This window comes from Pseudophryne corroboree, chromosome 9, assembly GCF_028390025.1.
Source record: "Pseudophryne corroboree isolate aPseCor3 chromosome 9, aPseCor3.hap2, whole genome shotgun sequence".
NCBI lineage: Eukaryota > Metazoa > Chordata > Amphibia > Anura > Myobatrachidae > Pseudophryne > Pseudophryne corroboree.
The window spans coordinates 283,835,396-283,907,484 of record NC_086452.1 but is presented as its reverse complement, the minus strand read 5'-3'; the positions used below and the strand labels follow the sequence as shown (position 1 = coordinate 283,907,484).

Here is a 72,089-nt window from a genome sequence, read left to right as displayed (position 1 = left end):
GCTCAGTCTTAGACATGTTGAGTTTAAGAAAGCGCTGAGACATCCAGGAAGAGATAGCAGAAAGACAGTTTGAGGTACGAGTGAGGAGAGCCGTGGAGAGATCAGGGGAGGAGAGGTAGATTTGAGTGTCATCAGCATAGAGGTGATATTGGAAGTTAAAAGAACTAATGAGTTCACCTAAAGAGGACGTATAGAGAGAGAAAAGGAGAGGACCAAGAACAGAGCCTTGGGGGACACCAACAGTTAGTGGAAGTGGGGGGGAGGTAGCATCATGAGAGGAGACAGAGAAGGAACGATCAGAGAGGTAGGAGGACAGCCAGGAGAGGGCAGTATCACGCAGACCAAGAGAGTGAAGGATTTGCAGAAGGAGAGGATGGTCCACAGTGTCAAAAGCAGCAGAGAGGTCAAGAAGAATAAGCAGAGAGTAGTGGCCCTTAGATTTGGCTGCATGGAGGTCATTGCAGACTTTTGTGAGGGCAGTTTCAGTGGAGTGGAGAGAACGGAAACCAGACTGGAATGGGTCAAGCAGTGAGTGAGAGGAAAGAAAGGCAGTGAGGCGATTAAAGACAATACGCTCAAGAAGTTTGGAGGCAAAGGGGAGGAGAGAGATGGGTCGATAGTTGGAGAGAGTGTTAGGATCAAGGGTAGGTTTTTTAAGAATAGGGGAGACAAGAGCATGCTTGAAGGCAGAGGGGACAGTGCCTGATGAAAGGGAGAGATTGAGAAGGTGGGCAAGATGGGAACAGGCAGAAGGGGAGAGGTAACGGAGGAGGTGGGAGGGGATAGGGTCGAGCGGGGAGGTTGTGGGGGGGGAGGAACGGATGAGGGCCATGACTTCCTCGCCAGATACATGGGAGAAAGATGTCAGAGTTGGTAAGAGGGAAGGGGAGGGGTGGCAAGGGATGGGTGGTGGCTGGTTGCTGGTCTGGTGGGAAGTGATATCCTGACGTATGGAGTCAATCTTGGATGTGAAATAAGTGGCAAAGTCAAGAGCAGACAATGAGGAAGGGAGAGGAGGTGGTGGTGGGCAGAGGAGGGAGTTAACAGTGGCAAAGAGGCGCCGGGGGTTGGAAGACTGTGTAGAAATGAGGATTTTGAAGTATGATTGTTTAGCAAGGGAAAGGGCAGTACTGAAGGATGAGAGCATGAATTTGAAATGGAGGAAGTCTGCTTTAGAGCGTGATTTCCTCCACTGTCGCTCGGCAGTACGTGAGCATTTTTGTAGGTATCTGGTGCATTTGGTGTGCCAGGGTTGAGGTGTTGATCTGCGAGGGTGAATAGTGGTTGGCGGAGCAACAGAGTCAAGGGCAGAAGTAAGAGATGCATTGTATAGGGATGTGGCTTGTTCAAGGCATGTGAGAGAGAGAAGAGGAGAGAGAAGGGAGTCAAACAGGGAGGACAGGGATGAGGTGTCAATAGCCTCAATGTTACGCTTCGTGATGGTAGCCTTAGGAGGGAGAGATGGGGAAGCAGAGATAGATAAGTTGAAAGAGAGCAAATGGTGGTCAGAGAGGGGAAAAGGGGAATTGGAGAAATCAGAAATATCACAGCGGTGAGTGAAAACCAGATCCAGTGAGCTCCCGTTCACATGGGAGGGTGAGGTGGTCCACTGGGAGAGACCAAGTGAAGAGGTGAGGTTAAGGAGTTTAGAGGCAGGTGATTTTGTGGGGTTATCGATAGGGATGTTGAAATCACCTAGAATAATGGAGGGAATGTCAGAAGAGAGGAAGTGAGGTAGCCAGGAAGCAAAGTTGTCAAGGAATTTGGAGGAAATGCCAGGTGGACGGTAAATTACAGCAACTCGAAGATTAGTAGGTTGGTAGAGGCGTAATGCATGGACCTCAAATGTAGAGAATGTAAGAGAAGGTTCTGGAGGTATAAGTTGGTATGTGTAGCTTGAGGGTAAAAGGATCCCAACACCACCCCCATGGCGACCCCCGGGTCGGGGTGTGTGTGAGAATGTGAGGCCCCCAGCAGAGAGAGCAGCAGGAGAAGTGGTGTCATGAGGAGTAATCCAGGTTTCTGTAATGGCCAGGAGGTGCAGGGAGTTGGAAATGAAAAGGTCATGAGTGGGGGTCAGTTTGTTGCAAATAGATCGGGCATTCCAGAGTGCACAAGATAGGGGGTATGAGTTTGTGGGAGAGATGTGAATGAGATTATCAGGATTGCTGTAGCGTTGAGGTAGGAGTAATTTGGAAGGAGAAGATAAAGAGGGTGTGATGATGGTGCTGGGGCCTTGGCTAGGAAGGGAGACTGCATGCGTGAAACAGGGAGGGAGTGCAGTTTGATACTGGTGGAGGAGAGGTGAGGAGACAGGCAGAGGAGGGAAAGAGTAGGGTTGAGCGGTGGGGTATAAGTGGTGTGAAGGGGCAGAAGTGAATTGCAATGGGGAAACAGAAGAGGGGTAGGGAGGCAGACAGAGGAGAGGAGGGAGGATGAGATGTAGGAGACTGTGAGAGAGGGATAGAGGTGGTAACAGGGGACAGAATAAAGGAATAGAAGGACAATGAGTAAGGGGGGTTGCCAGCCTGGCCATAGTGTGGATGGTGTGTAAACTGGTAGTATAATGAGAATAGGGGGAGGAGTGGTGGCTGTATGAGAGAGCAGTGAAGTTTGCAGAAAGAAATACGATTTGCAAGTAATTAAAATGATGTTAATATCTACAGATTACCAGTAAATCAAATATTTGTTGATGTTAGATGGAAAATTACACAGTGTTGGCAAACCACAAGTCAGTGTTATTTCATCAAATATGCTTCTCAATTAAACATTTGTTTTCCAGGTATTTGCAGGGTCAGAGTAAAAGTTGTATTGCAGGTTTTTTGCAGAAAGTGAATGTTTAGTGTCCGGGTAAGTGAGGTTTGGAGAATAATAGGTGTGTACATACATTTGTAGCTGCAGTCCAAGGTTTGGTGGATTGTGTTGATTTGCTTTTGTTTGGAGTTTCCATGCAGTTTCCGTCCAGTTAAAGTCCAGTATAAGTGCCAGACGACTCCCTTTGAGATCTTTCTCCACACAATGATTCAGCTACGCTAAAATCAGCTAAACTACACACCAATATAAAGCCCAAACATGTGTATGTAAGCACATTGATTGATTGGACCCTCCCCTAGCCCATCACCCATTTGGGGCAATAAAACTTAAACAAACAAATAATGTGTATAAATGTTTACTTTAACACACAGGGATGCAATGTGTACTAACATAGGGATAAAGAATAGCAGCGCTCATGGGAAGCAAATTTTTTAAAGATGAGTGCAGAGCTGATAAAATTAAATAATTTAATATTTTTTAACATCACACAATAAAAACATAATAAAACTGATTGAATAAGGATTACTTAATCACTAGATGACCGCACTGGAGTGCAGAAGTTGAGAAAAAACTTTACATAGAAACCAGTCTGCAGAGTCTTAATTACTATAATGAGTAACCAGACTGTGGTTGTTATCCTTAATGTACAGGCAGACTGGATACAATAATGGGGGTAATTCCAAGTTGATCGCAGCAGGAATTCTGTTAGCAATTGGGCAAAACCATGTGCACTGCAGGGGAGGCAGATTTTACATGTGCAGAGAGAGATAGATTTGGGTGTGGTGAGTTCAATCTGCAATCCAATTTGCAGTGTAAAAATAAAGCAGCCAGTATTTACCCTGCACAGACACAAAATAACCCACCCAAATCTAACTCTCTCTGCAAATGTTATATCTGCCCCCCTGCAGTGCACATGGTTTTGCCCAACTGCTAAAAAATTTCCTGCTGCGATCAACTTGGAATTACCCCCAATATCAGGTGGCAACTTGTAGCATGTGCCCTAAATAATAAAAATAAAGTGTTACAGAGTATCTCACCACATGGATATATAATATTGATAGAAGTTGAATAGTGAGGCTCCCGGAGTGACTTGTTAGTTAGCAATATAGTGTCCACTGAGTAGCTGGTGTATACCACGGCAGATGAAAGGTGCAGTACCAAGGCAGGTATTTAATTATCTCTCCCGTGGGCTTGCTGACCCGAGCGTCCTCGGGTAAAATCTGCTGTTATGCCCACTGTTGTGATGTGAGGGAGGGATGAGCCTGTATCAGGCTTGCCAGAATGCGCCGGAAAACACCTGGTTTGCTGCTCTCAAATGAGGTAGACGTGCCGCTTCAATATTAGGGGGAGCGCTGGTGATGGAGCTGTAACAGCTGTGCGGATGTCCCAGTGACAAAAAGAGGGAGGTGTTGAATTCATCAAGATTTTTTTTGTAGAAAATGTCAATGGGGGGGGGGGGGGGGGCTTCTATGGTGTAGGGGGAAAAAAAATGCAAATTATTTTTAAATTGTGTCACTAATCCTGTCTGAAGTGTAGATAGGAATTGTCTCTTACGGAATTTTACTTTCCAGAAGAAGGGACTCCAAAATATCTATGCCAATCTTATCCCTGTCATCTTAGACAATAGGTGTCCCTTCAATTTTATGTTTAGATACATTTTTTGAGGCGAAGTATCTTTTTTTTTGGTAGAGTATGAATATAGCTATTAAGTTCTACAAAGAGATTGAAAAAATCTTGGGGTTTGGAGGGGGCAAATTTCCAACCTTTATTGAGCAATTTAACATCACTCTCATCTAGTTGGACAGAAGACAGATTATATATGTTATTACTTTTTAAAGTCTCATGTCTCTCTTTCTTCCTCTGTATTCTGTGCATCCTCTGTGCTGGTTTCTCTTACCCTTTTTAGGGTTTCTATTCTTAGAGAGTCGTATCTGTTTTGGTGATAATATGGTGATGGAATCTTGTGGCTGCGTATGTCCTTCTCTAAAAAACTAGATGAGGCTGAAGCGGTAGTATGCCTAGGCATTTGCCCGGTCTGCATATTTCTATGGCCGGAATATTTCGGTCTAACGACCAGTTCATCATGGTTTTTTACTATCTGATTACTGAGAAACAGCTTTGTTCAGAGCTGATACTAATAGGGTTAATCTCACTGACAATATCGCTAATGAGCTCCATATGTGATGTAAGCTGTTAAGGGCTAAATATTGAACAAACAAGGGCTCAGGGAGGTATGCCTTTGAAAAAGTCACGTGATCCATGATGAAACTAGTCAGGACTCCTCCCTCTTTTTTGTCACTGGGACATCAGCACGTCTGTTACAGCTCCATCACCAGCGCTCCCCCCAATATTGAAGCGGCACGTCTACCTCATTTGAGAGCAGCAAACTGGGTGTTTTCCGGCTCATTCTAGCAAGCCTGGTACGGGCTCATCCCTCCCTCACATCACAACAGTGGGCATAACAGTGGACTTTACCCGAGGACACTCGGGTCAGCCAGCCCACGGGAGAGGTAATTAAATACCTGCCTTGGTACTGCACCTTTCATCTGCCGTGCTATACACCAGCTACTCAGTGGACACTATATTGCTAACTAACAAGTCACTCCGGGAGCCTCACTATTCAACTTCTATCGATATTATATATCCATGTGGTGAGATACTCTGTAACACTTTATTTTTATTATTTACGGCACATGCTACAAGTTGCCACCTGATATTATTGTATCCAGTTTGCCTGCACATTAAGGATAACAACCACAGTCTGGTTACTCATCATAGCAATCAAGACTCTGCAGATGGGTTTCTATGTAAAGGTTTTTTTCTCAACTTCTGAATTCTAGTGCGGTCATCCAGTGATTAAGTAATCCTTATTCAATCAGTTTTATTATGTTTTTATTGTGTGACGTTATATTAAATGATTTAATTTTTTTCAGCTCTGCACTCATCTTTAAAGTTTTGTTTCCTATGAGCGCTGCTTTTCTTTATCCCTTTTTTCCTAGTTTCTACATCTGATTAAAGGCCTACACATTGCCTTTTACAGCGGTGAATGTGTGATTAACAATTAATATTCATAACCCTGTCATTGGCGCTTTTTAGCAGTAATTTTTTCTTACTTATGCAATGTGTACTGTATGTAACCTCTGCAAGAGACAATCTCTGGCCATAGGACCTGTTTTACAGATTGCTTGCATGCCAGAAATAGATTTTGTTTTGCCTTGGTTATAACATCTATCAAGGTACATGTATAATCTATTCTCTTGATACCTTAACACAGGTTTGCTCCTAGATTTGTAGTAATTGTAATCCAGATAATAGGCAACTGTGCAAAAATGTCAATGCCACATGGAAAATGCAACTTCATACTACCATACCTCCCAACTGTCTCAATTTTTGCAGGACAGTCCCATTTTTTTTGGGTCTATCCCGCTGTCCCTCCCGTGGGTGGCAGTGTCCCGCGGTAGGGGGAGGGGCAGTTGGGAGGCTCCTGATCACTTGCTGCTCTGCTCCGTTCAGAGCAGAGCAGCGGTGAATAGACACTGCGCTATTCCAGTGAGCCAGAGGGACTTGGGTCATGGCCAGCAGCTCACGGAGTGCTGGCTGTGCCCCCATTGTGACAAAAATTGGTGTCTCGCGATCGTGGCATCCTCGTGAATCCACGCCCCTTTCATAGGCCACACCCATTTTTTTGCCCCACGCGGCTCCGCCGGTCAAGGAGTCCCACCTTTCAGGATTAGAATGTTGGAAGGTATGTACTACTTTTACTTTTTAATAATGTAAGCTTTTCAGTTTGCTATCTGAAATAGTTTAATCTAATTCATTTGCTGAGAATAAAGACATCAGGATTACCTTTATTACATGCTTAACACTTAAGCTCCATACACACTTAATGAGTCCCCTTCGACACCGATATTGGCGGGGGCGGGGACCTGGCTGGTTGCTGGCATTGGCAAGTGCATACACGGAGCAATGGTGGGGGGAGCAGCGAGGGGAACAATGCCCATGCTGCATCTGCAGCATGGCTGCCGTTAACGAGGAGTGTACACAGTACCGGATCTTGCCACGGGCAAGCAGTACTTTTGCCCGGGGTGCCGCCTTCCGGAGGGCGCCGCACCATGGCAAGATCCGCCACTGTGCCCTCTGCAGTGCCCCCCGCTGTGCCCGCCGCTGGTCCCCCGCTTTGAAGGGAACCAGACGCTAAGCGTCTAGTTTCCCTTCATGGAGAGGACTGTGCTGTGCACGATGACGTCATCGCGCACCGCACAGCAAAGGTCCTCTCCATGAAGGGAAACTAGACGAAGCGTCTACAATGCCCATGCTGCATCTGCAGCATGGCTGCCGTTAACGAGGAGTGTACACAGTACCGGATCTTGCCACGGGCAAGCAGTACTTTTGCCCGGGGTGCCGCCTTCCGGAGGGCGCCGCACCATGGCAAGATCCGCCACTGTGCCCTCTGCAGTGCCCCCCGCTGTGCCCGCCGCTGGTCCCCTGCTTTGAAGGGAACCAGATGCTAAGCGTCTAGTTTCTCTTCATGGAGAGGACTGTGCTGTGCGGTGCGCGATGACGTCATCGCGCACCGCACAGCAAAGGTCCTCTCCATGAAGGGAAACTAGACGAAGCGTCTAGTTTCCCTTCATGGAGAGGACCTTTGCTGTGCGGTGCGCGATGACGTCATCGCGCACCGCACAGCATAGTGGCAGAGACACTAGGGGTCATAATTGACCTCTAGTGTCTATGCTGTGCTATGGGAGAGACGTAATGACGTCTCTCCCATAGATCCGAGGACAGACACAACCATCCGAGTCCAGGAGAAGAGCGGCGCCGGCGGAGGAGGAGGTCTGGAATCAGGAGCGGGGAATGTAAGTATACTTTTATTTATTATTATTTTTTTTCCAGCTGCGCTACAGGGGGCACAAATGGGGGCGTAACTGACCATGCCCCCATATGAAGCCACGCCCCCATTTTTGCCCGGGGCGCCACAAGGGCAAGATCCGGCCCTGAGTGTACAGACTGAATGAGATTGTAAAAGATCTTTTACTTTCTCGTCTAGTGTGTATGGGACTTTATTGGAACTGCTCTCTGCTAACTCAGCCTAATTCAGTAAGGATTGCAATTACAATGCAAATGCAGCATCTTTCCAAATGCAGGGGGTGACTCAGAGCAGATGGTAGATGTGCTAAAAATAGCCCATTTACGATCACAATCTCTGACATGCGGGGGGACGCCCAACACAGGGTTAGTCTGACCCACATGTTAAGCCTTTTCCCCCCTACAGAGGTGCAAAAGCATTGTTTGGCAGCAATGCTTTTGTACCGAGTGAGTAGCTCCCTGCCTACGTGGCCTAGCTGCAGAGGCAGGCAGCTATCCAGCATGTTTTGAGTCACAGGGGCTGCGTGTGACATAACGCAGCCGCCGCAGTCCATCCCAGGAACGTCCGGACATGCCTGCATTGTCCGGACCACGCACCCCCAATGGTGTTCATATGCCACTGGCAAACCCCCTCCCACACCCACGACTGCCTTTGCCTGTCAATCAGGCAGAGGAAATCGCACCAGTGAGATGCTTTTGCATCTCACTGTGTGTGCACGTGCAGTGCGGCCGCTGCGTGTGTGCACAACACAATGGGCTTCAGTGTGCAATCAGATCTGAATTAGGCCCACAATCCTTTGCAATGCAAATGCAGGAGGAGGTGCATACCAACTCCTTCTTGCATTTGCAACGCAATTACATGTGTGATGAACATCGCGACCATCGATTGTTCATCTGCCATCAGGATGAGTAAACCTGAGCTTACTTAGGTTTGCCGTAGCAGTACTAGGCTAAGGAAACTGTACGCAATACAATCCTTGGCCTCGCCACTCCCAGGAAACAGGGTGACATGCCCCCATTTTCCCCAGCGCCAGCTACCCCCATACCTCCCTTCGAACACCTCTGCTTGTCAATCAGGCAGAGGCATTTGCATCCCTGCAATGTGATTGCAGAACCAGTTCTGCACATGCGCAGAACGGATCTTACGCATGTGCAGTTTTCTGACTGAATTAGGCCCTCTGCCATCTAATGCAATAAACCTATACGTTTTGGCTAAACCTTAGAGACACAAGCACAAAGTGACAAAGCAGTGCTACTGTACCATAAAGAGATTTGCTCTATGACTTTGCCCCTTTATGCTTTTAAATGATGCCTTATGTCACCAGCCAGTGTTTTATGTTTTTGATCATAAAAAAAAAGTCAATGCATGTTTTTATTTTTTTAATCCTTAATGGCATAAGGGCCAATTTATGAAACCATATTTGTTAGCTGCAAATATTAAGTATTCCTCGAATGTATGTAGGAGGGAATGCAGCAGGCATCTCTGATAGGTTTCTATGGGGGATGCAATGCTGCCAGATTTACCAATCTCTAGAATGCAAAGCTTTCCCTATATTGGCCTGTGCAGTTACCACCATGTGATGTAGGCTACTTACCGTATTTGTAACCGGCATAGGGTTTCCCTGGAACCCTCCCTGGAAGTGGCCACTGTGCATGTGCAGCAGCCCCAGCACCGCACTCAGCACATCGCAAGGATGGAATCCTTTTGGGTCCCTCCCACTGCATGTGCCAGATGATGCATCCCGCCGATATGATCACATATTGCAAAGTGATACTTGGTGGTAATATCACACCCAGATCACATTGAATAGGCGATCAATGACAAAAGGGCCCTGTAGTCCGTAAAATTGATAAATCAACAGAGCAACTGCATAAGAAAACATGACCTAGACAGATGACATCAGATAAATGTTTAAACTGATTGATTTTTTTTATTAATGATGAGCGGGTTCGGTTCCTCGGAAACCAAACCCCCCGAACTTCACCCATTTTACACGGGTCCGAGGCATACTCTGATTCTCCCGTATGGCTCGGTTAACCCGAGCGCGCCCGAACGTCATCATCCCGCTGTCGGATTCTCGCGAGATTCGGATTCTATATAAGGAGCCGCGCGTCGCCGCCATTTTCACTCGTGCATTGGAAATGTTAGGGAGAGGACGTGGCTGGCGTCCTCTCCGTTTATTAATGTTGATGCAAATATTTGTGCTTATTGCTTAATTGTGGGGACTGGGGAGCAACTGTATTATATAGGAGGAGTACAGTGCAGAGTTTTGCTGACCAGTGACCACCAGTATTATACGTTCTCTGCCTGAAAAACGCTCCATATCTGTGGTCAGTGTGCTGCATATATCTGTGCTCACACTGCTTTATTGTGGGGACTGGGGACCAGCAGTATTATATAGGAGGAGTACAGTGCAGACTTTTGCTGACCAGTGACCACCAGTATTATACGTTGTCTGCCTGAAAAACACTCCATATCTGTGCTCAGTGTGCTGCATATATCTGTGCTCACACTGCTTAATTGTAGGAACTGGGGAGCAGCTGTATTATATAGGAGGAGTACAGTGCAGAGTTTTGCTGATCAGTGACCACCAGTTTTATCCGTTCTCTGCCTGAAAAATGCTCCATATCTGTGCTCAGTGTGCTGCATATATCTGTGCTCACACTGCTTAATTGTGGGAACTGGGGAGCAGCTGTATTATATAGGAGGAGTACAGTGCAGAGTTTTGCTGATCAGTGACCACCAGTTTTATCCGTTCTCTGCCTGAAAAACGCTCCATATCTGTGCTCAGTGTGCTGCATATATCTGTGCTCACACTGCTTTATTGTGGGGACTGGGGACCAGCAGTATTATATAGGAGGAGTATAGTGCAGAGTTTTGCTGACAGTGATCACCCATCTATATATATTAGTACGCTATGGAAGGCCACTGCTCTACCTACCTCTGTGTCGTCAAGTATACTATCCATCTAGATTCTATACCTGTGGTGCATTTTAGTTTTGCAGTTTGCTGACAGTGACCACCAGTATATATAGCAGTACGGTACGAAAGGCCACTGCTCTACCTACCTCTGTGTCATCAAGTATACTATCCATCTAGATTCTATACCTGTGGTGCATTAAAGTTTTGCAGTTTGCTGACAGTGACCACCAGTATATATAGCAGTACGGTATGGAAGGCCACTGCTCTACCTACCTCTGTGTCGTCAAGTATACTATCCATCTAGATTCTATACCTGTGGTGCATTTTAGTTTTGCAGTTTGCTGACAGTGACCACCAGTATATATAGCAGTATGGTACGAAAGGCCACTGCTCTACCTACCTCTGTGTCGTCAAGTATACTATCCATCTAGATTCTATACCTGTGGTGCATTAAAGTTTTGCAGTTTGCTGACAGTGACCACCAGTATATATAGCAGTACGGTACGGAAGGCCACTGCTCTACCTACCTCTGTGTCGTCAAGTATACTATCCATCTAGATTCTATACCTGTGGTGCATTTTAGTTTTGCAGTTTGCTGACAATGACCACCAGTATATATAGCAGTACGGTATGGAAGGCCACTGCTCTACCTACCTCTGTGTCGTCAAGTATACTATCCATCTAGATTCTATACCTGTGGTGCATTTTAGTTTTGCAGTTTGCCGACAGTGACCACCAGTATATATAGCAGTACGGTACGGAAGGCCACTGCTCTACCTACCTCTGTGTCGTCAAGTATACTATCCATCCATACCTGTGGTGCATTTCAGTTGTGCGCAGTATATATAGTAGTAGGCCATTGCTATTGATACTGGCATATAATTCCACACATTAAAAAATGGAGAACAAAAATGTGGAGGTTAAAATAGGGAAAGATCAAGATCCACTTCCACCTCGTGCTGAAGCTGCTGCCACTAGTCATGGCCGAGACGATGAAATGCCATCAACGTCGTCTGCCAAGGCCGATGCCCAATGTCATAGTAGAGAGCATGTAAAATCCAAAAAACAAAAGTTCAGTAAAATGACCTAAAAATCTAAATTGAAAGCGTCTGATGAGAAGCGTAAACTTGCCAATATGCCATTTACGGCATGGAGTGGCAAGGAACGGCTGAGGCCCTGGCCTATGTTCATGGCTAGTGGTTCAGATTCACATGAGGATGGAAGCACTCATCCTCTCGCTAGAAAACTGCAGTGACACTCCTAGATGGGCCAGGTGTTTGTGTCGGCCACTTGTGTCGCTCAGCTTAGTCACACAGCGACCTTGGTGCGCCATTTTTTTTTTGCATCATGTGCTGTTTGGGGACTATTTTTTTGAAGTGCCATCCTGCCTGACACTGCAGTGCCACTCCTAGATGGGCCAGGTGTTTGTGTCAGCCACTTGTGTCGCTTAGCTTAGTCACACAGCGACCTTGGTGAGCCTCTTTTTTTCTTTGCATCATGTGCTGTTTGGGGACTATTTTTTTGAAGTGCCATCCTGCCTGACACTGCAGTGCCACTCCTAGATGGGCCAGGTGTTTGTGTCGGCCACTTGTGTCGCTTAGCTTAGTCACACAGCGACCTTGGTGCGCCTCTTTTTTTCTTTGCATCATGTGAAGTTTGGGGACTATTTATTTGAAGTGCCATCCTGCCTGATACTGCAGTGCCACTCCTAGATGGGCCAGGTGTTTGTGTCGGCCACTTGTGTCGCTTAGCCATCCAGCGACCTTGGTGCATATTTTAGGACTAAAAATAATATTGTGAGGTGTTCAGAATAGACTGAAAATGAGTGTAAATTATGGTTATTGAGGTTAATAATACTATGGGATCAAAATGACCCCCAAATTCTATGATTTAAGCTGTTTTTGAGGGTTTTTTGTAAAAAAACACCCGAATCCAAAACACACCCGAATCCGACAAAAAAATTTCAGGGAGGTTTTGCCAAAACGCGGCCGCGGAACCGAATCCAAAACCAAAACACAAAACCCGAAATATTTCCGGTGCACATCACTACACTATATATATATATATATATATATATATATATATATATAACTGTAGTACATGGCATTGCCGGGCAAGTTTGTGACCAAACTTCATTAGCATGAAATTGAAAATGGATTTTATAAGCAGACATCTGAGTGATATTTATATTAATATTCTGAAGAACAAAAACAGTAGTAGTGAAGTTCACTGTTTTACTTTGAAGATTTAAATAAAGTTGAAAAGACTATGCCTAAATTGGCAGCATGCATCATAAACACACGATCACGTGTAATTGCGATCACTGGCTCATCATCTGCACCCCTCCAGCCAGACCTCACATCACCCGCACCGAACCTGCCGGTCCATTCCCACCCATTCCCGGGAGTGCTGTTGCTTGCCGGCTCTTGACTCCCGGCAGCACATAAAGCAGCAGCGGCGACGATACTGCGAGGACTGCAGCACTTAGGGAATCAATTGCTGACAGGTGACGCCAGTGCTGCCAGGACCACTGGCAACACCGGCAAGGGAGCTGGACACAAGTGGGGACATTTGACGATCAGTAAACAATATATTGGCTGATATATCGTCCAGTGTGTACCCAGCATTAGTGTCATTTCTGTTCCAGGGTTACTCTAGCTTGCCATTAATGAAAGCCTTCCAGTATAGAAGCTTGGATTGCAAGCTCTGCAGCCCACTTTATGCATTATAACTCTTGTTTCCATGAACTTGAACCATAACAATTGAAAGTTTATTCTAGATCAAGCACATATGTAATCCAGTTGAATTCTGAATGTGTCCAAACAAGATTAGGTGGTATTGGTTGTTAGTGTAGTGTGCGGTTTGTTTGTTTTTTCCCTTTCAGGAGACTGTAACATTTCTGAGGCTCTGGATTATCTGTCACTCCTTTGTGCCATTTAAAGCAAGAAGTACGGAAATGCAGTAGGGTGCTTGATTAGATACAGCCTTGATTCAGCAACATTCTATATGCAACCTGAATAGCATAACCAAAAGCATTGGTACACTAAGCGAGATGCTAACATGAAGGCACACCATACATTTTATCTTTACAATGCCCTTTAGATTACATTATGCCACTTTATAATGCCCCTTAGTTCATAATGGGAGGAATTAATTTCAGAGCAGTGTGTCGCAAGAAAACACGGCACTGCCTAGCTGCTCAGAGGTCTGGTTTTTACAGTGCAATGAGGTGTGAGGTAACCTCAAAGCCATACTTTTACACAGATTTGTGCTAGCACCTCAGGAGGGTGCAAACAGGAATTGTGATAAGTGCAGCCTTGGGTTTGGCTGAGCAAACAATAGAATAGCTCCAGTGCAGTATAGATGGGAGCGACAAACCGTTGAATCACCCCCAAAATGTCATATGGAATGTAGGGATATATTAAGTCACATTGGCATCAGAAGTTGACATCAGACAAACTGGTGGACGGGGGGTTTAATTTGTTTTGGATGCCGCTGTAATTAATGGTCGTCCATCGGAGCAAATCCATTCTTGGCACCCATTATCAAGCTTATCACACCCAAATAGTCAGGGTTTAGCGGTGTATAGCAACTAAACCAGTCAGTATGGCAACTAAATACGTCAAAAGTCCTGGTTGGTGCACCCAAATGGCGGCTGCAGGGATAACGGTGTACCCCCACCCAAAGCACTTGTGCTTGAATGAAGCAGAAATTGAACTGCTCAGTCAGACACCCACTAGTGACAACTGCAGGGAAAGCAATTGAATTGCTCACCTATCAAGTTAAAAGAAGCATAACTGTAACACATGCACACATGATAGAATTCATTCAGAAACTGTACACGGGTAGTTATAGTTCTGAAGTCTTGGATTTCTTTTAAATCCTGCAGTTGTCTGCATAGGGTTGGTGTCAGGATGCCGGTGGTCAGAATACCGCAGCCTAACCCTAACAACCCCACCCTCCTCCCCACAGCCTCAGCCGAACCACCCCCAGCCTGATCCTAACCCTGACTGACATATTTGCCACCAGGATGCCAGCAGTCAGGAAATCCAGAGGTGGCATTTTGATCTGTTAGTTCTGGCACCAAACACATGTAATTGCACACACAGGGCTCCCTACTTTACTCGCAGGGGCCCCAGTGTGTGCACTAAAGGGCACTGGTACTAACCAATAGAGGAGATATTTACAATGGGTAGATGCTGCTGCTCTTAGCTAATAAGGATAATTGCATTCCTTATAATACCTAAGAATAATTAATACACCAACCGGGATATAACATCCCAGAAGTACACCAAGAGCACTGCTTCCACCCTAAAATGGTGCATGGCCTACATCACAAAACATACCCAGAAAGACTAAGAAATCTCAATATGTATAGTTTGGAGCAGAGAAGGGAAAGGGTGGACATGATAGAAACTTTCAAATATATCAAGGGTTTTAACAAAGTCCAGGAGGGAAACATTCTCCAAATAAAGAGAAGCAATAGGACACGAGGACATGCACTGAGACTGGAGGGGGGAGGTTCAGGGGAAATTTGCGGAAAAATTATTTCACAGAAAGGGTAGTGGACAAGTGGAATAGCCTCCCATCAGAGGTGGTAGAGGCTAAGACAGTAGAGCAATTTAAACATGCATGGGATAGACATAAGGATATCCTTACAAAGAAATAAGGATCAAATAAGGTTAGAGATAAAAATAATATTAAAAAAAAAAAAAGGGGGCAGACTAGCTGGGCCAAGTGGTTCTTATCTGCCGACAAATTCTATGTTTCTATGTTTCTATTGTCTGCGCGACTGTCAGCATTACAGATCTTCTTATTATGTACTCTGTGCAGAGGGGTCTGAGCTGTACATGCACAATGGAGTTGGTACGTCAGTACCTCCAAAAGTGAATGTGAACAACAAGTCTTTATGGCAGAATAATGTGTGCCTGCAGCTGCAAGTAATCTGCCAGATGGAAGTGATAAGGAGTTCAAAGTACCAGGACTGTGTCAACAGTTTTTCTAAAACAGATGTCAACATCTCCAAAGGTTTTCCTTGTAATGTAGAGCTGCCTTCAAAGTATATGCATTGTGGGCCTAATTCAGAGTTGATCACAGCATCAAATTTGTTAGCAGTTGGGCAAAACCATGGGCCTAATTCAGACCTGATCACTAGGCTGCATTTTCGTATAGCGGGCAATCTGGTCTAAACTGCGCATGCGTATGCTCCGCAATGCGCAGGCGCATTGCACGGGTACAAATCGGATCGCCGCTCAGCGATGGGTTTGTGCGAAGAATCCATTTGCACTGGCGTTCACAAGGAGATTGACAGGGAGATGGCATTTGTGGATGGCAACTAGAGATGAGCGGGTTCGGTTTCTCTGAATCCGAACCCGCCAGAACTTCATGTTTTTTTTCACGGGTCCGAGCGACTCGGATCTTCCCGCCTTGCTCGGTTAACCCGAGCGCGCCCGAACGTCATCATGACGCTGTCGGATTCTCGCGAGGCTCGGATTCTATTGCGAGACTCGGATTCTATATAAGGAGCCGCGCGTCGCCGCCATTTTCACACGTGCATTGAGATTGATAGGGAGAGGACGTGGCTGGCGTCCTCTCCATTTAGATTATAAGAGACTGAGAGAGATTTACTGGAGCTGACTAGGAGGAGTACTGTTACTGTAGAAGTGTAGAGACTGAGTGGAGAGAGTTTACTAGTGAGGACAGTGCAGTTTACTTTATAATCCGTTCTCTGCCTGAAAAAAGCGATACACAGCACACAGTGACTCAGTCACATACCATATCTGTGTGCACTGCTCAGGCTCAGGCCAGTGTGCTGCATCATCTATTATCTATATATAATATTATATATATATCTGTCTGACTGCTCAGCTCACACAGCTTATAATTGTGGGGGAGACTGGGGAGCACTACTGCAGTGCCAGTTATAGGTTATAGCAGGAGCCAGGAGTACATAATATATTATATAGTGAGTGACCACCAGACACACAGTGCAGTTTATTTAATATATCCGTTCTCTGCCTGAAAAAAGCGATACACACAGTGACTCAGTCAGTCACATACCATATCTGTGTGCACTGCTCAGGCTCAGGCCAGTGTGCTGCATCATCTATTATCTATATATAATATTATATATATCTGTCTGACTGCTCAGCTCACACAGCTTATAATTGTGGGGGAGACTGGGGAGCACTACTGCAGTGCCAGTTATAGGTTATAGCAGGAGCCAGGAGTACATAATATATTATATAGTGAGTGACCATCAGACACACAGTGCAGTTTATTTAATATATCCGTTCTCTGCCTGAAAAAAGCGATACACACAGTGACTCAGTCAGTCACATACCATATCTGTGTGCACTGCTCAGGCTCAGGCCAGTGTGCTGCATCATCTATTATCTATATATAATATTATATATATCTGTCTGACTGCTCAGCTCACACAGCTTATAATTGTGGGGGAGACTGGGGAGCACTACTGCAGTGCCAGTTATAGGTTATAGCAGGAGCCAGGAGTACATAATATATTATATAGTGAGTGACCACCAGACACATAGTGCAGTTTATTTAATATATCCGTTCTCTGCCTGAAAAAAGCGATACACACAGTGACTCAGTCAGTCACATACCATATCTGTGTGCACTGCTCAGGCTCAGGCCAGTGTGCTGCATCATCTATATATATTATATATCTGTCTGACTGCTCAGCTCACACAGCTTATAATTGTGGGGGAGACTGGGGAGCACTACTGCAGTGCCAGTTATAGGTTATAGCAGGAGCCAGGAGTACATATTATATTAAAATTAAACAGTGCACACTTTTGCTGCAGGAGTGCCACTGCCAGTGTGACTGACCAGTGACCTGACCACACTGACCACCAGTATAGTTAGTAGTATACTTATATTGTGATTGCCTGAAAAAGTTAAACACTCGTCGTGTGACTTCACTTGTGTGTTTTTTTTTTTTTTATTCTATAAAAATAAAACTCATTCTGCTGACAGACAGTGTCCAGCAGGTCCGTCATTATATAATATATAATATATACCTGTCCGGCTGCAGTAGTGATATATATATATTTTTTATATCATTTATCATCCAGTCGCAGCAGACACAGTACGGTAGTTCACGGCTGTGGCTACCTCTGTGTCTCTGCACTCGGCAGGCAGTCCGTCCATAATTGTAATACCACCTAACCGTGGATTTTTTTCATTCTTCTTTATACATACATAGTTACATAGACATCTTCTCTTTATCAACCAGTCTATATTAGCTGCAGACACAGTACAGTACGGTAGTTCACGGCTGTGGCTACCTCTGTGTCTGCACTCGGCAGGCAGTCCGTCCATAATTGTATACCACCTAACCGTGGTTTTTTTTCATTCTTCTTTATACATACATAGTTACATAGACATCTTCTCTTTATCAACCAGTCTATATTAGCTGCAGACACAGTACAGTACGGTAGTTCACGGCTGTGGCTACCTCTGTGTCTGCACTCGGCAGGCAGTCCGTCCATAATTGTATACCACCTAACCGTGGATTTTTTTCAGTCTTCTTTATACATACATAGTTACATAGACATCTTCTCTTTATCAACCAGTCTATATTAGCTGCAGACACAGTACAGTACGGTAGTTCACGGCTGTGGCTACCTCTGTGTCTGCAGTCGGCAGGCAGTCCATAATTGTATACTAGTATCCATCTCCATTGTTTACCTGAGGTGCCTTTTAGTTGTGCCTATTAAAATATGGAGAACAAAAATGTTGAGGTTCCAAAATTAGGGAAAGATCAAGATCCACTTCCACCTCGTGCTGAAGCTGCTGCCACTAGTCATGGCCGAGACGATGAAATGCCAGCAACGTCGTCTGCCAAGGCCGATGCCCAATGTCATAGTACAGAGCATGTCAAATCCAAAACACCAAATATCAGAAAAAAAAGGACTCCAAAACCTAAAATAAAATTGTCGGAGGAGAAGCGTAAACTTGCCAATATGCCATTTACCACACGGAGTGGCAAGGAACGGCTGAGGCCCTGGCCTATGTTCATGGCTAGTGGTTCAGCTTCACATGAGGATGGAAGCACTCAGCCTCTCGCTAGAAAAATGAAAAGACTCAAGCTGGCAAAAGCAGCACAGCAAAGAACTGTGCATTCTTCGAAATCCCAAATCCACAAGGAGAGTCCAATTGTGTCGGTTGCGATGCCTGACCTTCCCAACACTGGACGTGAAGAGCATGCGCCTTCCACCATTTGCACGCCCCCTGCAAGTGCTGGAAGGAGCACCCGCAGTCCAGTTCCTGATAGTCAGATTGAAGATGTCAGTGTTGAAGTACACCAGGATGAGGAGGATATGGGTGTTGCTGGCGCTGGGGAGGAAATTGACCAGGAGGATTCTGATGGTGAGGTGGTTTGTTTAAGTCAGGCACCCGGGGAGACACCTGTTGTCCGTGGGAGGAATATGGCCGTTGACATGCCAGGTGAAAATACCAAAAAAATCAGCTCTTCGGTGTGGAGGTATTTCATCAGAAATGCGGACAACAGGTGTCAAGCCGTGTGTTCCCTTTGTCAAGCTGTAATAAGTAGGGGTAAGGACGTTAACCACCTCGGAACATCCTCCCTTATACGTCACCTGCAGCGCATTCATAATAAGTCAGTGACAAGTTCAAAAACTTTGGGTGACAGCGGAAGCAGTCCACTGACCAGTAAATCCCTTCCTCTTGTAACCAAGCTCACGCAAACCACCCCACCAACTCCCTCAGTGTCAATTTCCTCCTTCCCCAGGAATGCCAATAGTCCTGCAGGCCATGTCACTGGCAATTCTGACGAGTCCTCTCCTGCCTGGGATTCCTCCGATGCATCCTTGCGTGTAACGCCTACTGCTGCTGGCACTGCTGTTGTTGCCGCTGGGAGTCGATGGTCATCCCAGAGGGGAAGTCGTAAGCCCACTTGTACTACTTCCAGTAAGCAATTGACTGTTCAACAGTCCTTTGCGAGGAAGATGAAATATCACAGCAGTCATCCTACTGCAAAGCGGATAACTGAGGCCTTGACAACTATGTTGGTGTTAGACGTGCGTCCGGTATCCGCCGTTAGTTCACAGGGAACTAGACAATTTATTGAGGCAGTGTGCCCCCGTTACCAAATACCATCTAGGTTCCACTTCTCTAGGCAGGCGATACCGAGAATGTACACGGACGTCAGAAAAAGACTCACCAGTGTCCTAAAAAATGCAGTTGTACCCAATGTCCACTTAACCACGGACATGTGGACAAGTGGAGCAGGGCAGGGTCAGGACTATATGACTGTGACAGCCCACTGGGTAGATGTATGGACTCCCGCCGCAAGAACAGCAGCGGCGGCACCAGTAGCAGCATCTCGCAAACGCCAACTCTTTCCTAGGCAGGCTACGCTTTGTATCACCGCTTTCCAGAATACGCACACAGCTGAAAACCTCTTACGGCAACTGAGGAAGATCATCGCGGAATGGCTTACCCCAATTGGACTCTCCTGTGGATTTGTGGCATCGGACAACGCCAGCAATATTGTGTGTGCATTAAATATGGGCAAATTCCAGCACGTCCCATGTTTTGCACATACCTTGAATTTGGTGGTGCAGAATTTTTTAAAAAACGACAGGGGCGTGCAAGAGATGCTGTCGGTGGCCAGAAGAATTGCGGGACACTTTCGGCGTACAGGCACCACGTACAGAAGACTGGAGCACCACCAAAAACTACTGAACCTGCCCTGCCATCATCTGAAGCAAGAAGTGGTAACGAGGTGGAATTCAACCCTCTATATGCTTCAGAGGTTGGAGGAGCAGCAAAAGGCCATTCAAGCCTATACAATTGAGCACGATATAGGAGGTGGAATGCACCTGTCTCAAGTGCAGTGGAGAATGATTTCAACGTTGTGCAAGGTTCTGATGCCCTTTGAACTTGCCACACGTGAAGTCAGTTCAGACACTGCCAGCCTGAGTCAGGTCATTCCCCTCATCAGGCTTTTGCAGAAGAAGCTGGAGGCATTGAAGAAGGAGCTAAAAGGGAGCGATTCCGCTAGGCATGTGGGACTTGTGGATGCAGCCCTTAATTCGCTTAACAAGGATTCACGGGTGGTCAATCTGTTGAAATCAGAGCACTACATTTTGGCCACCGTGCTCGATCCTAGATTTAAAGCCTACCTTGGATCTCTCTTTCCGGCTGACACAAGTCTGCTGGGGTTGAAAGACCTGCTGGTGACAAAATTGTCAAGTCAAGCGGAACGCGAGCTGTCAACATCTCCTCCTTCACATTCTCCCGCAACTGGGGGTGCGAGGAAAAGGCTCAGAATTCCGAGCCCACCCGCTGGCGGTGATGCAGGGCAGTCTGGAGCGACTGCTGATGCTGACATCTGGTCCGGACTGAAGGACCTGACAACGATTACGGACATGTCGTCTACTGTCACTGCATATGATTCTCTCAACATTGATAGAATGGTGGAGGATTATATGAGTGACCGCATCCAAGTAGGCACGTCACACAGTCCGTACTTATACTGGCAGGAAAAAGAGGCAATTTGGAGGCCCTTGCACAAACTGGCTTTATTCTACCTAAGTTGCCCTCCCACAAGTGTGTACTCCGAAAGAGTGTTTAGTGCCGCCGCTCACCTTGTCAGCAATCGGCGTACGAGGTTACATCCCGAAAATGTGGAGAAGATGATGTTCATTAAAATGAATTATAATCAATTCCTCCGCGGAGACATTGACCAGCAGCAATTGCCTCCACAAAGTACACAGGGAGCTGAGATGGTGGATTCCAGTGGGGACGAATTGATAATCTGTGAGGAGGGGGATGTACACGGTGATATATCGGAGGGTGAAGATGAGGTGGACATCTTGCCTCTGTAGAGCCAGTTTGTGCAAGGAGAGATTAATTGCTTCTTTTTTGGGGGGGGTCCAAACCAACCCGTCATATCAGTCACAGTCGTGTGGCAGACCCTGTCACTGAAATGATGGGTTGGTTAAAGTGTGCATGTCCTGTTTTGTTTATACAACATAAGGGTGGGTGGGAGGGCCCAAGGACAATTCCATCTTGCACCTCTTTTTTCTTTTCTTTTTCTTTGCATCATGTGCTGATTAGGGAGGGTTTTTTGGAAGGGACATCCTGCGTGACACTGCAGTGCCACTCCTAGATGGGCCCGGTGTTTGTGTCGGCCACTAGGGTCGCTAATCTTACTCACACAGTCAGCTACCTCATTGTGCCTCTTTTTTTCTTTGCGTCATGTGCTGTTTGGGGAGGGTTTTTTGGAAAGGACATCCTGCGTGACACTGCAGTGCCACTCCTAGATGGGCCCGGTGTTTGTGTCGGCCACTAGGGTCGCTAATCTTACTCACACAGCTACCTCATTGCGCCTCTTTTTTTCTTTGCGTCATGTGCTGTTTGGGGAGGGTTTTTTGGAAGGGACATCCTGCGTGACACTGCAGTGCCACTCCTAGATGGGCCCGGTGTTTGTGTCGGCCACTAGGGTCGCTAATCTTACTCACACAGCTACCTCATTGCGCCTCTTTTTTTCTTTGCGTCATGTGCTGTTTGGGGAGGGTTTTTTGGAAGGGCCATCCTGCGTGACACTGCAGTGCCACTCCTAGATGGGCCCGGTGTTTGTGTCGGCCACTAGGGTCGCTAATCTTACTCACACAGCTACCTCATTGCGCCTCTTTTTTTCTTTGCGTCATGTGCTGTTTGGGGAGGGTTTTTTGGAAGGGACATCCTGCGTGACACTGCAGTGCCACTCCTAGATGGGCCCGGTGTTTGTGTCGGCCACTAGGGTCGCTTATCTTACTCACACAGCGACCTCGGTGCAAATTTTAGGACTAAAAATAATATTGTGAGGTGTGAGGTATTCAGAATAGACTGAAAATGAGTGTAAATTATGGTTTTTGAGGTTAATAATACTTTGGGATCAAAATGACCCCCAAATTCTATGATTTAAGCTGTTTTTTAGTGTTTTTTGAAAAAAACACCCGAATCCAAAACACACCCGAATCCGACAAAAAAAATTCGGTGAGGTTTTGCCAAAACGCGTTCGAACCCAAAACACGGCCGCGGAACCGAACCCAAAACGAAAACACAAAACCCGAAAAATTTCAGGCGCTCATCTCTAATGGCAACTGACCGTTTTCTGGGAGTGTTTGAAAAAAATGCAGGCTTGTCCAAGCATTTGCAGGGAGGGTGTCTGACGTCAATTCCGGTCCTGAACAGGCTGAAGCAATCGCAGTGGCTGAGTAAGTCCTGGGCTACTCAGAGACTGCACAAATTCTGTTCGTACAGCTCTGTTACATATGCGTTCGCACACTTGCAAAGCAAAAATACACTCCCCTATGGGCGGCGACTATGCAAACGTAAGACTGAAAAAAAAAACCCTAGCGAGTGAACAGGTCTGAATTAGCCCCAATGTGCACTGCGGGGGGGGGGGGGGGGGGGGGGCAGCTCTTATGAATAGCAGTTTTGGACAGTATCTCCATTAGAGATGATCGGGTTCGGTTCCTCGGAATCCGAACCCGCCCGAACTTCAGTTTTTTTTACACGGGTCCGAGCGACTCGGATCTTCCCGCCTTGCTCGGTTAACCCGAGCGCGCCCGAACGTCATCATCACGCTGTCGGATTCTCGCGAGGCTCGGATTCTATATAAGGAGCCGCGCGTCGCCGCCATTTTTCACACGTGCATTGAGATTCATAGGGAGAGGACGTGGCTGGCGTCCTCTCCGTTTATAGAGATTCGAGAAGAGAGTGAGACAGTCTCACTAGAGAGAGACACAGTAGTAATTTTGGGGAGCATTAGGAGGAGTACTACTACTACTTGCTGAAGTGAAGTGATAGATAGTGTGACTGTATTGTATTACCTGACTTGTGGGGGAGACACTGACAGTGGGGAGCAGTTAGAGTCTGAGAGCAGGACTCAGGACTCAGGAGTACATACTACATATAACGTACAGTGCACACTTTTGCTGCCAGAGTGCCACACCAGTATAATATATATTGTGATTGTATGCTTAGGAGTACTACTTGCAAGTTGCTGATAGTGTGACCAGTGACCTGACTACCAGTTTAATAATCACCACCAGTTTAATTAATATATATATATATATATATATATATATATAATTGTATATAATTAATATATATATAATACTATAATTGTATACCACCTACCCGTGTTTTTTTTTTTTTTCCTTTCTTCTTTATGCATACTACTATAGTAGCTTACTGTAGCAGTCTGCGGTGCTGCTGAGCTGACAGTGTCCAGCAGGTCCGTCATCAGTCATCATTACCTAATAAATATATATCTAGTTTATCTACCTGTCCGGCTGCAGTACTAGTGATATTATATATACATATATATATTGATTTCATATCATTATCATCCAGTCTATATTAGCAGCAGACACAGTACGTTAGTCCACGGCTGTAGCTACCTCTGTGTCGGCACTCGGCAGTCCATCCATAATTGTATACCACCTACCCGTGGTTTTTTTTTTTCTTTCTTCTTGATACATACTACTATAGTAGCTTACTGTAGCAGTCTGCGGTGCTGCTGAGCTGACAGTGTCCAGCAGGTCCGTCATCAGTCATCATTACCTAATAAATATATATCTACCTGTCCGGCTGCAGTACTAGTGATATTATATATACATATATATATTGATTTCATATCATTATCATCCAGTCTATATTAGCAGCAGACACAGTACGGTAGTCCACGGCTGTAGCTACCTCTGTGTCGGCACTCGGCAGTCCATCCATAAGTATACTAGTATCCATCCATCTCCATTGTTTACCTGAGGTGCCTTTTAGTTGTGCCTATTAAAATATGGAGAACAAAAATGTTGAGGTTCCAAAATTAGGGAAAGATCAAGATCCACTTCCACCTCGTGCTGAAGCTGCTGCCACTAGTCATGGCCGAGACGATGAAATGCCAGCAACGTCGTCTGCCAAGGCCGATGCCCAATGTCATAGTACAGAGCATGTCAAATCCAAAACACCAAATATCAGTAAAAAAAGGACTCCAAAACCTAAAATAAAATTGTCGGAGGAGAAGCGTAAACTTGCCAATATGCCATTTACCACACGGAGTGGCAAGGAACGGCTGAGGCCCTGGCCTATGTTCATGGCTAGTGGTTCAGCTTCACATGAGGATGGAAGCACTCAGCCTCTCGCTAGAAAAATGAAAAGACTCAAGCTGGCAAAAGCAGTAGCACCGCAAAGAACTGTGCGTTCTTCGAAATCCCAAATCCACAAGGAGAGTCCGACTCCAATTGTGTCGGTTGCGATGCCTGACCTTCCCAACACTGGACGTGAAGAGCATGCGCCTTCAACCATTTGCACGCCCCCTGCAAGTGCTGGAAGGAGCACCCGCAGTCCAGTTCCTGATAGTCAGATTGAAGATGTCAGTGTTGAAGTACACCAGGATGAGGAGGATATGGGTGTTGCTGGCGCTGGGGAGAAAATTGACCAGGAGGATTCTGATGGTGAGGTGGTTTGTTTAAGTCAGGCACCCGGGGAGACACCTGTTGTCCGTGGGAGGAATATGGCCACTGACATGCCTGGTGAAAATACCAAAAAAAATCAGCTCTTCGGTGTGGAAGTATTTCAACAGAAATGCGGACAACAGGTGTCAAGCCGTGTGTTGCCTTTGTCAAGCTGTAATAAGTAGGGGTAAGGACGTTAACCACCTCGGAACATCCTCCCTTATACGTCACCTGCAGCGCATTCATAATAAGTCAGTGACAAGTTCAAAAACTTTGGGTGACAGCGGAAGCAGTCCACTGACCAGTAAATACCTTCCTCTTGTAACCAAGCTCACGCAAACCACCCCACCAACTCCCTCAGTGTCAATTTCCTCCTTCCCCAGGAATGCCAATAGTCCTGCAGGCCATGTCACTGGCAATTCTGACGATTCCTCTCCTGCCTGGGATTCCTCCGATGCATCCTTGCGTGTAACGCCTACTGCTGCTGGCGCTGCTGTTGTTGCTGCTGGGAGTCGATGGTCATCCCAGAGGGGAAGTCGTAAGACCACTTTTACTACTTCCACCAAGCAATTGACTGTCCAACAGTCCTTTGCGAGGAAGATGAAATATCACAGCAGTCATCCTACTGCAAAGCGGATAACTGAGGCCTTGGCATCCTGGGTGGTGAGAAACGTGGTTCCGGTATCCATCATTACTGCAGAGCCAACTAGAGACTTGTTGGAGGTACTGTGTCCCCGGTACCAAATACCATCTAGGTTCCATTTCTCTAGGCAGGCGATACCGAAAATGTACACAGACCTCAGAAAAAGAGTCACCAGTGTCCTAAAAAATGCAGCTGTACCCAATGTCCACTTAACCACGGACATGTGGACAAGTGGAGCAGGGCAGGGTCAGGACTATATGACTGTGACAGCCCACTGGATAGATGTATGGACTCCCGCCGCAAGAACAGCAGCGGCGGCACCAGTAGCAGCATCTCGCAAACGCCAACTCTTTCCTAGGCAGGCTACGCTTTGTATCACCGGTTTCCAGAATACGCACACAGCTGAAAACCTCTTACGGCAACTGAGGAAGATCATCGCGGAATGGCTTACCCCAATTGGACTCTCCTGTGGATTTGTGGCATCGGACAACGCCAGCAATATTGTGTGTGCATTAAATATGGGCAAATTCCAGCACGTCCCATGTTTTGCACATACCTTGAATTTGGTGGTGCAGAATTTTTTAAAAAACGACAGGGGCGTGCAAGAGATGCTGTCGGTGGCCAGAAGAATTGCGGGACACTTTCGGCGTACAGGCACCACGTACAGAAGACTGGAGCACCACCAAAAACAACTGAACCTGCCCTGCCATCATCTGAAGCAAGAAGTGGTAACGAGGTGGAATTCAACCCTCTATATGCTTCAGAGGTTGGAGGAGCAGCAAAAGGCCATTCAAGCCTATACAATTGAGCACGATATAGGAGGTGGAACGCACCTGTCTCAAGCGCAGTGGAGAATGATTTCAACGTTGTGCAAGGTTCTGCTGCCCTTTGAACTTGCCACACGTGAAGTCAGTTCAGACACTGTCAGCCTGAGTCAGGTCATTCCCCTCATCAGGCTTTTGCAGAAGAAGCTGGAGACATTGAAGGAGGAGCTAACACGGAGCGATTCCGCTAGGCATGTGGGACTTGTGGATGGAGCCCTTAATTCGCTTAACAAGGATTCACGGGTGGTCAATCTGTTGAAATCAGAGCACTACATTTTGGCCACCGTGCTCGATCCTAGATTTAAAGCCTACCTTGGATCTCTCTTTCCGGCAGACACAAGTCTGCTGGGGTTGAAAGACCTGCTGGTGAGAAAATTGTCAAGTCAAGCGGAACGCGACCTGTCAACATCTCCTCCTTCACATTCTCCCGCAACTGGGGGTGCGAGGAAAAGGCTCAGAATTCTGAGCCCACCCGCTGGCGGTGATGCAGGGCAGTCTGGAGCGACTGCTGATGCTGACATCTGGTCCGGACTGAAGGACCTGACAACGATTACGGACATGTCGTCTACTGTCACTGCATATGATTCTCTCACCATTGAAAGAATGGTGGAGGATTATATGAGTGACCGCATCCAAGTAGGCACGTCACACAGTCCGTACTTATACTGGCAGGAAAAAGAGGCAATTTGGAGGCCCTTGCACAAACTGGCTTTATTCTACCTAAGTTGCCCTCCCACAAGTGTGTACTCCGAAAGAGTGTTTAGTGCCGCCGCTCACCTTGTCAGCAATCGGCGTACGAGGTTACATCCAGAAAATGTGGAGAAGATGATGTTCATTAAAATGAATTATAATCAATTCCTCCGTGGAGACATTGACCAGCAGCAATTGCCTCCACAAAGTACACAGGGAGCTGAGATGGTGGATTCCAGTGGGGACGAATTGATAATCTGTGAGGAGGGGGATGTACACGGTGATATATCGGAGGATGATGATGAGGTGGACATCTTGCCTCTGTAGAGCCAGTTTGTGCAAGGAGAGATTAATTGCTTCTTTTTTGGTGGGGGTCCAAACCATCCCGTCATTTCAGTCACAGTCGTGTGGCAGACCCTGTCACTGAAATGATGGGTTGGTTAAAGTGTGCATGTCCTGTTTATACAACATAAGGGTGGGTGGGAGGGCCCAAGGACAATTCCATCTTGCACCTCCTTTTTTCTTTAATTTTTCTTTGCGTCATGTGCTGTTTGTGGAGTGTTTTTTGGAAGGGCCATCCTGCGTGACACTGCAGTGCCACTCCTAGATGGGCCCGGTGTTTGTGTCGGCCACTAGGGTCGCTTATGTTACTCACACAGCTACCTCATTACGCCTCTTTTTTTCTTTGCGTCATGTGCTGTTTGGGGAGTGTTTTTTGGAAGGGCCATCCTGCGTGACACTGCAGTGCCACTCCTAGATGGGCCCGGTGTTTGTGTCGGCCACTAGGGTCGCTTATCTTACTCACACAGCTACCTCATTGCGCCTCTTTTTTTCTTTGCGTCATGTGCTGTTTGGGGAGTGTTTTTTGGAAGGGCCATCCTGCGTGACACTGCAGTGCCACTCCTAGATGGGCCCGGTGTTTGTGTCGGCCACTAGGGTCGCTTATCTTACTCACACAGCTACCTCATTGCGCCTCTTTTTTTCTTTGCGTCATGTGCTGTTTGTGGAGTGTTTTTTGGAAGGGCCATCCTGCGTGACACTGCAGTGCCACTCCTAGATGGGCCCGGTGTTTGTGTCGGCCACTAGGGTCGCTTATCTTACTCACACAGCTACCTCATTGCGCCTCTTTTTTTCTTTGCGTCATGTGCTGTTTGGGGAGTGTTTTTTGGAAGGGCCATCCTGCGTGACACTGCAGTGCCACTCCTAGATGGGCCCGGTGTTTGTGTCGGCCACTAGGGTCGCTTATCTTACTCACACAGCTACCTCATTGCGCCTCTTTTTTTCTTTGCGTCATGTGCTGTTTGGGGAGTGTTTTTTGGAAGGGCCATCCTGCGTGACACTGCAGTGCCACTCCTAGATGGGCCCGGTGTTTGTGTCGGCCACTAGGGTCGCTTATCTTACTCACACAGCTACCTCATTGCGCCTCTTTTTTTCTTTGCGTCATGTGCTGTTTGTGGAGTGTTTTTTGGAAGGGCCATCCTGCGTGACACTGCAGTGCCACTCCTAGATGGGCCCGGTGTTTGTGTCGGCCACTAGGGTCGCTTATCTTACTCACACAGCTACCTCATTGCGCCTCTTTTTTTCTTTGCGTCATGTGCTGTTTGGGGAGTGTTTTTTGGAAGGGCCATCCTGCGTGACACTGCAGTGCCACTCCTAGATGGGCCCGGTGTTTGTGTCGGCCACTAGGGTCGCTTATCTTACTCACACAGCTACCTCATTGCGCCTATTTTTTTCTTTGCGTCATGTGCTGTTTGGGGAGTGTTTTTTGGATGGGCCATCCTGCGTGACACTGCAGTGCCACTCCTAGATGGGCCAGGTGTTTGTGTCGGCCACTAGGGTCGCTTAGCTTAGTCATCCAGCGACCTCGGTGCAAATTTTAGGACTAAAAATAATATTGTGAGGTGTGAGGTATTCAGAATAGACTGAAAATGAGTGGAAATTATGGTTTTTGAGGTTAATAATACTTTGTGATCAAAATGACCCCCAAATTCTATGATTTAAGCTGTTTTTTAGGTTTTTTGGAAAAAAACACCCGAATCCAAAACACACCCGAATCCGACAAAAAAAATTCGGTGAGGTTTTGCCAAAACGCGGTCGAACCCAAAACACGGCCGCGGAACCGAACCCAAAACCAAAACACAAAACCCAAAAAATTTCCGGCGCTCATCTCTAATCTCCATGTTAATTTATGGCTGCAGACAGACTATAATTAACAGCATCAGACATGCCTGTGAAGCCTTGGGGTTTTGCTTCTACAGGGGGAACACTCAGAAAGGGGGCAATGGGTATGTTGGCACTGTTTGTACAGCACATAATGTGCAAAAAGGTACACAGAGATATTGGCACTGTTTATGAAAGTGTGCAGCATGCAATAAGGTACAACATGTAGCAGGCAATGAGATACACTGATGTGTATCACTGTGGGCATACTGTAGTGTGTAACATACAGTGAGAACAGTCTGTAGGATCCAATGGGTAGATGCAATGACCCTGGAGCTAAAAAAAAAAAAAAAAAAAAAACAGACAGTGACACACATGCACATAAATGCAAACAGACGAAAATGACATAACCACATACACTGGTGCTCAGACAAAGACCTCACCAGGGATCCATACAAGAGACTATGGACTCTACTCAGTGAGGATCCAGGTCACATTCCAATGTAGTTGTTTTCTACCATGAAAGCAACAGAGTATTTAGCTGGTATGAGGAGTTGCCTGGAAACATTGCCAATGGACAAGCAAAAGATGTACTGCTGTTGAGAAGACTGACCAATGGAGTCTAAACTGGAAACAAACTGTATTGGAAACTATAGCTCTTGATGCAGGCGCATCTATGAAGACACAATAGCTACTCAGGCACCGGAGAAGTGTAGTGAGCAGGCTTTTATAGAGGTTGGCTGGTAGGTGATTCCTGCATGAGTCAATCAGTGCAGGAGGTTAGTAGCATACCTCCCAACTGTCCCAATTTTGGTGGGACAGTCAAGTTTTTCTGGGACTGTCACGCTGTTCCACCCATGGGTCGCAGTGTGCCATGGTGGGGAGGTGGCAGTTGGGAGACCCTCTTTCACCCGCTGCTCAGCTTAGCAAAGCAGCAGTGAATATACACTGTGCACATGCGCACAGTGTCTTATTATTTGGAGAGAGGGACAGGGGGCATGGTCAATAGCTCACAGAGAGCTGGGCATGCCCCCTCAGTGGCGAAAAATGGGGGGCGTGGCTCACATTTATGAATTCCTATTACGTCTTGCCCCCTAGCCGCACCCCCTAATTCTGGCATGCATCTGTGTCCCTCCTTCCAACTTTAGAAAGTTGTGATGTATGTTGGGAGATGTTATGTTATCTCAGGCCTGAGGCTCAGCCCAGCAGGGTTATGTTGAGGATTCTGATCGGTAAGGCCAGTGACAGTGGCATACCAATAGCTCCCACAGACTTGGCTTGGAGGCACTGGGTGGCTTGTGGGCACTGGGGGTCTGCGGTGGCTATTGTTATGCAATGGCCATGGACCTAGAGATACTTTTCTGCGATCCCGTCGCATCAGTCCCCATTGAAAATGTCCCTCCCAAAATGCTTGCTGCCTCAGAGGAGACAGTTATTAAGAATGCTAGATGAGGTGGCAACCATTTTGGGAGGGATAAATATAGAAATAGGGAAATCCCTCTAGTGCGCAGAGCTGCCTATACAATAAATGTACCAAATAGGATGACTCCCTCACCCCAACAATATACAGAAAAACAATAACTGTGCAATAATAGCATATGGCACTCTATATTTTCTTAAACTGCAAGTTCTTAATCACAAGAAAGCAATTCACAGTACTAATAATTTGTGTTAGATAATAGTACTGCTTTTAGTTATGTTCCTGTGGTAGGTTTAACATCCATCATTCAGTCTAATCTTTTAGATGTCTTTATTATCTCCTCTGAACCTTCCTTATTCTCAAGGTCTCAGTCGTGATGGTCATAAAAGAAATGAAAATATCCAAATCTCGTGTAGCACGTTCTTTTAACAGTAAACACAGATTAATAACATATATTTCATAAAATATCTAAAAAAAAACCTGTGGCTTCAAATCTAGAACCCACATACATAAAAAAAGCACACTTTGCATCAGGTGATATCCCAACAAGGTATAGAGGGAATAATTACCGGAAGGTTTGAGAACCTGAATAAGTTCTCAAACACATGTAAATGAACAAAACTCCAGATGGCCTCCCGGGAAGTGGTCCTCTGGTGTCCGGTATTCGGTCCCTCTGAATAACACTGCGAGGGTCACCTCTGCTGCACCAATGCGTTTCAAACCCTTCTGGGTTCTTTTTCAAGGTTAAGTATCTTAACCTCGAAAAAGAACATCTGTTTGATAACATCTGTTTGAGATATTATTCAGGTTAGTAAGGGTTAATAAGAAGCACATAAGTGCTATGTAAGTGAGGTGTGATTAAAATAATACAAAAATATATACAATGGCATAGGGAAAAACATAAGTGTTAATAAAGTGTTAGGGTGTGCCAACCTGAAGCAGCCCAGCCATACCAACACAGGGAAAATCACCCCAAACCCACCCCATAAATAATTACAAATTTGTCTGGGTCTAATAGCCCAGTGTAAGGCCACATGATAATGGCTCTTACAGCATCTGAGAGCCAGCTTACCTGGAGACACCCCTAGAACCCCTAGCCAGTAGCGCACACAGGGGGGGGGGGGGGGGGTTCTGAGTAGCCAGAACCCCCTTCCCCCCCGCCCCCCCGATGGATCAAAATTATTTATTTTTTTCCCGAGATGAAGACAGCCTTGTCTTAGTGTCTGCAACAGCCATGGACCCGCAGCCGCAATCGGTGCTGCCTGATCACTGCCGGCTCATCTGAAGTGCTCCCGCATCAGGTGGTATCCATGTACCTGATGCAGAGTGCTGACAGCTGAACACATGCAGTGGCCCGGTGGTGTGCTGCGATCACAGCTACGAGCAGGGAGAGATCTGCACTGCCGCAGTGTCAGGGAGGATGGAAGCTCTGTATGTAAATATGAAGTGTTTGTATACCCTGTGTTTGTAAGTGTGCTGTGTGTATGCACTCCTTCCCTGACACAGCAGCGGGCTGGGTAGGGGAGGAGGAGCACATCGGCGGCTTTTATCGTTATAACCGCTAACGGAAGCTATGGTGTGTGAGAGTGGCAGGCCGCGGGTATGGCGTATGGTTGGCTAGATTCTTAACAGTACGCAGTACCCGAGCATACCTCCACACTTGCAGGCCTGGTCTCTCCTATCCAGATCTGTAACTCTATGACTCAGAGCTCCCAGCCATGCCCAGCGCCATATCCAGTGATAGCAAATGAGTCATAGAGTCACAGATCTGGAAAAATATATATGAGATACGTTGCCAAACAGACCTATGTGTTTGAGTTGAATATTTGAAAAATGCTATGAGTGCCGCATCTTCATGTTGTTTTACACACACACACACAAACACACACACACACACACACACACACACACACACACACACACACACACACACACTGCATCCGGAAAGTATTCACAGCGCTTAACTTTTTCCACATTTTGTTATGTTACACCTTTATTCCAAAATGGATTAAATTAATTTTTTTCATAAAAATTCTACATAAAATACACCATTCTGATGTGAAAAAAGTTTTTTTGAGATTTTTGCTAATTTATTAAAAATAAAAAAACTAATAAATCACATGTACATAAGTATTCACAACCTTTGCTCAATACTTTGTTGATGCACCTTTGGCAGCAATTACAGCCTCAAGTCTTTTTGAATATGATGCCACAAGCTTGGCACACCTATCTTTGGGCAGTTTCACCCATTGCTTTTTGCAGCACCTCTCAAGCTCCATCAGGTTGGATGGGAAGCGTCGGTGCACAGCCATTTTCAGATATCTCCAGAGATGTTCAATCGGATTCAAGTCTGGTCTCTGGCTGGGCCACTCAAGGACATTCACAGAGTTGTCCTGAAGCCACTCTTTTATATCTTGGATGTGTGCTTAGGGTAGTCATCCTGCTGAAAGATGAACCGTCGCCCCAGTCTGAGGTCAAGAGCATTCTGGAGCTGCTTTTCATCCAGGATATCTTTGTACATTGGGGGTAAGAAGAAGGTCAATTTGGTGCCGCACAGGACTGTAGAAATTTCTTTATAATGGGCTCTTATAAAATTTGTCCCTTGTGAACCAACAGTGCATATGCATAAGAAATGCCTGTATCGGTAATCAAGGAGTTGCTGTTGGTGGTGCACCCAGAGTCAATAGTACGTGTCAAAGTTACAAAAGAAAAGAGAGACTCTGTGTTGGGGCACGCTTGAAAACTAAAACGTAACTTTTAATTAGAGTATGATAAAATTATGGTACACAGATAAACACACACACATATATATATATATATATATATATATATATAACACTTTAGGAGAAGGTCATTAAATTGTTATTGCCTTTCTCCACTTGTATTCTTTGTTCAGAAAAATGATTCTCACTCGAAAGATAATTAGGAGTAACAATTCTCCAATTAATATGACTATTTAAGGTGACAGTGACACCTGAGGTGAAAATATTAGGAATTCAATTTCAGCATAACAAGATAATAAATTCTTTAACATGTGATACATAGGCATTTGATATAGTAAATTTTGACTAAGATTTTAGTCCATCAGCCAATGCCTATTGTAATGGTGTGTTCTGGTAAGGGTTAATCTGCTATTTTTAAGTTTCTGATCACCAAGTGCAGTAAGCGGAAAAAAAAAAATTTGGATGAGTAAATGATCAGAAAAAATAATTGAATAAGAAGAAAAAAAGAATATGGATATGAAAGCGGTAACGGTCAAAGGTTGCTCCAACACCTCTGCTTTTCACATGAATACAGAGGTATTTATTAGTGCACCTAATATTCCCTAGCAGTCTCCCATCTAGGTACTAATCAGGCTATTCACTGCTTAGCTTCCAAGATCAGGCGAGGTTGGGCGTAGCCAGTGAGATATGGCAGTAATATCACATAGATTGTGAATGCGATGGTGTATGGTTATTGGCATATACCAGAGAGTACTTCTGCTGTCCATTATTGTGCACAGTCTCTCTGTTACTTTTGCATTGCAGAGCAGTTGTATGACTGGCATCAGGATGAGAGAGTACTGAAAAGGCAGGATATAGGAAACGTATAGGTTCAGGGCCCGTCTTCTGCTGTCCACTGTCATATATATATTTTATATAGCGGACAGTAGATGAGAGAGGCGGGTTACCTGGGCCTAATGAATATTAGTATGAAATTACACAGATATCTTAAGATTTCTTATGATAATACAGCATCCGATTTCAGATATTGCATATTCTTAGTCCTAACAGCAGTGGGCAAAAAAAGAGATTTTTATCGCTATTAGCGATGGCCCTAGGGTACAGCAAAGGTGAACCGAAACCAGATGTTAAAGATATCCCATAAGCATACGTAATAAATATGAATTATATTTCACTGCTTGAAATATGAGGATGAAAATTAGAAAACATTAAAGAGCGTTGGAAGTTTAATACTATAAATAATAAAAAATAATAAGTAGCAGATTAGACAAACCTTAAATAATTGAATGACCAAAATTTCGTCAAATATACGATACCAGGAGGTGAGTGGGCTGAACCGTGCACTGTTCAGCACCACTTTAACACAGACGGCCGTTTCACCTGAAGGTGGCTTGTTCACTGTGTGAGGTAGTGGTGGAAGACAATCTATTTAAGGCAAAAATGGGGGTGGTCTAAGTGTAAGGGCCAATCACAGGAAGGAGTGAATCATGTGATGTCGATGAGACATCCTGCGCATCACTTCCGGTCTCAAAACCCGGAAGTTAGGTTTATTCATATTAAACCAAAGGGCCTGTGTATGGTTAGATAGGGATTAAAGTATTGAATGAAATTGGATAAAGAAAAATGTAAAATTAGAAGTTAAACTAAGATGCTGGGGCCAAGATCGGAGCATTAGCTCTGTGACCGGAAGTCCTTTGATCACCGGACTTCTTAGGGGCGCGTCACTGGACATTGACGCGTCACTTCCGGTTTCGAAGACCGGAAGTCTTGAGAAGCCGTCACAACTGAATTTTATGAGCGGCTAAGTTGAGGATCATATAGGGCTGGGGATGATTAAGTGAGCCTAAAGGGGGCTGGAGGGGTACACGCTCGGTAACCCTGACAATGAGGCCGCAATCGGAGTGGAAGCTCCGTGACCGGAAGTGAAGTCGGAGCACCATCATACAGGAAATGCTTGGCTGCATCACTTCCTGTTTTGAAAAAAAACGGGAAATACTGTGTGCAACCAAAATATGGGTTAAGAAATGATCACATGATGGTGTTTATATTTAGCTGGTTGCTAGGTAACCATGAAGTGAGTGAAATGATGATATTTATGCTGAATTAAGAATTAACGTAAAATAATTAAAATATACATTTTAAGTCTATAATTACGAGTAGCTGATTAAGGGGGAAGAAAAAATAAAAAATAATAAATAAAAATAAAAAATATATAATTGCGAGTTTAATAGTTATGATGATACAGTTGCAACCAGATCATATTGGAGTGTCAGGTTCAGCAAGGTTGCGTTTTAAATTCTTTTGAGAGAAAAGGAGGAAACAAAAACCAAGGAAAAAACTGAGTGCAACCTCTATAATAGAGCAGGAGGAGTCATGTTATTTTATTTATGGTTGCTAGGTAACTGTATAGTAAGTGGAAGTTAGAACCGTGTTGGTGCAGAAAAAGGTGTATAGTAATTATTATGAATATAGAATTAAATTGGGAGGGATGTGTGGTTAATGATGGTCCTATTAAGGAAAGAGTAGTAGGGAAAAGGGTATAAATTTTATGCGCTAGGGAAAGCGAGGTGGGATGTGAACTAAAGGAGCAGTTAAATGGTATAACATATTAACAGTGTAGATCTTAATGAAGGAGGGAATATGAATATGAGGAATGTCTGTGATAAGGAGTGGATATTAGTAGATTCATAATAGGGGGGAGTGCTTTATGGGTTTGTGTATGGGTTTTAATTAATTGTGTGAATGTGAGGGAATGGGCGGAAAAGCTGGATAGGCAATTAAAGTGAATGGGGACAGATGAAAAAAGGGGGGAAAGTGGGGGGGGGGGGAAAGGGGGGGTTTTGGTTGGTGGAACCTTAGTATAGATATATTGAAAAACATCAAATAAAAACTCCATAATTGATGTGTTCATTCATGCCTTTTGGTGCAAGTCAGTTTAGTTTGAAGGTCCATTCGGATTCATGTTTTAGCAATTCTTGCATCAAGTCTCCTCCGCGTATTCCTAAGCTTACTCTTTCCAGACCAAAGGCTTTAAGTTCTTTGGGATTGCCCTGATGATGGTTGAGAAAATGGCGTGCCACTGATGTTAGTTTTTTTCATTTTTTGAATATCGGATGATGCATTTCTCACAGAGCCTATGTGTTCCAGAATGCGTTGTTTCAGGGCTCTTGTAGTGATGCCCACATATTTTATGTCACAACTACATGATATGCAATATACAACCCCAACTGCATTGCAGTTGATAAATTGGTTGATTGTTTTTTCTTCTCCATATCGATCAATTACAGAAGATGTCTTGGCCATGTGTGGGCATGCTTTGCAATTTCCGCATGGGAAGGAGCCCTTGATGGTTAGCTGTTTTTTTTAGGGTTCTTGGTAAAGTGACTACTGGTGAGTTTATCTTTAAGGTTTCTGTACCTTCTCCAACTCATGGAAGGTTTTTGTCCTATGGTCTCTGCTAGGTCATTATCTAGAAGTAAGACTGGCCAGTGTCTATTAATTGATTCCTGTATCTCCCTCCACTCTCTACAGAAAGTGCCCACAAATCTGAGCTTGTTATCTTGTTCCGATGATTTGTGAGTTTTTGTATGTGGAAAGATTAACGTGTCCCTCGGTATCTGGCTGGTGTGCCATTTGGCTTTTTTAATAGACCTGTGACTGTAGCCACGTTCCCGTAATCTTGTTGTTAGTTCCATGCTTTTCTGCAGGAAGGTTGAAGAATCTGAGCAATTTCTTTTCAAGCGTAAGAACTCACCCTTAGGGATATTTTCCACTGTCGGGGGGAAATGTGCGCTTGTCTGATGTAAGAGACTGTTTGTAGATGTTTCTTTGCGATACAGTTTGGTTTCTATCTGGCCATTGGGTGCTCTGGAAATCAAAAGGTCTAAGAAGCATACTGAGTCCTTGCTAATGTGGTGTGTGAGTTTGAGGTTGTTCTCATTGGTGTTCAATTCCTCAATGAATGTTAGTAATAATTTTCTGTCACCTTCCCATATCAGGATGATATCATCGATGTAGCGCCACCACGCAACTACATGCCGTGTGTACTTCTCATTGTTTGGATGCATCACAATTTCCCTCTCCCACAAGCCTAAGTACAGGTTTGCATACGTTGGTGCACAGGCCGCACCCATTCTGGAAAAACCGAGTACCTTTTTGGATCTGCACCTACGACAACATGTGTTAAATCTGCCCTCGTATTTGTGGGATACAACAGACGTACTTCAAAAGCTACATGATGTCCAACTCGATGACAACCACCTGCTGGTAACACTCGATGTAGAATCGCTCTACACCAGTATCAAACATCAGATCGGCATAAAAGCAGTCAGATACTTTCTCGAAATGGCTGGCAACAATGAGTTCCATGACCTATTAATTGAACTATTGGAATTTATATTAACGAGGAACTGCTTCACCTTTAACGACAGGTTCTACCTTCAAACTCGCGGCACAGCGATGGGTGCGGCCTGTGCACCAACGTATGCAAACCTGTACTTAGGCTTGTGGGAGAGGGAAATTGTGATGCATCCAAACAATGAGAAGTACACACGGCATGTAGTTGCGTGGTGGCGCTACATCGATGATATCATCCTGATATGGGAAGGTGACAGAAAATTATTACTAACATTCATTGAGGAATTGAACACCAATGAGAACAACCTCAAACTCACACACCACATTAGCAAGGACTCAGTATGCTTCTTAGACCTTTTGATTTCCAGAGCACCCAATGGCCAGATAGAAACCAAACTGTATCGCAAAGAAACATCTACAAACAGTCTCTTACATCAGACAAGCGCACATTTCCCCCCGACAGTGGAAAATATCCCTAAGGGTGAGTTCTTACGCTTGAAAAGAAATTGCTCAGATTCTTCAACCTTCCTGCAGAAAAGCATGGAACTAACAACAAGATTACGGGAACGTGGCTTGTCACAGGTCTATTAAAAAAGCCAAATGGCACACCAGCCAGATACCGAGAGACACGTTAATCTTTCCACATACAAAAACTCACAAATCATCGGAACAAGATAACAAGCTCAGATTTGTGGGCACTTTCTGTAGAGAGTGGAGGGAGATACAGGAATCAATTAATAGACACTGGCCAGTCTTACTTCTAGATAATGACCTAGCAGAGACCATAGGACAAAAACCTTCCATGAGTTGGAGAAGGTACAGAAACCTTAAAGATAAACTCACCAGTAGTCACTTTACCAAGAACCCTAAAAAACAGCTAACCATCAAGGGCTCCTTCCCATGCGGAAATTGCAAAGCATGCCCACACATGGCCAAGACATCTTCTGTAATTGATCGATATGGAGAAGAAAAACCAAATCAACCAATTTATCAACTGCAATGCAGTTGGGGTTGTATATTGCATATCATGTAGTTGTGACATAAAATATGTGGGCATCACTACAAGAGCCCTGAAACAACGCATTCTGGAACACATAGGCTCTGTGAGAAATGCATCATCCGATATTCAAAAAATGAAAAAACTAACATCAGTGGCACGCCATTTTCTCCACCATCATCAGGGCAATCCCAAAGAACTTAAAGCCTTTGGTCTGGAAAGAGTAAGCTTAGGAATACGCGGAGGAGACTTGATGCAAGAATTGCTAAAACATGAATCCGAATGGACCTTCAAACTAAACTGTCTTGCACCAAAAGGCATGAATGAACACATCAATTATGGAGTTTTTATTTGATGTTTTTCAATATATCTATACTAAGGTTCCACCAACCAAAACCCCCCTTCCCCCTCCCCACTTTCCCCCCTTTTTTCATCTCTCCCCATTCACTTTAATTGCCTATCCAGCTTTTCCGCCCATTCCCTCACATTCACACAATTAATTAAAACCCATACACAAACCCATAAAGCACTCCCCCCTATTATGAATCTACTAATATCCACTCCTTATCACAGACATTCCTCATATTCATATTCCCTCCTTCATTAAGATCTACACTGTTAATATGTTATATTATTTATTTATTAACAGTTTCTTATATAGCGCAGCAAATTCCGTTGCGCTTTACAATTTGAAATAACAATAACAAACTGGGTGATAACAGTCATAGAGGTAGGAAGGCCCTGCTCGCAAGCTTACAATCTATAGGGAAATAGGCATATGTACACAAGGAAAGGTGCTATCTATTGCATAGAATGAGAAGACATGTGAGGATATGTGTGGACTGTACAGAGTGGATGTAATTTGATAGGAAGGTTTATAAAAGTTATGTGGGCGGTTCAGGAATTTGATACGCTTGCCTAAAGAGGTGAGTTTTGAGGGAACGCTTGAAGGTTTGGAGACTAGAGGAGAGTCTTATTGTGCGTGGTAGGGCATTCCACAGGGTGGGTGCAGCCCGATGAAAGTCCTGCAGTCGTGAGTGGGAGCGAGTAATGAGTGTGGATGAGAGACGCAGGTCTTGTGAAGAGCGCAGAGGTCGGGTTGGGAGATATTTTGTGATAAGCGAAGTGATGTACATTGGTGTAGTTTGGTTAATGGCCTTGTGTGTGAGTAAAAGTATTTTATATTGAATGCGGTAGAGTACAGGTAACCAATGGAGGGACTGACAGAGTGGATCTGCAGACGATGAACGTCTAGCGAGGAAGATAAGCCTCGCCGCTGCATTCAGAATGGATTGTAGTGGTGAGAGTCTTGTTTTGGGAAGACCAGTTAGGAGACTATTGCAATAATCAATGCGGGAGATAATGAGAGCGTGGATTAGAGTTTTAGCAGTGTCTTGTGTAAGGTATGGTCGTATTTTGGATATGTTTTTTAGATGCATGTAACATGATCTTGAGACAGATTGAATGTGGGGAACAAAGGACAGATCAGAGTCAAGGATGACACCTAGGCAGCGAGCTTGTGGGGTAGGGTAGATAGTAGAGTTTTCAACAGTGATAGAGATATCAGGTTGGTACCTACTATTGGCCGGTGGAAATATAATTAACTCTGTCTTTGAAATATTAAGTTTGAGGTGGCGAGATGTCATCCAGGATGAGATGGCAGAAAGGCATTCAGTGACACGGTCCAGTACAGATAGGGACAAGTCAGGGGAGGATAGGTAGATTTGAGTATCATCTGCGTACAGATGATACTGAAAACCAAAAGAGCTGATTAGTTTACCAAGAGATGAGGTATAGATAGAGAAAAGCAGAGGACCCAAGACTGAGCCTTGCGGTACTCCAACTGAAAGAGGTAGCGAAGAGGAGGTAGATTCAGAGAAGCGAACACTGAAGGAGCGATTGGATAGGTACGATAGGAACCAAGAAAGGGCTGTGTCTTTAAGACCTAGGGATTGTAGTGTCTGTATGAGAAGAGAGTGGTCTACAGTGTCAAATGCAGCAGATAGATCTAGAAGAACAAGTAGTGAGTAGTGGCCTTTAGACTTCGTAGTGACCAAATCATTAACCACTTTAGTCAGTGCCGTCTCTGTGGAATGTTGGGAACGGAAGCCTGACTGAAGTGGGTCCAACAAAGTGTATGAGTTAAGAAAGTGTGTGAGTCGAGTGTAGGCAAGTCTCTCAAGTAGCTTAGAGAGACAAGGGAGCTGAGAGATATGGCGGTAGTTTGAGAGAGCATTAGGGTCAGAATTTTGTTTTTTTAAAATGGGAGTAATCACTGCATGCTTGAAGAGCGAAGGAAAAATACCAGTAGAGAGAGAGAGATTACAGATGTTAGTTAAGGTAGGGATGAGCACCAGAGACAGAGCTTTACTTATTTGTGAGGGTAAAGGATCAAGAGGAGAGGTAGTAGAGAAGCAGGATGAGAAGAGTGATGATATTTCATCTTCATTTGTGGGATCAAATGAAGAAAGAGTGCCAGAGGGTTCAGGTACAGAACGGAGCAGGTCACTGGCTGCCGAAGAGCATACCATTTCATCTCGGATCTTATCAATCTTCTCCTTGAAGTAGGAAGCAAGATCCTGTGCCTTGATAGTGGCTGGTGGGGTAGGTGTGGGAGGATTCAGAAGTGATTTAAATGTATTAAAGAGTCGTTTGGGGTTAGAGGCTTGAGCAGAGATAAGAGTTTGGAAATATGTTTGTTTGGCAGTGTCCAGGGCATTTTTATAAGAATGGTAGACTGTCTTATATGTGAGGAAGTCACTTGAAATCTGAGATTTACGCCACTGACGTTCAAGTTTTCGTGTGAGTTTTTGTAGTTGTCTTGTTGATTTGGAGTGCCATGGTTGACATCTAGGCCTACGTGGAGTGTGATGGGTAGCTGGAGCCACTTCATCAAGGGCTAGTTCTAGAGTCTTATTAAGGTGTGATACAGCCATCTCAGGAGAGGTGAATGCAGAAATAGGTGAAAGCAGTTGTTGGAGTGAAGTGGAAAGTTCTTGAAGATTAATTGTGTTAATATTTCTGCGAGTTTGAGGAAGATTGGAGAACTTCCGCAACACAGGGTTTGAATTAACAGAGGAAAGCATGCAGGTGATAAGGTTGTGATCTGATAGGGGGAAAGGAGTGTTAGTGAGTTCAGAGATGGAGCATAGTCTGGTGAATATTAGATCAAGGCAGTGGCCCGCCTGATGAGTAGAGGAGTCAGTCCATTGGGAGAGGCCAAGAGAGGAGGTTAGAGAGAGTAGTTTGGAGGCATGCGCAGCAGATTTTGGACAATCAATAGCAATATTGAAATCACCCATGATAATGGTGGAGATGTCAGAGGATAGAAAGTGAGGGAGCCAGGCAGAAAAATCTTCCAAAAATTGTTTTGGATGCCCAGGTGGGCGGTAGATAGCTGCAACACGCAGAGAGAAAGGAGAGTAAACCCTAATGGAATGTACTTCAAATGATGTAAATGTGAGTGATGGAACCTGTGGTAGAACAGTATATGCAAAGGATTGGGAAAGTAAAAGTCCAACTCCTCCTCCTTTATGGTTATCGGGTCTGGAGGTGTGTGTAAAGTGGAGACCACCATGTGCCAGTGCTGCAGGGGAGGCTGTGTCAGATTGTGTGAGCCAGGTTTCTGTTATAGCCAGCAGATTGATGTTGTTAGATATGAAGAGGTCATGGATAGATGTTAATTTGTTACAAACAGAGCGTGCATTCCATAAGGCACATTTTAGTGATCTGGAGGGTGATGGAAGACATGTGATGTTTATGAGGTTAGCTGGATTTCTATGTTGCTGTGAATCAGGTGAATGCGAGTGATGCAAGTGGCTGGGTCCTGGATTTGGTGAAATGTCACCAGCTATCAGAAGCAGAAGAGAGAGATAAATGTGGGTGTCAGAGGTTTGTGAAAGTTTTTTATGGTAAGAGGTTGTAGATGTTGTTGTCAATGAGTATAGGGAAGTAAAAAGCTCATGAGTGCTAATAAGAGGGGAGTGTAGAATTGAGGGGGCAATATGTACAGAGGGGTGAGTTGCTGGGAGACTGAATGATGCAATGGCCTTTATGAATACTCCATGAAGAGCAATGCAGAAAATCAATTTGTGGAACATGGTTAGTTTGAGCTGAAACCAGTGTTTTCTAGGCTGAGAGTGTAAGGTTTAACTTGTTCAAGTTAAAAGTTCAGGTGCCTATTTACTGGTGTTGTTCTGCTGTATGTTAACTGTGCATTATAGAGCAAAGTGACAAACAGGTATGTACAATCACATGTAAATCACAATGTATATAGTAGTCTACCAAATTGTTTGCATTTTGTTCTTAGAGGTCATGAGGATTATAGTTGGTAAAATATTTACATACGCTGAAATACACAGATGATTGGGAATGAAAGGAAGGGACGATGTTTTCTGTTTTGTCGGTGGGTTGGTTCCGTCTGTTTTCGTCCTGGGTAAGTCTATATTGTAATATTTTCATAACCCTTGTAAAAAAGCCCTTCTAATAAAGCCCTGTTCAGCTGGCTGTTGTTCAGCCAGGCATCTTTCCTTATGCTCCTTTAGTTCACATCCCACCTCACTTTCCCTAGTGTATAAAATTTATACCCTTTTCCCTACTACTCTTTCCTTAATAGGACCACCATTAACCACACATCCCTCCCAATTTAATTCTATATTCATAATAATTACTATACACCTTTTTCTGCACCAACGCGGTTCTAACTTCCACTTACTATACAGTTACCTAGCAACCATAAATAAAATAACATGACTCCTCCTGCTCTATTATAGAGGTTGCACTCAGTTTTTTCCTGGGTTTTTGTTTCCTCCTTTTCTCTCAAAAGAATTTAAAACGCAACCTTGCTGAACCTGACACTCCAATATGATCTGGTTGCAACTGTATCATCATGACTATTAAACTCGCAATTATATATTTTTTCTTTTTATTTATTATTTTTTCTTTTTTCTTCCCCCTTAATCAGCTACTCATAATTATAGACTTAAAATGTATATTTTAATTATTTTACGTTAATTCTTAATTCAGCATAAATATCATCATTTCACTCACTTCATGGTTACCTAGCAACCAGCTAAATATAAACACCATCATGTGATCATTTCTTAACCCATATTTTGGTTGCACACAGTATTTCCCGATTTTTTTCAAAACAGGAAGTGATGCAGCCAAGCATTTCCTGTATGATGGTGCTCCGATGTAACTTCCGGTCACGGAGCTTCCACTCCGATTGCGGCCTCATTGTCAGGGTTACCGAGCGTGTACCCCTCCATCCCCCTTTAGGCTCACTTAATCATCCCCAGCCCTATATGATCCTCAACTTAGCCGCACATAAAATTCAGTTGTGACGGCTTCTCAAGACTTCCGGTCTTCGAAACCGGAAGTGACGCGTCAATGTCCAGTGACGCGTCAATGTCCAGTGACACACCCCTAAGAAGTCCGGTGATCAAAGGACTTCCGGTCACGGAGCTAATGCTCCGATCTTGGCCCCAGCATCCTAGTTTAACTTCTAATTTTAAATTTTTCTTTATCCAATTTTATTCAATACTTTAATCCCTATCTAACCATACACAGGCCCTTTGGTTTAATATGAATAAACCTAACTTCCGGGTTTTGAGACCGGAAGTGATGCGCAGGATGTCTCATCAACATCACATGATTCACTCCTTCCTCCTTCCTGTGATTGGCCCTTACACTTAGACCACCCCCATTTTTGCCTTAAATAGATTGTCGTCCACCACTACCTCACACAGTGAACAAGTCACCTTCAGGTGAAACGGCCGTCTGTGTTAAAGTGGTGCTGAACAGTGCACGGTTTAGCCCACTCACCTACTGGTATCGTATATTTGACGAAATTTTGGTCATTCAATTATTTAAGATTTGTTTAATCTGCTACTTATTATTATTTTTTATTATTTATAGTATTAAACTTCCAACGCTCTTTAATGTTTTCTAATTTTCATCCTCATATTTCAAGCAGTGAAGTATAATTCATATTTATTACGTATGCTTATGGGATATCTTTAACATCTGGTTTCGGTTCACCTTTGCTGTACCCTAGGGCCATCGCTAATAGCGATAAAAATCTCTTTTTTTGCCCACTGCTGTTAGGACTAAGAATATGCAATATCAAAAATCGGATGCTGTATTATCATAAGAAATCTTAAGATATCTGTGTAATTTCATACTAATATTCATTAGTCCCAGGTAACCCGCCTCTCTCATCTACTGTCCGCTATATAAAATATATATATGACAGTGGACAGCAGAAGACGGGCCCTGAACCTATACGTTTCCTATATCCTGCCTTTTCAGTACTCTCTCATCCTGATGCCAGTCATACAACTGCTCTGCAATGCAAAAGTAACAGAGAGACTGTGCACAATAATGGACAGCAGAAGTACTCTTTCTGGTATATGCCAATAACCATACACCATCGCATTCACAATCTATGTGATATTACTGCCATATCTCACTGGCTACGCCCAACCTCGCCTAATCTTGGAAGCTAAGCAGTGAATAGCCTGATTAGTACCTAGATGGGAGACTGCTAGGGAATATTAGGTGCAGTAATAAATACCTCTGTATTCATGTGAAAAGCAGAGGTGTTGGAGCAACCTTTGACCGTTACCGCTTTCATATCCATATTCTTTTTTTCTTCTTATTCAATTATTTTTTCTGATCATTTACTCATCCAAAATTATTTTTTCCCCCCGCTTACTGCACTTGGTTATCAGAAACTTAAAAATAGCAGATTAACCCTTACCAGGACACACCATTACAATAGGCATTGGCTGATGGACTAAAATCTTAGTCAAAATTTACTATATCAAATGCCTATGTATCACATGTTAAAGAATTTATTATCTTGTTATGCTGAAATTTAATTCCTAATATTTTCACCTCAGGTGTCACTGTCACCTTAAATAGTCATATTAATTGGAGAATTGTGACTCCTAATTATCTTTCGAGTGAGAATCATTTTTCTGAACAAAGAATACAAGTGGAGAAAGGCTATAACAATTTAATGACCTTCTCCTAAAGTGTTATATAAATATATATATGTGTGTTTATCTGTGTACCATAATTTTATCATACTCTAATTAAAAGTTACGTTTTAGTTTTCAAGCGTGCCCCAACACATGGGTATATTTACTAAGGTCCCGATTTTGACCGAGATGCCGTTTTTTCTTCAAAGTGTCATCTCGGTAATTTACTAAGCAAAAATCACGGCAGTGATGAGGGCATTCGTAATATTTTGGAAGTCCTAGGAAAAAATCACGAATCAATACACCATCGGTCAAATACGCCTGCAATTTGCTAGAAATCGGGAATTTACTAAAAAGTGCAAAACACAAACACTGCCGACAACAGCCAAACACTGCCGTAATAAAATACAAATCGTGAAAAAGTGCTAAAAAAAACCAGACCTGCTTTTTTATCCCGTGTTTGTATAGGCATGCACGGATCCATGAGATCCGTGCATGTTTTTCAGTGGGAAGGGGGGGGGGGAAATGTTCTAAATTTTCAGAAAAAAAATTGCGTGGGGTCCCCCCTCCTAAGACAAACCAGCCTCGGGCTCTTTGAGCCGATCCTGGTTGCAGAAATATGGGGGAAAAATGGACAGGGTTCCCCCATATTTAAGCAACCAGCTTCGGGCTCTGCGCCTGGTCCTGGTTCCAAAAATACGGGGGACAAAAAGAGTAGGGGTCCCCCGTATTTTTGAAACCAGCACCGGGCTCCACTAGCTGGACAGATAATGCCACAGCCGGGGGTCACTTTTATACAGTGCCTTGCGGCCGTGGCATCACATATCCAACTAGTCACCCCTGGCCGGGGTACCCTGGGGGAGTGGGGACCCCTTCAGTCAAGGGGTCCCCCCCCCAGCCACCCAAGGGCCAGGGGTGAAGCCCGAGGCTGTCCCCCCCATCCAATAGGCTGCGGATGGGGGGCTGATAGCCTTTGTGAAAAGTGATTGATATTGTTTTTAGTAGCAGTACTACAAGGCCCAGCAAGCCTCCCCCGCAAGCTGGTACTTGGAGAACCACAAGTACCAGCATGCGGCGTAAAAACGGGCCCGCTGGTACCTGTAGTACTACTACTAAAAAAATACCCCAAAAAAGACATTACACACACACCTTGAAAGTATAACTTTAATACATCCATCCACACCTCCATATACACATACTTACCTTATGTTCCCACGCAGGTCGGTCCTCTTCTCCAGTAGAATCCATGGTGTACCTGTAGAAAAAATTATACTCACATAATCCAGTGTTTTTGGCTCCTCGGTAAATCCTTTTGTAATCCACGTACTTGAAAAAATAAAAAACGGACACCCGACCACGAACTGAAAGGGGACCCATGTTTTCACATGGGCCCCCTTTCCCCGAATGCCAGAAACCCCCTCTGACTTATGTCTAAGTGGGTTTCTTCAGCCAATCAGGGAGCGCCACGTTGTAGCACCCTCCTGATCGGCTGTGTGCTCCTGTACTGTCTGACAGGCGGGACACGGCAGTGTTACAATGTAGCGCCTATGCGCTCCATTGTAACCAATGGTGGGAACTTTCAGGTCAGCGGTTGACCGAAAGTGACCTCACCGCTGACCTGAAAGTTCCCACCATTGGTTACAATGGAGCGCATAGGCGCTACATTGTAACACTGCCGTGTGCCGCCTGTCATACAGTACAGGAGCACACAGCCGATCAGGAGGGTGCCACAACGTGGCGCTCCCTGATTGGCTGAAGAAACCCACTTAGACATCAGTCAGAGTGGGTTTCTGGCATTCGGGGAAAGGGGGCCCATGTGAAAACATGGGTCCCCTTTCAGTTCGTGGTCGGGTATCCGTTTTTTTTATTTTTTCAAGTACGTGGATTACAAAAGGATTTACCGAGGAGCCGAAAACACTGGATTATGTGAGTATAATTTTTTCTACAGGTACACCATGGATTCTACTGGAGAAGAGGACCGACCTGCGTGGGAACATAAGGTAAGTATGTGTATATGGAGGTGTGGATGGATGTATTAAAGTTATACTTTCAAGGTGTGTGTGTAATGTCTTTTTTGGGGTATTTTTTTAGTAGTAGTACTACAGGTACCAGCGGGCCCGTTTTTCCGCCGCATGCTGGTACTTGTGGTTCTCCAAGTACCAGCTTGCGGGGGAGGCTTGCTGGGCCTTGTAGTACTGCTACTAAAAACAATATCAATCACTTTTCACAAAGGCTATCAGCCCCCCATCCGCAGCCTATTGGATGGGGGGGACAGCCTCGGGCTTCACCCCTGGCCCTTGGGTGGCTGGGGGGGGACCCCTTGATTGAAGGGGTCCCCACTCCCCCAGGGTACCCCGGCCAGGGGTGACTAGTTGGATATTTGATGCCACGGCCGCAAGGCACTGTATAAAAGTGACCCCCGGCTGTGGCATTATCTGTCCAGCTAGTGGAGCCCGGTGCTGGTTTCAAAAATACGGGGGACCCCTACTCTTTTTGTCCCCCGTATTTTTGGAACCAGGATCAGGCGCAGAGCCCGGTGCTGGTTGCTTAAATATGGGGGAACCCCTGTCCATTTTTCCCCCATATTTCTGCAACCAGGATCGGCTCAAAGAGCCCGAGGCTGGTTTGCCTTAGAAGGGGGGACCCCACGCAATTTTTTTTTTTACATTTAAACTTTATTTTTTTGTTTAACAAAGTGCACAATGAAGCCCAGCACGGATCTCTCAGATCCGGCCGAGATTCATTGTATTAAAGTCGGCAGTGTTTTACAAGTCACTCACGTAAAACACTGCCTAAAAAAACGAATGACATCGACATCGGAAAACCCAAAAATGCAGAATACGGCAGCTTAGTAAATTAGTCGTAATCAATTCAAAAAGTTGCATATTTACACTTTCGATGTCATTCGTGATTGAACTTTGACCTCAAACGGGAAAACACGAATCTTAGTAAATTTACCCCAGAGAGTCTCTGTTTTCTTTTGTAACTTTGACACGTACATTGGGGGTAATTCAGAGTTGATCGCAGCAGCAATTTTGTTAGCAGTTGAGCAAAACCATGTGCACTGCAGGTGTGGCAGATACAACATGTGCAGAGAGAGTTAGATTTGGGTGGGTTATTTTGTTTCTGTGCAGGGTAAATACTGGCTGCTATATTTTTACACTGCAATTTAGATTTCAGTTTGAACACACCCCACCCAAATCTAACTCTCTCTGCACATGTTATATCTGCCCCCCCTGCAGTGCACATGGGGGTCATTCCGAGTTGATCGCTAATTGCCGATTTTCACAGCGCAGCGATCAGGTGAAAAAATGGCATTTATGCGCATGTGTTTGCCCCGCAATGCGCACGTGCGCCGTACAGGTACAAAGCCTTTTGTGGTTGTGCTCAGGTTCTAGCGAGGTTTTTCTTCGCACTGGCGGCCGCTAGAAGATTGACAGGAAGGGGGCATTACTGGGTGTCAACTGACCGTTTTCAGGGAGTATTTGCAAAAACACAGGCGTGTCTGAAAAAACGCAGGCATGGCTGGGCGTTCGCTGGGCGGGTGTATGACGTCAAATCTGGACATAAATAGGCTGAAGTGATCGCAAGCGCTAAGTAGGTTAAGAGATATTCTGAAACTGCACAAACTGTTTTTGCAGAGCTCGGCTGCACATGCGTTCGCACTTCTGCTAAGCTAAAATACACTCCTCAGTGGGCAGCGGCATAGCGTTTGCACGGCTGCTAAAAACTGCTAGTGAGCGATCAACTCGGAATGCCCCCCATGGTTTCACCCAACTGCTAACAAATTTTCTGCTGCGAGTACTTCAATATGTCTCTTGGCGCTTAATACCACAATCAATTGAGTAATAAATACCTTAAATGGACTTATAGTTCAAATTAACAATCAGCTGCAGGGTGTAAAATTATGCCTGTGTACACATAAAAACTAGTAGCAATCACCTGTAGCTACAGTAGATAGCACCTAATAAAAATATGTTCACTCCACGCTTAATTTATTGGGTCTGAGAGATAATTGAAAACACATGCAACAGTAGTATTAATTTAATTTAATATGAGTTGTACTGAATGTACATAATTCTGACAAAAACTGAATAATAAACGAAATTAAAAAGATAAAACATAAAATACAATTTTTTTTTTAAATTACATATTATACCACATAGCCTATTGTTAAACATATATCACTATAAACTATAAATACAGTATATATCTCATTACAGCTGATCTGGCCACTAATAAGATGTGGATCAATGGGCTAAATGAAATCAGTGCACTGATGTGAACACGGTAATCCGTATAGAGCCGTTTATAATAAAAAACTGGAACCTTAGTTCTCGTAAGGAGCTGGCTGGGGGGCACCGGACGTCTCTGTTCTCCCCAATGTGTGTGTCGCTAACACTTCCAATAGCCACCCGATGAAATCCTGCCATGGTGATGGGTTAATTCCCGTGTATGAGCCGTCCCCGGTGTTAGACATTTGGTCACCAGTGGCCTCTGACGCGTTTCATGTTGGGGAGAACGGAGATGTCCGGTGCCTCCCAGGCGGCTCCTTCCGAGCTAAGACTGCTGACCCTGCATCGAACAGTTGTGACAACTAGTATATAGTGGTGAGCCTGATTTAATCCACAGACGGTATTGAGCATATATACCGGTTATTGCTAAAAACATTTCTTCGTATAGTATCATACAACTGTCGAAGTCGAAAATATTTCCGTACACACATCACGTACAAACTACACACAGATGGCCTCCATGCACGTACTTGTTCTGCCGTGCGTGCGCATATTCGCAAGTTGCATATGATCTCTCCCGCGGTCCGGCGTATTAGCGCGTGGTATGAGTAATTACGGTAGTATTTGTAATCGCATGGAAAAGCCATAAAAACACATTACATATTTAATCCACATACTGCACAATTTACACATAGTCTACATGCACCACACCAGCGAGTTATACTTGCTTAAAGGGTATAATAACAAAGGGATTCACCTTTACAGGAAATGAGGGGACAGAAGTTAGGTTAGGAGGTGGTGTTTGGTACCCAGCTGTAGGGTATTTTAAGAGCAATATTCCGGTGTTAGTTTGCAGAAGATCGCACGCTCCTGCAAATAGTTATGCGCAGGAGCAGAATATTAATATCAACTGTATTTACTGTACTCCTGATATTTGGTGGGAACCCAGTGGAGAACATCTGGAAGTGCACCTGGACCAGACATCGCCCACCTATTCAAACCGACCTATGACCTCTCCTGTACTGTAAATGACCATCCCAGTGACCAATAGACAAAGAGATTACAGTTTCCATTGTGTTAGGTTTTGGACAATTGTATAAAAAGCCAGCTGCAGGCCTGGTCATACACATTCTCTGAAGATCATCTACCTTGATAATTGAGGACCGGACCGAAAAGCGCAGGCAAACAAACATATGTACCATTGACTGTAGCCTTTTTCTCTTATTGTATTGTATTGTATTATTGTTGTAACCCCCTGCTAGTAAAATAACCGTTGTGGGTTGGACCTCAACATAGTTTTTGAAATACAATTGGTGCCATGTTCCATTTCCTGCTGAAGGTTTAAGGTGCATTTCTATCACACGTGTAGCTGCATTGTGCTCTCAGCGTGTCCGTGTGTGTGTGTGTATGCACTGCGTGTACTTTGTAGATCCGTTGCGGCGTGAGTACGCAAAGTGCGTACAGGGTACGGGACTTTGTATGCTAACTGAGTGAAAATTACGTAGATTAAGGATTGAATACAGCAGCCGCAGTGGCTCAATTTTAAAGTGTATTGAGAGTGTTTTAAAGCATTGCTTTTAGTCCTGTAAGTAAATCAGCATTCACAATTGGGGGCTCGATCCGGTTTTTCACACACTCAAGGGCTAGCAGATCATAGCAGACTTTAATCTATCAGCAATGGGTGGAGATACATCTTTACGTTAAACCTTTTTCTGGTTGCTGGATGTTTTAAAACCCTATTTGTGTGCTGTTAGATTGCGTCTGCTCTGTCTAATCTGCAGAGGTGCTGATAGAATCCGAGATAAACAGGAAAAAAGCTATTTAAAAATCTGTGTAATTTTTTTTTGGCGCCAAAAGCATACACAAAGGGTACCAATACTTTGCATACCCTCTCACATATTGTTGCCACAAGGTATAGATTGCTAGACCAGTTTAGATCTGTGTGAAATCGGATACATTTGTTGCTATATAAATAAATTTGAATTAGTGTGTTAAGGGAGTAATTATAAAAACACAAAACGCAGTTCTGGCCTGCTTGTAAAGGGTTACAGAACAATTGTGGGTTGTGTTTGTGAACGATTATAGTTTGTATTGCTCACATTTATAGAGGTTGTGTGATTTGTTTTATTACGGATGCACGTTTTGTACACGTGGCCTGGACAAAGTACATGGGCGCGTACGCGGCGTAAAAGGCACGCACGGTTGCGTGTTTATGCAAGGTTGCGTAGGAGTGCAGATGCTAAGTACAAATCACACGATTGTTGTTCAATTAAGGTGGGATAGTAAACCTTACATACAAATAGCACAGTACTATCCGATTTCAAAAGCAGATTAGTATAAGACGTTTGTCTAAACTGTACTGCCTCTGGGGTAAAGCTGCCGATCAGAAAGAGTGGAAATTTTCTGTACAGAAAAACACTGGGTATTTGTGTGAGCTGAAAGTAAGAGGTAGTGTATTTTGAACCCTGTGAATTCGGGATCCCGTCGGTGGTACACCAAGTAAGTGGAGGCTTGGCGGCGTGAGGCGGCTGACTCACGTTAGTATAGACAGTAAAGTACGCAAATCATGAGGAGATTTGCAGAGGAGCGTAATAGGGAATTGTGCATTGTGTAGTATTGAAGTAAAGGTTTTTTGTTATGCTCCGGCTGAGGATCGCAGCTTGTATATTCAACTCCAGTGGTCGTAGAGCGGATATGTAACAAGTACCTATACGCTGTGCGATTGGACCGCGCTTTTGTGGGTGCGATACGTGATGCAACTTGATACCCTTGTGTGAACTTTTTGCACAAAACCGCGGTATCATTAGCGCCATGCAGAGCATAAGCAAGCGTGATTTGTGTATAAGTGCATAGGGAGTTTTCGCTGCTCTCTCTCAGGAAAATCTCCAACGGTGGATATTCACTGGAAAAGGTAAGTCACTCCTAAAACTTCCAGTGAATAGAAACCAGTTAGGGTCCTCACTGGGTACGCGGTGGTAACTATTGGAGTGAGTCGTGGTACATCAGCGGAGAAGGAATGGGTGAAAGCGCTCGAAGAACTTTCACTGTCTATTCATGTTGTGCATTGGGGATTGCATTGTCAAAGTCGAAAAATATCATGATGCATACCCCTTGTACTAACCCCTCATGCGCATGCACGCTGCTCGAGCACCTGGTCCCCCGTGCGTACACATACCCGCAAGTTGCGTAAGAGACGCTCCAGCGTCTCGTGCGCATGAGATGTGTATTTACAGCGGAGTTTGTGAGCGTGTAGCGTGCGACTCGATCGTAGCATATTTAACCCAAATAGTGCATTTTGTAGATAATATTCCCCTAGACCATGTCAGCGAGTATGATTAGTTTAAACAGTTCCTGAGCAGAGAGATTCCTCTTTGCATGATAGGAAGGGTCAGATAAAGGTTGAAAGGTGGTGTATAGTAACCAGCTGTAGGGAATTTTAAGGGTAACATTCCGGTGTTAGTTAGGAAAGGATCGCTCGCTGCTGCGTATAGTTATGTACAGAAGTAGATTATGAACATTAACTGTATTTGCTGTTAATTACACATGCGGCGGGAATCCTGAGGATACCTCCTACCAGAGCAGTTGGGGAAAGACACAGCCCACCTGTTCAAATCCACCTATGACCTTTTCTGTAATGTAGAGACACATCCCTGTGTCCAATGAACAATGAGATTACAGGGACCATTGTATTGTGAATGTATGTTGTGTATATAAAGACCACTGTTGCCTGGCCAGCCTCAAGACTCTGAAGGCTTTCTACCTGAATAGCTGAGGACTGGATCCAGGTTGCGCTTGCGAACGCACACGTATGTATATTCTCTGTAGCCATTGTTCATCTTTATTCTCTGTTATTCTGTTAGATTTCCTTGTTAGCTTGTAGTGTATAACTTGTATCTGTTTTTCCCTTTTTCTCTAAATAATCCACGGCGGTGTTAGAGCCGCTGTGGTTGTAACCAAACCCAGTGTTGTGATTTCACTTTCCTGCAAAGGGCTTTCTTAGTGTCTTAATCGCTCTAACAGCATACACATTGTTAAGGTTTTTAGGCATTACATCATTGCAGTATTTGACTACTAAGGTTTAGAGTATAAGTATATCCTTACATTGTTCTATTAACTGGGTTTACTGTATATCATTCTGTGAGCGTCCGTGCCGCTCGTGTCTCACTCTCACGGCGCAGCATCTGCTCCGCTAACAGCGTAGCAGTACGATACTCGGTACGCCAATAGCGTGCTTGGTATGAAGCGTGAATCCGTGAGCGTACGTGTCGCTCGTGCGTCGCACCCACGGCCTAACGTCTGTTACGCTAAGTGCGTACCCCTACGGTACTCAGTGCGCAAATAGCGTACTTAGTCCGTAACAGTGTATAGCTTTATGTTTAAAGGTAATATTTGACATTATCAATTGGGGGCATCGTCCGGTTCTCCTCATATCCGCAGCCTAGCAGGACAAGGCAGACTTTTATCTATCAGCAAAGGGCGGGAAGGTAGTATCCCCTGTTAGCCGTTTTGTGGTCGGGGATACACTGGTGCTGATTAGATAAGCGTCTGCTCCGCATGGTTTGTAGGGATGCTGGTGGGATCCGGAAGGTAAGAACGTAAAGCTATTGTTTTTTTTTTTTAAATCTGTTTAATTTCTGTTTGGTGCCAACTGCACACGCAACACACGTAACACACGCACACACCTGTATTTTATTTGTGTATTTTGCATATCTACTCTCTTGTTTACCTTTAGCATTGATTACGTGCTGAGAAATTTTTTGCTATTTAGTTAAAAGTAAAGAGTAATATTTAAGGGAGTAAGTGTAAAACACACACGCAGCCTGACCCAGTTATAAAGGTTTATACAGGAGATACTGTGTGGTGTTAGTAAGCGATTATAGTTAAATATCGTTTACATTTATAGAAGCGTGTTATTTGTGTTACTGTGGATGTATCCGGCCTTTGTACACGTGTCTCGGACTGCGTGCGAAACTGCGTACGCAACGCAAAGGCCTACACACGTGGCGTATTTTACGCAACGTGCGTACAGGTACGCCCACTTAATACAAATCACACGATAGCATTGTTTTAGTTTAGGCGACACGGTAGCCACGCGATAATAGCACAAATTGATCAGTGTCCAAAATTTAGTTTAAAAGACCCTTCTCTTATTGCATCACCTCTGGGATTAGGCTGTTTCACCTGAATGAAAGTTAATTTTCTGTACAGAAAAATCAAAGTGTATATGAGTGAACGAGCGTGTGTATGCAAATAAAGGTTTTGTGAACCCGGGATCCGGGATTCCAGAGGACACCAGTGAAGTGAACACTTGGTGGCGTGAGATTGGCTTGCTCACGTTAACGTTGATAAGGTATAAAGGAGCAAAGTAGCAAGTAACAGCAGACCAAGAGGTCGGCGAAGTCAGAAATCCGCTGACTAGATCAAGCGAAGCTCTGAAAACCCTGGCCTGAGAAAGGTCAGCGGTGAGAGCGCAGCCCCGGGGGTTTGCGTAGTACCCATATAGGCCCGTTTTGAGAATACGCTCCGGCTGAGGTTTCGCAGCCTAAACAACCGATTCCATTGGTCGTGCAGCGGATAAGTAATAGTTACTTATATGCAGTGCGACTGTACCGCACGTTACTGTGTGCATTAGTTAGTTCACCTTGATACCCATTACGCAATTTGCGTACAATTGCGGGGTCATAGACGCTAATTGTACACGTAACGTGATTTGTGTAACAGTTTTTTTTTTATTTTAAGGGAGTTTCGCTGTTCACTCAGGAAATCTCCAGCAACTGATATTTACTGGGAGGGGTAGCACACTCCCACACGCTCTCAGTATATAGAGGTTACACAGGGGCCCTAGGTTGGGTACGACCGGCGCTGCGGACAGTGTGTAGGTGTATTGGCCGACGTGGGCGAGAGTGAGTGAGAGCACTTGTTGGACTTTCACCATTGCCTTACCTCTGAGTAATTTGGTTTTTGTAGGAATTCGCTGAGAAGGCAGTAACTGCAAAGAACGGGGGCCAGTTGCTCAAGTAAGGGACGATCAACCAGGGTTCAGGTTGATATTATTCCGCAGCCCAAAGGGTCGGCGAGGTACATAATGTGTGAAAAATATGGATCACATGCAGAGGTTTTATGCAATGAATGGGAACGAATGACTGTGGATGATAGGGAACCGTTCCCTAGGGTAGGCAGTTTTAATCCTGAGGTGTTGCAAAATCTAAGGAGAAGGATATGTCTGATAAAATCCAAGACACAAAGGATTAGACATTATGGTTATTTACAGTTATGGCAACAGGAGGGTGAGATATAACGGGGATTAGCTCAAGCAGCTGGTTCCAACCCTAGCAGGAAACTGATAGCAACTGCACCACCACCACCACCGTACATTACAGGGAGAAAATGGCTACAGAGAATGGCATACTGGTATACGATAAAAGTGCACTTAATAAATGTATTAATGGTGATAAGAGTAAAGTAGATAAGTGTATTGATGCTAATGCTAACCCGTGCAAGTTGTATCCCATCCTAAACTTCCCTCAGGACTACGACCCAGAAGATGAGCCCAGCACGATATCGGCACTCTCTCTAGCAGCCACCATACAATAAACCCAAGTGGGCACGGCCCAACCAGTAAGAACAGTAGCAAAGGCCCCTAGTGGAGGGACAGGTGAGGTCGTGTCCACAGGTAAGTACGGTACTGTACATTACACAGAAACAATTGCACCACACATTATAGAGTCAACACAAAATGATGTAATTGAACTGAATCCTGTCAGGGTGATCGCAGTCCCCAATGGGAAAACTGACGCAATGGGAATCACTCCCGTCAGGAACATTGCTATGCATTGCCCCTGGTCCCGGACAGAATTGAGAACAATTATGTCTGAATTTCCCGATCCCAGGAAAGATCTAGCCGCATGTCAAAAATTTATTAAAGAACTAGGTAACGCCGCCGAAACCAATAACAAAGATTGGCGGACAGTGCAGAGGGCATGTTTGCCCTCCAATATTGACCCCGTGAAATTCATCGCTGACTGTAAATTAGATGAAGAGGTACCTCTCACTGATGAGTACAATCAGGAAAACGTAAAACGGATCAATCTGCAGTTAGGAGTATATTTCCCTGCTGTTGTCAAATGGAACAAAGTCTTCTCCATTAGACAAAAAGAAGGTGAAACTGCTTCTGACTATTTCCATCGAGCACTGCAGGAAATGGCTAGATATACTGGGATCGAAGACATTAAGGATAATGTGCACCATAGGGAGGTAGCGGTGTCTGTAATTATGGACGGGTTAAAGGAAGTGTTGAGAACCAGGGTACAAACCACTCAACCTAGCTGGAGAGGTATTTCGGTGGCTGCCTTGAGAGAGAACGCTATTGATCATGATCGGAACATCATTAGGCACAGGGAGTCACAGGGGGACAAGCTGATGACAGTAAGTATACAGGCCCTTACAACAAGGCCTCATCAGCCTAAACCCCAGACCCCTGTTGGTAAGTCGAATGTGATAACATTTTTTAACAGTCAGCTTGAAGGACACTACGCACGAAGCTGTATTTTTAAAGACCCACATAAGGTATATCAACCCCCTAGACAACAACGTGACACACAGTATGACACACGTAATTGGGATCAGGGACCGCAGAGGAGAAGTTATGAACTGCATGCAGGGGAAACAAAGAGGTACCCACCAAGGAGAGACTGGCAGGTCTCTGAAAATTCTCAGTTACCCCCCTCACATATTGTAGCTGCCAGCGCACTGCGGGGAGGTCACCACACACAATAGGGGTGGGGCCACACCTGTAGTCTGCAGCCAGTGAAATTAATTGCGAGCCTTGGAAGTGAACCTGAGGTCACAATTGATGTAGCTGGTAGATCACTACCTTTCCTTGTAGATACGGGGGCGGCCAAGTCAGTGTTAAATTCAACGGTGGGTATGAAAACCACGGGTAAAACAATTCCAGCAATGGGAGTAACAGGAGTAGTACAACACTACCCTTTAAGTAAACCAGCAGAGATTACGATAGGGCCTTTGCAGACCAAGCACTCTTTTCTGCTAGCTGCATCGGCTCCGACTAATCTACTTGGGAGAGATTTACTGTGTAAGATGGGGTGTGTCATATATTGTACTCCTGAAGGTGTTTTCTTAGATATACCCGAGAATCACGCTCAGGAAGTGCAGGATATGCTAGACTCCCCACAAAGGTTGATGTCACACACTGCTGTTACAGACAGGTGTCCATCCAAGGTAGAGGAAATGATCTCCCAGATACCGGAGTAACTCTGGACCAAAGATGGACAAGACACTGAATTGATGGCAAATGTAGCTCCTGTAGTGGTGCAAGTAAAAGATGGTAGGATAGCTCCAAAAATCCCACAGTATCCTCTGAAGCCAGAGGTGGAATTAGGAGTGTACCCAATCATAGAGCGCTTGCTGCAACAGGGCATCCTAGTTAGGACATCCAGCACTGCCAATAGTCCCATCTTCCCTGTGACAAAGAGTGGGGGGAGGGGTTACAGGATAGTACAGGATCTAAGGGGGATAAACAAAATAGTTGAGAGCCAATTCCCCGTAGTGCCAAATCCAGCGGTCATCCTTATGCAAATCCCTCCCACTGCAAAATTTTTCACTGTTATTGACCTCTGCTCCGCCTTCTTCTCGGTCCCTCTGCACCCTGACAGCCAATACTTGTTTGCATTCACATACAGAGGAGTACAGTACACCTGGACTCTCCTACCCCAAGGTTTCATTGACAGCCCAAGTATTTTCTCCCAGGCTTTGCATGACTGTTTACAATCCTTTCAACCTGAGAGCGGATCAGTATTAATACAGTATGTAGATGACTTACTGCTGTGTTCTGATTCACTCGAATCGTCCTTGAGAGACACGAAACAGCTTTTGTTTCATCTTTCTAATACGGGACACAAGGTTTCAAAGGATAAGTTGCAGTTATGTCAGACCAAGGTAAAATATTTGGGACATTGCTTAACACAAGGACTGAGACACCTCACCGCTGATAGAATACAGGCGATTCGCGACATGACTCTGCCACAAACCCAGCAGCAGATCCGCACTTTCCTAGGAATGTGTGGGTATTGCCGAAACTGGATCCCAGGGTTTTCCATGCTAGCCTTACCTTTGCAAGAGATGGTCTCGTCAAACAAACCAGATCGGATTTCGCACACAGATGAGTCCGAACTGGCATTTGAGAGACTCAAACAGTGCCTATCACAGGCACCAGCATTAGGTATGCCAGATTATGGGAAACCCTTTGAATTGTACGGTACGGAGAGTGCTGGGTGTGCGGCAGGTGTTTTAACCCAGAAACATGGTGATGCCAGCAGGCCGGTAGCTTACTACAGTGCACAATTGGAAACCGTAGCACGGTCTCTCTCCACATGCTTGCGAAGTGTTGCAGCGATAGCATTGCTAGTGAGTAAAAGCGAAGATGTAGCGTTAGGACACAACCTGACCATCCATACACCTCATGCAGTGTCAGCCTTACTGAATTCTGCCCAAACCAGACACGTCTCATCTGCACGGTTTACAAGGTGGGAATTAGCACTAATGGCCCCTGTAAACATCACCATAAGGAGATGCAGCGCACTAAATCCTGCAACGTATCTCCCAGGTGTGCCTGGACAGGCACAAAGGGTGGGGGATGAGAGTGATGGTGAAGGAGGATTTAGTACAAACACTGACACACATGATTGTATGGAATATTTGAACCAAACTTTCACTGCAAGGCCCGACATCAGTGACAACCCACTGGAAAGCGTAGATTTTACTTTTTACACTGATGGTAGTTGCCACAGACAGACGGACTTGGTAGACTTGTGTACTGGATACGCAGTCGTAGATGACAAAGGTACCATAGAAGCGGAACCCCTGGGCCCACCACACTCAGCACAAGTTGCTGAGCTGGTCGCCCTAACCAGAGCGTGTGAATTGGCTAAGGGTAAGTCAGCCAATATCTACACGGATTCTAGGTATGCCTTTGGAGTAGTGCATGATTTCGGGGCCCTATGGCGCCTCAGAAATTTCATGACGGCAGCTGGCACACCCGTGGTGCATGCGACCCACATCAAAAGACTTCTAGCAGCGATACAGGAACCTGACAGAGTGGCTGTTATCAAGTGCAAAGCCCACATGTACAGCCAAGACCCAGTGTCACTTGGTAACAGCCGGGCAGACGAAGCTGCTAAATCAGCAGCCAGCACCCCATACAGACAGACATCACACAACTGATGGTATTCAATACCGTCAACACACAGAAATTGAGTGAAATGCAAAATTTGTGTTCCCCACAGGAAAAGGCAGTCTGGAGGTCAAAAGGATATGGCCAGGAGTCCTCAGGACTCTGGACAGATGGACAGGGTAAGCCAGTGGCACCCAGAGCATACCTTCCAAGTTTAGTTGAGGCGGCACATGGTCTGACTCATCTGGGCAAAGAAGGTATGTGTAAGTTGGTAAGAGCCTACTGGTGCGCACCAGGATTCTCTTCTCATGCGGGTAAGAGAGCAATGACATGCCTCACCTTCTTGAGGAAGAATATTGGAAAGGCAATACCAACAGAACCATCCCATATCCCGCCAACAGACGGCCCTTTTCAGGTAATACAAATTTATTTCATACAATTACCACCCTGTAGAAACTTAAAGTATGTGTTGGTTTGTATTGATGTGTTTTCAAATTGGGTAGAAGCGTTCCCCGCTGCCACAAATACTGCTGTGTTTACTGCAAAGAAAATTGTGCAGGAATTTGTGTGCAGGTATGGTATCCCTAGGATAATTGAAAGTGATAGGGGTACCCATTTTACAGGTGAAGTCTTTCAGGTAATGTGCAAATTAATGGGAATTAATAGTAAGCTGAATACTCCGTACCGCCCACAGGCGAGTGCGAAAGTGGAAAGAGTAAACAGCACTATTAAGAACAAGTTGAGCAAAGTGATGGCTGAAACTGGATTGTTGTGGCCAGAAGCTTTGCCACTTGTATTGTACAGCATCAGAACCACTCCCAGGTCCCCTCTTAACCTGTCACCCTTTGAGATTCTTTTTGGTCGACAACCCCATGTAATGATTGACCCCCAGGATAATTTGAAATGCAATAATGAAGTGACTGTAAAGTATTTGGTTAAGATGAGCAAGCAGTTGAGGAATCAAAATAGCAATCTAAAGCTAGTGATTCCTGATCTGCCAGACAGTATTTGTCATGACATTGAACCTGGGGATTATGTAATGATTTGGAATTTTCTACGCTCAGGTTGCCTGATTGACCGGTGGGAAGGACCGTACCAAGTCTTACTAACCAGCACGACAGCATTAAAGGTTGCCGAAAGAGAGACTTGGGTCCACTCGTCCCACTGTAAGAAGGTCGCTGACCCAGAGAGAGCCCGTGACAAAGAGCAGAGTATAGAGGAAACCATATCACTGGAGTGCCTGTTCCGGGAAGGTTGAGAGGCAGGAATGTTGTCACGGCACCTGAGCACAGAGAACTACAGGATCAGAGGCGGTTGTTGCGCCAGTTTTCTTTCCCTTCTAATTATTTTCTTTACCTCCCATTACCACTCTTTCTTTCTCCTCCTGCAAGATGGACTTACCCCAAGAGACTGCGTTCCGGGTTTTCCTGTTGACCCTGTTGTTGACCAGAACAGTCTATTTCGGTGAGAGTACCAGAGAGGTCGAGAAAGGATCTGGAATGGGTTCTGATGACAAGGATGGATTAGTAGAATTCCAAGAGCAACACAGTCACCGAGCAAAGGCGAGTATCAGAAAACGATCTGGTAGTCATGACACTAGGAGACATTGTTAAGGATTGTTAGCTGAAGAGAATTGTATCTGTAGGAATTGTGAAAACATAGTTGAGGACGGGTGCATCCAGAGATGTCAGTCCAGCCTTAATATCAACATGGACCGTCATCCATTGAGTGACTATCACTCATTAGTGGGTAAGGTTTTAAACCAAACTGAATGCTGGGTGTGCTCACAAGTACCTCAAGGTCAGAGCAAGTCAGGACTAGTACCATACCCTTTAACAATAGATGAGGTACTTGAATTAAGGGGTGGGAGACCGGTGGACAAGAAATTTTATATTTCTAGGCCTCCTAGTTTGAAGCTCCACCAATATCATGTGGATAGGTCCTTAGTATGTTTTAACATTTCCAATCCCCGAAAGCCGGGAAATTGGGAAGTGACATGGAACAACCAAACCATGGCATTTTCACACAGAGCCGATAGAATGCCCGCAGACTCAGAACTTATACGCCAAATAGCCAACGGTGGGAGATATTTTCAGTATAGGTATACTCTAGGAAGTAGGACCATGCGGGTTGGAGAAGTATCACCAGGATACTGTGTGCATATCATACAGCCTGATACGTGTACTGAACAGATGAGAAAGTTAGGGATAGGATTTTTCACCTGGAAGGTTTGCAATATGGTGATGTCATATTCTGTCCCATATGTTCTCCCCGATGATGCATATTTCATATACGGGAGGAAGGCGTATTAGTGGCTTGCCCCAAACTCAGAGGGATTGTGTCACATTGGAAGAGTGTTGCCAGAAGTAATGACCATTACCCATGATAAGATGAAAGACGTTCACCGCAATGCTCAAGCTCCTTACACTCACACTCACTACGAACACATTGTTAAGAGACATCTTATAGATAGGACAGAGCACGCAGCCTCTGATTTGATTCACGAATCCACTGGGATTCAATTCCTACTCGCGCTAGATATCACCCGTACCGCCAGAGGAGTTATAAATTTTAGGTATATTAATGCGCTAGCGAACCTGATAGACAATATCACCGAGATGTATGATGACACCTTCAGGTATACTGGGAGGGAATTGCAAGCTTACAAAACGGAACTGATCCAGCACAGGATGGTTCTCAATTACATCACAGCGGTGACAGGCGGGTATTGTGTCACCCTAGCAACTCAGTATGGTGTGAAGTGCTGTACATATATCACAAACAGCACTGATGACCCAACCGAGGTCATAGATCAAAAGATGGACGATATCTTGCAATTGAAGTGGGAGTTCCGAAGGAGACACAACCTTACCCTTACTGCTGTGAGTAATGAACTGACCGGCTGGGTTTCATGGTTGAACCCACGCAATTGGTTCTCAGGTTTAGGAGAATGGGCTCAAAATGTTACCGTGAATGTAGGGAAATTTCTCCTTTGTATCCTGGGAGTTGTCATAATGATTGGTTTGATATTTAGATGTGTTCGGATTTTAATGCATTGCAAGCGCAGTACCAGAGTGATGAGTTTGAGGAGCGAGGGCATTGTTCCAACAACGGGTTTAATTTATGACCCATCAATCGAGACAATGTTGTGATAAGACGTGATTCCACGGTCCGTTTCTTTCACCCGTTTCTCCTTTGTTTTTTTTCTCCAAGGTGAAAAGACATCCACTCGGAAGAAGATTTTGATGCACATTTCTACAGACCGTTGATGAACATTTCCACAGACCTTTGATGAACTTTTTCACAGACTTTGCGAGACACTTTAGAGACTTTAAAAGACTTCGTATGGACACTTGAAAGACTTTGCTTATCACCCACAGCAAGGATACACCTATCCGGACAAGACTTCAACAGACACCCAAGGACAATTACATACATTATCATATGGATGTATTTGTGACATATGTTTCTTATCTTCATCTCTACGACCTTCAGGTAGTGACACACATAGTCGACAGGTGATATAGGTACATATATTAGCACTCACATGTTTTCCCCCTCCATGTATCATCAACTAATGTGCACCCCATTTGTTGGAACAAAAAGCCGAAAAGTGCTCGGTAGTGTTTGTTAGCCCACTTACAGACCCTTAATACGGGATAAAAAGGATTTAATGTATTCTTCGCAATACCTCGAAGCTTATCTAGAACATGTACGGCACGATGATACATGACCCCTCAGACATGAATTTCATACATACATGCTTTTACTATCCCACTAGGTCATACATTTCCCACCTTCTCCTCTCCTCCCTCCACCCAATCATTTATAGGTATTTCATTGTATTGTATATTTTTCTGCTTAATTGTTTAGATAGTGGCAGTTATTGTTGACTGCCAAAGGGTGGACTGTCAAAGTAGAAAAATATCATGATGCATACCCCTTGTACTAACCCCTCATGCGCATGCACACTGCTCGTGCACCTGGTCCCCCGTGCATACACATACCCGCAAGTTGCGTAAGAGACGCTCCAGCGTCTCGTGCGCATGAGATGTGTATTTACGGCGGAGTTTGTGAGCGTGTAGCGTGCGACTCGATCGTAGCATATTTAACCCAAATAGTGCATTTTGTAGATAATATTCCCCTAGACCATGTCAGCGAGTATGATTAGTTTAAACAGTTCCTGGACAGAGAGATTCCTCTTTGCATGATAGGAAGGGTCAGATAAAGGTTGAAAGGTGGTGTCTAGTATCCAGCTGTAGGGTATTTTAAGGGTAACATTCCAGTGTTAGTTAGGAAAGGATTGCTCACTCCTGCGTATAGTTATGTACAGAAGTAGATTATGAACATTAACTGTATTTGCTGTAAATTACACATGCGGCGGGATTCCTGAGGATACCTCCCACCAGAGCAGTTGGGGAAAGACACAGCCCACCTGTTCAAATCCACCTATGACCTTTTCTGTAATGTAGAGACACATCCCTGTGTCCAATGAACAATGAGATTACAGGGACCATTGTATTGTGAATGTATGTTGTGTATATAAAGACCACTGTTGCCTGGCCAGCCTCAAGACTCTGAAGGCTTTCTACCTGAATAGCTGAGGACTGGATCCAGGTTGCGCTTGCGAACGCACACGTATGTATATTCTCTGTAGCCATTGTTCATCTTTATTCTCTGTTATTCTGTTAGATTTCCTTGTTAGCTTGTAGTGTATAACTTGTATCTGTTTTTCCCTTTTTCTCTAAATAATCCATGGCGGTGTTAGAGCCACTGTGGTTGTAACCAAACTCAGTGTTGTGATTTCACTTTCCTGCAAAGGGCTTTCTTAGCGTCTTAATCGCTCTAACAGCATACACATTGTTAAGGTTTTTAGGCGTTACATTATTGCAGTATTTGACTACTAAGGTTTAGAGCAGGCATTCCCAACCGCGGTCCTCAAGGCACACCAACAGTGCAGGTTTTACTGATATCCAGGCTGCAGCACAGATGGTTAAATCAAAATAACTGAGGTACTAATTAAGTCACCTGTGTTCAAGCCTGGATATCACTAAAACCAGGACTGTTAGTGTGCCTTGAGGACTGAGGTTGGGAAACACTGGTTTAGAGTATAAGTATATCCTTACATTGTTCTATTAACCGGGTTTACTGTATATCTTTCTGTGAGCGTCCGTGCCGCTCGTGTCTCACTCTCACGGCGCAGCGTCTGCTCCGCTCACAGCGTAGCAGTACGATATTCGGTACGCCAATAGCGTGCTTCTTACGAAGCATGAATCCGTGAGCGTACGTGTCGCTCGTGCGTCGCGCCCACGGCCTAGCATCTGCTACGCTAAGTGCGTACCTCTACGGTACTCAGTGCGCAAATAGCATACTTAGTCCGTAATAGTGTATAGCTTTATGTTTAAAGGTAATATTTGACATTATCAGCATAAAAGGAAATAGTCCGCGATGGGATCTAATTGCACAAGCGGTGGACGTATGGTAGCCAGGGTTCAGGTTGAAGAGCCGCGGCCCAAGGGGTTAGTGAGGTTTATTATGAGTGGGAAATATGGTCCACACGCGGAGACTTTTTGTTCTGAATGGGTACGTATGACTGCGGAAGATGAGGTATCATTCCCTAGGATGGGCAGCTTTGAGCCAGAGGTATTGCAGAACATAAGGATTAGGATATGTCTGATAAAATCCAGAAAACAAAGGATTAGACATACAGATTGTTTAAACTTGTGGCAGCAAGAGGGGGATGTGCAGAGGAAATTGGCTCACACAGCAAGTTCCAAACCTAGCGGGAAAGCAATGGCGACCGCAGCACCACCACCATATGTTGATGGGGAGAAATTGGCTACAAGCAATGGTGCATTGGTAAAGGATAGGAAAGTAATTAATCCATGTGTTAACCCTAACCCTTGCCAGCTGTATCCCGTTTTAAATTTTCCCCAGAACTGTGAGCAGGAAGATGAGCCCAGCACGATATCGGCACTCTCTCTAGCAGCCACTATACAGAATACTCAGGTGGGCACGGCCCAACCACCATGGGTTGTAGTGATGCCCCCTAGCAGAGGGGTAAGTGAGGTTGTGTCCACAGGTAAGTACGGCACCATACACTATGCAGAGACAATAGCTCCCCGCATTATAGAGTCAAGCTAAAATGATGTAGTTGAATTAAATCCTGTCAGGGTGATTGCAGTTCCCAACGGGAGAACTGACAATCAGGGAGTAACTCCCATCAGGAACATTGCCATGCATTGTCCCTGGTCCCGAGCAGAGTTAAGGTCAATTATGTCAGAATTCCCCGATCCCAGAAAAGATCTAGTCGGATGCCAGAAATTCGTTAAAGAGTTAGGTAACGCCCATGAACCCACAAACAAAGATTGGCGAACAGTGCTACGGATGTGTCTACCCTCAAATATTGACATCACGAAATTCATAACGGATTGTAAGTTAGATGCAGAAGTACCTCTCACTGATGAATACAATCAGGAGAACATAAAGCAAATCAATCTGCAATTAGGAGTGTATTTCCCTTCTATTGTTAAATGAAATAAAATCTTATCCATAAGACAAAAGGAAGGTGAAATGGCATCTGAGTATTTCCATCGAGCACTGCAGGAAATAGCTAGATACACTGGGATCGAGGACATTAAGGATAATGCACAGCACAGGGAGGTAGCTGTCTCAGTGTTAATGGATGGTTTAAAGGAAACACTGAGGACTAGGGTGCAAACCTCTCTACCTAACTGGAGAGGTATCTCGGTGGCTGCGTTGAGAGAGTCCGCTATCGAGCATGATCGGAATATCAGTAAACACAGGGAGCCGCAAGGGGATAGGCTGATGACGGTAAGTACACAGGCTCTTACAGCAAAACCACATCAGCCAAAACCCCAGACTCCTGATTGTAAGTCACGTGTAATAGTATGCTACAATTGCCAGAAGGAAGGACATTACTCAAGGGAATGTAGGAATAAAGGGACACACAATGTATACAGACCCCCTAGACCAGGATACGAACCACGCTACAACACACATAGTTGGGAACAGGGACCAAATAGAGGGGAAACATGGAGGTACCCACCTAGGAGGGACTGGCAGACCTCCGAAAACTCTGTTATCCCTCTCACATATCATAGCTGCCAGCGTGCTGCGGGAAGGTCCCACTACACAATAGAGGTCAGGCCACACCTGTAGTCTACAGCCAGTGAAGTTGATTGCTAGCCTTGGAAAGGAACCTGAGGTCATGGTTGATGTAGCTGGTGCACCATTACCTTTTCTTGTAGATACAGAGGCGGCCAGGTCAGTGTTGAATTCCACATCAGGTGTAAAAACCACGGGAAAAACTATTTTGGCAATGGGAGTAACAGAAACGGTGCAACAATACCCTTTGAGTAGACCTGCAGAGATTATGATAGGGCCCTTGCAAACTAAACATTCTTTCCTGTTGGCAGCCTCAGCTCTGACTAATCTACTTGGCAAAGACTTATTATGTAAAATGAGGTGTGTCATATATTGTACTCCTGAGGGTGTCTTCTTGGATATACCTGAGAACCAAGCTCAAGAAGTGCAAGATATACTAGACACCCCTCAAAGGCTAATGTCGCATTCTACTGTTATAGACACGTGTCCATCAAAGGTAGAGGAAATGATCTCACAAATACCGGGTTCCCTTTGGACCAAAGATGGAAAGGACACTGGATTGATGGCGAATGTAGCTCCAGTAGCAGTACAAGTAAAAGATGGCAGGATAGCTCCAAAAATCCCTCAATATCCTCTGAAGGTAGAGTTAGGAGTGTACCCTGTCATAGAGCGGCTGCTACAACAGGGCATCCTAGTCAGGACATCCAGCACCGCCAATAGTCCAATCTTCCCTGTGAAAAAGAGTGGGGGGAGGGGTTACAGGTTAGTGCAAGATTTAAGGGGGATAAACAAAATAGTTGAGTCAATTCCCCGTAGTGCCCAATCCAGCTGTCATCCTTATGCAAATTCCCCCTACCGCAAAATTCTTCACAGTCATTGATCTCTGCTCCGCTTTCTTTTCTGTCCCTCTTCACCCTGACAGCCAATACCTTTTTGCTTTTACGTACAGGAGAGTACAGTACACCTGGACTCGTCTCCCCCAAGGTTTCATTGACAGCCCAAGTATTTTCTCCCGGGCCTTACATGATTGTTTGCAATCTTTTCAACCTGAGAGTGGGTCCGTGCTAATACAGTATGTTGATGACTTGTTGTTGTGTTCTGACTCACTCGAGTCATCCTTGAAAGATACTAAACAGCTTCTATTTCATCTTTCCCAGACAGGACACAAGGTTTCAAAAGATAAGTTGCAGTTGTGCCGGACCAGGGTTAAATACTTGGGACACTGCTTGACGCAAGGACTTAGACACCTCACCGCTGATAGAATACAGGCGATTCGCGACATGACTCTGCCAAAAACTCAGCAACAGGTCCGCACTTTCCTCGGTATGTGTGGGTACTGTCGTAACTGGATTCCGGGGTTCTCCATACTGGCTTTACCTTTGCAAGAACTGGTCTCTTCAAACAAACCAGAATGGATCTCTCCCACAGATGAGTCTGAACTGGCGTTTGAGAGACTCAAACAGTGTTTATCACAAGCACCTGCATTAGGTATGCCAGATTATGAGAAGCCCTTTGAATTGTACGGTATTGAAAGTGCTGGTTGTGCGGCAGGAGTTTTAACACAGAGACATGGTGATGCCAGCAGACCGGTAGCCTACTACAGTGCACATTTGGACACTGTAGCACGGTCTCTCCCTACTTGCTTGCGAAGTGTTGCAGCGATAGCTTTGCTGGTAAGTAAAAGTGAGGACGTAGTGTTAGGACATGACTTGACCATTCATACACCTCATGCAGTATCAGCCTTACTAAACTCCGCCCAAACTAGACATGTCTCATCTGCTCGGTTTACAAAGTGGGAATTATCACTGATGGCCCCTGCAAACATCACCATTAAGAGATGCAGCTCACTAAATCCTGCAACATACTTGCTAAGTGTGCCTGGACAGGCACAAAGGGGGGAGGATGAGAATGATGGTGAAGGAGGATTTAGGGCAGATACTGATATGCATGATTGTATGGAATACCTGAACGAAACTTTCACTGCGAGACCTGACATCGGTGACAACCCACTGGAAGGAGTAGACTTTACCTTCTACACTGACGGTAGTTGCCACAGACAGATGGAATCAGGAGACGTGTGCACCGGATATGCAGTTGTAGATGATGAAGGTATCATAGAAGCTGAACCCCTTGGCCCACCACACTCAGTGCAAGTTGCTGAGCTGGTCGCCCTAACCAGAGCATGTGAGTTGGTCAAAGGTAAGTCAGCTAATATATACACAGACTCTAGGTATGCCTTTGGAGTGGTGCATGATTTTGGGGCCCTGTGGCGCCTCAGTAATATTATGACGGCAGCTGGCACACCTGTAGCACAAGCGTCCCACATCAAAAGGCTCCTGACAGCAATACAAGAACCAGACAGAGTGGCTGTTATCAAGTGTAAAGCACACACTTACAACCAAGACTCAATCTCACTTGGTAACAGCCGGGCAGACGAAGCTGCAAAATCAGCCGCAAGCACCACCATCACATCACTGATGACATTTAACACGGTCAACACACAGCAGCTAATTGAAATGCAAAATTTGTGTTCCCTACAGGAAAAGGCGGTCTGGAAGTCAAAGGGGTGTGGTCCTCAGGACTTTGGACAGATGGACACGGTAAGCCTGTGGCCCTCCAGAGCATATCTTCCAAGTCTAGCTGAGGCGGCACACGGTCTGACTCATCTGGGCAAAGAGGGTATGTGCAAGCTGGTAAGAGCCTATTGGAGTGTGCCAGGATTCTCTTCTCATGCAGATAAGAGAGCAATGACATGTCTTACTTGCTTGAGGAAGAATATTGGTAAGACAATACCAATGGAGCCATCCCATATCCCTCCTGCAGACGGACCTTTTCAGGTAATACAAATCGACTTCATACAGTTACCACCCTGTAGGAATTTGAAATATGTGTTAGTATGTATTGATGTGTTTTCCAACTGGGTAGAAGCGTTCCCTGCTGCCACAAATACTGCTACGTTCACTTCAAAGAAAATTGTGCAGGAATTTGTGTGTAGATATGGTATCCCTAGAATGATTGAAAGTGATAGGGGTACCCATTTTACAGGTGAAGTCTTTCAGGTCATGTGCAAACTGATGGGAATTAATAGCAAACTGCATACTCCATACCAGCCACAGGCGCGTGCAAAGGTGGAGAGAATGAATAGCACTATTAAGAACAAGCTGAGCAAGGTAAGGGCTGAAACTGGATTGTTGTGGCCAGAAGCTTTGCCACTAGTGTTGTACAGCATCAGAACCACTCCCAGGTAACCGCTTAACTTATCACCCTTTGAAATTCTTTTTGGTTGACAACCCCATGTAATGATAGACCCCCAGGATGATTTGAAATGCAATAATGAAATAACTGTGAAATATTTGGTTAGGATGAGCCAGCAGCTGAGAAATCAACAAAGAAATCTAAAGCTGGTGATTCCTGACCTACCGAACAGTAATTGTCATGACATTGAACCTGGGAATTATGTGATGATACGAAATTTTCTATGCTCAGGTTGCCTCATAGACAGGTGGGAAGGACAGTACCAAGTCTTGTTAACCAGCACAACAGCATTAAAGGTCGCCGAAAGAGAGACTTGGGTCCACTCGTCCCACTGCAAGAAGGTCGCTGACCCTGAGAAAACTCGTGACAAAGAGCAAGGTGAAGAGAACCTCATATCACTAGAGAGTCTATTCCGGGAAAGCTGAGAGGCAGGACTGTTGAACGGCACCTGAGCGCGGAGAGCAACAAGATCAAGGATGGTTGTTGCACCATTTTCTTTTTTCACCCCCCCCCCTGCATTTTCCTTTCTTTTCTCCTCCTTATTTTCCTTCTTTCCCCTAACGAAATGGATCTATCACAAGAGACTGCATTTCGGGTTCTGCTAGTAATACTGTTTTTGCTCAGGACAATTTGTTTTGGTGAGGGTCCCGGAGAGGTCGAGCAACGATCTGGAATGGGTTCTGATGGTGAGTACGAATTTGTAGGATCTCAGGAGCAGCACATCACTCGAGTAAAGGCTGGTATCAGTAAGCGCTTTGGTAGTCATGGAGCTCGGAGGCAATGTGAGGGGTTATTGTCAGATGAATATTGTATTTGTAGATATTACAAGAACATAGTCCAAAGATGTCAGTCCAACATTATTATCGATATGGACCGACATCCGTTGAGTGATTACCACTCATTAGTGGGTAAGGTCGTAAACCAGACAGAATGTTGGGTGTGCTCCCAAGTACCTCAAGGACAGAGTAAGTCAGGATTAGTGACATATCCTTTAACGTTAGATGAGGTACTCAAATTACGGGGTGGGAGACCGGTGGACAAGAAATTCAATATATCTAGGCCCCCTAGTTTGAAGCTCCACCAGTATCATGTAGATAGATTACTAATATGCTTCAATGTTTCCAATTTCCGAAAACCCGGAAATCGGGAAGTAACCTGGAATAACGAGACAATGACCTTTTCACACAGAGCTGATAGGATACCTATTGACTCTGAACTTGTACGCAAGATAGCCAACAGTGGGAGGTATTTTCGGTATAGGTATACACGTGGAAGCAAGACCATGTGGGTTAGAAAAGTATCGTCGGGGTATTGTGCCCACATCATCCAACCTGATACTTGTACTGAGTAGATGAGAGAACTGGGGATTGGTTTCTTTACCTGGA

At 44.9% G+C, this 72,089-nt stretch overlaps 2 pseudogenes; one reads left to right on the top strand and one right to left on the bottom strand.

Annotated features, from left to right (window-relative positions):
* Window positions 1-34,138: 34,138 nt before the first annotated feature.
* On the bottom strand, window positions 34,139-34,257 carry LOC134958901 (5S ribosomal RNA; annotated as a pseudogene).
* Window positions 34,258-45,365: 11,108 nt separating this feature from the next.
* LOC134964947 (5S ribosomal RNA) lies at window positions 45,366-45,484 on the top strand (annotated as a pseudogene).
* Window positions 45,485-72,089: the final 26,605 nt, after the last annotated feature.